Source organism: Triticum urartu, chromosome 6 (genome assembly GCF_003073215.2).
Source record: "Triticum urartu cultivar G1812 chromosome 6, Tu2.1, whole genome shotgun sequence".
NCBI classification, from domain to species: domain Eukaryota; kingdom Viridiplantae; phylum Streptophyta; class Magnoliopsida; order Poales; family Poaceae; genus Triticum; species Triticum urartu.
Genome location: NC_053027.1, coordinates 522,111,218 through 522,183,306, shown reverse-complemented (window position 1 = coordinate 522,183,306; position 72,089 = coordinate 522,111,218). Strand labels below are relative to the sequence as shown.

Below are 72,089 nucleotides of genomic sequence, written 5' to 3'. Positions count from 1 at the left end.
TCCGCTGTCCAAGAAGAGACTAATATTTTGCAGGAATCTATGGAAGAAGAAGTTGATGACACTGTGAGCTCATTGGATGAAAAAGATGAGGAGGAGAGCGAAGAACAAAAGGAGGAAGAGCGGATTGATCACCCGTGCCCACCTTCTAATGAGAGTAACTCTTCAACTCATACATTGTTTAATTCCCCTTCGTGCTTACCGAAGGATGATTGCTATGATGACTGTTATGATCCCTATGATTCTTTTGAAATATCCCTTTTTGATGATGCTTGCTATGCTTATGGCCAAGATGCCAATATGAATTATGCTTATGGAGATGAACTTGCTATAGTTCCTTATGTTAAACATGAAATTGTTGCTATTGCACCCACGCATGATAATCCTATTATCTTTTTGAATTCTCCCGATTATACTATATCGGAGAAGTTTGCACTTATTAAGGATTATATTGATGGGTTGCCTTTTACCGTTGCACATGATGATTTCGATAAATATAATATGCATGTGCTTGATGCTCCTACTTGCAATTATTATGAGAGAGGAACTATATCTCCACCTCTCTATGTTTCCAACATGATAAAATTGCAAAAAACTATTTATATTATGCATTGGCCTTTACTAGGTGTGCATGAATTGTTCTTTTATGACATGCCGATGCATAGGAAGAGAGTTAGACTTCGTCATTGCTTGATATATGTTGCTTTGTGCTCACTACTAAATTACAAATCATTGTTAATTAAAATTGGCTTTGATATACCTTGGGATCCGGGTGGATTCACTACTTGAGCACTATATGCCTAGCTTAATGGCTTTAAAGAAAGCGCTGCCAGGGAGACAACCCGGAAGTTTTAGAGAGTAATTTATTTCTGTTGAGTGCCTTAATATAGTTTAAAAACAACAAAAATAAAGAGGGGAACCCAAAACTTTTCAAAAAGGAAAGTGAAAGTGAGAAAGACAAGCACTGTTGAAGTAGGAGAGCTCCTTGAACTTTGTTCATGCTCAAGGCAACTTTGTGAATCTTGATTACAGAAACTTTTCAACAAAAATAATTATCACCTTGTAAAATTACATTGTATTATAAAAATAATGTGCCAAGGTTTGCCTTTAGGATGTTTACATTTGCTTGATGGTTTGTACGGTGCAGGAGAGAAACTTTGGCTGTAGTGCGCGATTTTACATTTTTAGCTGGACGTCAAATGGTTCTGATTCTTTTTGCACTGTCTTCCTATACAAATAGTTTATTTTTCCTAATTTTTGTAGAATTTTTCAAGCATCAGAAGTATGGTGAATGTTCAAATTATTACAGACTGTTCTGTTTTAGACAGATTCTGTTTTTGATGCATAGTTTGCTTGTTTTGATGAAACTATCAATTTATATCAGTGGATTAAGCCATGAAAAAGTTATACTACAGTAGACACAATGCAAAAACAAAATATGAATTGGTTTGCAACAGTACTTATAGTGGTGATTTGCTTTATTATACTAACGGATCTTACCGAGTTTTCTGTTGAAGTTTTGTGTGGATGAAGTGTTCGATGATCGAGAAGGTCTCGATGTGAGAAGAAGGAAGAGAGGCAAGAGCTCAAGCTTGGGGATGCCCGAGGCACCCCAAGTAAATATTCAAGGAGACTCAAGCATCTAAGCTTGGGGATGCTGGGGAGGCATCCCCTCTTTCTTCAACAAGTATCGGTATGTTTTCGGATTCGTTTCGTTCATGCGATATGTGCAATCTTGGAGCGTCTTTGCTTTAGTTTTCATGTTTCTTTTTTGCACCATGCTGGTATGAGATAGTCCTTGGTTGATTTATAGAATGCTCTTTGCACTTCACTTATATCTTTTGAGTATGGCTTTATAGAATGCTTCATATGCTTCACTTATATCATTTGAAGTTTGGATTGCTTGTTTCTCTTTACATAAACAACCGCCATTTGTAGAATGCTCTTTTGCTTCACTTAGATTTGTTAGAGCACGGGCATATCTTTTGTAGAAAGAATTAAACTCTCTTGCTTCACTTATATCTATTTAGAGAGATGACAGGAATTGGTCATTCACATGGTTAGTCATAAAATCCTACATAAAACTTGTAGATCATTGAATATGATATGTTTGATTCCTTGCAATAGTTTTGCGATATAAAGATGGTGATATTAGAGTCATGCTAGTGGGTAGTTGTGGATTAGTAGAAATACTTGTGTTGAGGTTTGTGATTCCCGTAGCATGCACGTATGGTGAACCGTTATATAACGAAGTCGGAGCATGATTTATTTATTGATTGTCTTCCTTATGAGTGGCGGTCGGGGACGAGCGATGGTCTTTTCCTACCAATCTATCCCCCTAGGAGCATGCGCGTAGTACTTTGTTTCGATGACTAATAGATTTTTTCAATAAGTATGTGAGTTCTTTATGACTAATGTTGAGTCCATGGATTATACGCACTCTCACCCTTCCACCATTGCTAGCCTCTCTAGTACCGCGCAACTTTCGCCGGTACCATAAACCCACCATATACCTACCTCAAAATAGCCACCATACCTACCTATTATGGCATTTCCATAGCCATTCCGAAATATATTGCCATGCAACTTCCATCATCATCATATACATGACTTGAGCATTCATTGTCATAATGCTTTGCATGATCGTAAGATAGCTAGCATGACGTTTTCATGGCTTGTCCGTTTTTTGATGTCATTGCTACGCTAGATCATTGCACATCCCGGTACACCGCCGGAGGCATTCATATAGAGTCATACTTTGTTCTAGACATTGAGTTGTAATATTGAGTTGTAAGTAAATAAAAGTGTGATGATCATCATTATTAGAGCACTACCCCAGTGAGGAAAGGATGATGGAGACTATGATTCCCCCATAAGTCGGGATGAGACTCCGGACTTTACAAAAAAATAAAAGAGGCCAAAGAAGGCCAAATAAAAAAAGGAGGCCAAAGAAGCCCACCAAAAAAAGAGAAAAAGAGAGAAGGGGCAGTGCTACTATCCTTTTTCCACACTTGTGCTTCAAAGTAGCACCATGTTCTTCATATAGAGAGTCTCTTGAGTTATCACTTTCATATACTAGTGGGAATTTTCATTATAGAACTTGGCTTGTATATTCCGATGATGGGCTTCCTCAAATGGCCGAGGTCTTCATGAGCAAGCAAGTTGGATGCACACCCACTTAGTTTCAGTTAGAGCTTTCATACACTTATAGCTCTAGTGCATCCGTTGCATGGCAATCCCTACTCACTCACATTGATATCTATTGATGAGCATTTCCATAGCCGTTGATACGCCTAGTTGATGTGAGACTATCTTCTCCTTTTTGTCTCCTCCACCATCATATTCTATTCCACCTATAGTGCTATGTCCATGGCTCACGCTCATGTATTGCGTGAAAGTTGAAAAGGTTTGAGAACGTCAAAAGTATGAAACAATTGCTTGGCTTGTCATCGGGGTTGTGCATGATTTGAATATTTTGTGTGGTGAAGATGGAGCATAGCCAGACTATATGATTTTATAGGGATAACTTTCTTTGGCCATGTTATTTTGAAAATACATGATTGCTTTATTAGTATGCTTGAAGTATTATTGTCTTAATGTCAAAGGATAGACTATTGCTTTGAATCACTCGTGTCTTAATATTCATGCCATGATTAGACATATGATCAAGATTATGCTAGGTAGCATTCCACATCAAAAATTATCTTTTTTATCATTTACCTACTCGAGGGCGAGCATGAATTAAGCTTGGGGATGTTGCTACGTCTCCGTCGTCTCTATAATTTTTGATTGTTCCATGCCAATATTATTCAACTTTCATATACTTTTTTGGCAACTTTCTATATTATTTTTGGGACTAACATATTGATCCAGTGCCCAGTGCCAGTTCCTGTCTGTTGCATGTTTTTGGTTTCACAGAATATCCATATCAAACGGAGTCCAAATGGGATAAAAATGGACAGAGCTTATTTTTGGAAAATATGGAAAATTCGGAAGGAAAATCAACGCGAACCAGTGCCCGAGGTGGTCACGAGGCAGGGGGGCGCCCCCCCTAGGGCGTGCCCCCTACCCTCGTGAGCCCACCGTAAGGCGGTTGACGCTCTTCTTTTGCCGCAAGAAAGCTAATATTCGGAAAAAATCACGGTGAAGGTTTCAGGCCAATCGGAGTTACGGATCTCCATATATATACGAAACGGTGAAACAGAGCCAGAACAGAACGCAGAAACAGAGAGAGACAGAGAGACAGATCCAATCTTGGAGGGGCTCTCGCCCTTCCCATGCCATGGAGGCCATGAACCAGAGGGGAAACCCTTCTCCCATCTAGGGAGGAGGTTAAGGAAGAAGAAGGAGGAGGGGGGCTCTCTCCCCCTCGCTTCCGGTGGCACCGGAGTGCCACCGGGGGCCATCATCATCACCGCGATCTACACCAACACCTCCGCCATCTTCACCAACATCTCCATCACCTTCCCCCCTCTATCTACAGCGGTCCACTCTCCCGCAACCCGATGTACCCTCTACTTGAATATGGTGCTTTATGCTTCATATTATTATCCAATGATGTGTTGCCATCCTATGATGTCTGAGTAGATTTTCGTTGTCCCATCGGTGGTTGATGAATTGCTATGATTGATTTAATTTGCTTGTGGTTATGTTGCTGTCCTTTGGTGCCCATCATATGAGCGCGCGCGTGGATCACACCATAGGGGTAGTTGTATGTTGATAGGACTATGTATTGGAGGACAAGAGTGACAGAAGCTTCAACCTAGCATAGAAATTGATGCATACGGGATTGAAGGGGGACCAATATATCTTAATGCTATGGTTGGGTTTTACCTTAATGAACATTAGTAGTTGCGGATGCTTGCTAATAGTTCCAATCATAAGTGCATAGAATTCCAAGTAAGGGACGACATGCTAGTAGTGGCCTCTCCCACATAATACTTGCTATCGGTCTAGTGAAGTAGTCAATTGCTTAAGGGACAATTTCACAACTCCTACCACCACTTTTCCACACTCGCTATATTTACTTTATCGTTTCTTTATCTAAACAGCCCCTACTTTTTCTTTACGTACTCTTTATTATCTTGCAAACCTATCCAACAACACCTACAAAGTACTGTAGTTTCATACTTGTTCTAGGTAAAGTGAACGTCAAGCGTGCGTAGAGTTGTATCGATGGTCGATAGAACTTGAGGGAATATTTGTTCTACCTTTAGCTCCTCGTTGGGTTCGACACTCTTACTAATCGAAAACTGTTGCGATCCCCTATACTTGTGGGTTATTAAGGACTAGTTATCCCCCTCTTATTCCGGCATTCTGCAGTTCAATCCACATATGATACCCCTTTTCCATTTGATACCAACGCATGCACATGTAGTGTAGCTCCTTGCTTGCGAGTACTTTGGATGAGTACTCACGGTTGCCTTGTTCCCCCTTTTCCCCCTTCCTATACCCGATTGCTGCGACCAGACGTTGGAGCTCAGGAGCCAGACGCCACCGTCGACGACGACTACTACTACTCGGGAGGTGCCTACTACTACATGCAGCCTGCTGACGACGACCAGGAGTAGTTTAGGAGGATCCCAGGCAGGAGGCCTGCGTCTCTTTCGATCTGTATCCCAGTTTGTGCTAGCCTTCTTAAGGCAAACTTGTTTAACTTATGTCTGTACTCAGATATTGTTGCTTCCGCTGACTCGTCTATGATCGAGCTCTTGTATTCGAGCTCTCAAGGCCCCTGGCTTGTAATATGATGCTTGTATGACTTATTTTATTTGTAGAGTTGTGTTGTGATATCTTCCCGTGAGTCTCTGATCTTGATCGTACACGTTTGCGTGTATGTTTAGTGTACGATTGAATCGGGGGCGTCACAAGTTGGTATCAGAGCCGACTGCCTGTAGGAATCCCCCTTCCACACTCCTTGGCCGAAGTCGAGTCTAGACATTACAAAAGTTTTACTAACATGGATGTATGCCTTACAGGCCCACGTCGCCATTTGGGTGGTATTAGTATCTTTTACTCCTCGATCCTTACTCTGGGACTCTGACATCTCTTCTATTCGGGTTAAACGATTTTACTAACTCTGACTCTAGGTTCTCGTAATTACTTCCTCCCGGAGAGCCCCTTATTACAGATGATCACCTGCTGCGCCTGAAGATTCCGAAGCTACTCTCCGATGTTTTCACGAGACCCTTGTGCCCATCGACTTTACAATTCCCTACCACCGAAATACCCTTATGGAAAACTACCTACAATTGTCGTTCATACATTCTGCCTCAGTTGCTCTTGTTATTACAAGATGCCCTAAATTGCTCTCCGTTGTTTCGAAAATCCTTTAAGCTTACTGCCTTGTAGTTCTTTACCACATGAATACCCTTATTGAAAATTCCTCGCACTATCGAGTATTCGTTCACCCCCAGTTGTTTGTATGCTTCATAAGATACTCTGAAATACTATCCGACCTTCTGAGCCTCCTATTCAAACTATTGCTCTGCAAATACTTGTATGCTTACATTATGGATGCTCCCATATCACTAGCAATATTCACTAGTATCTTTTGACACCGTCATTTTCATCCTATTGATTCGACATGTGTGCGATTGCACACAATCATAAATCAACCCTTCTAAATTATCTTTCGGCTCAGACGTCATTTTGAACATGAGCTGGTTCTCGACCAAACTATTTGTCGTCAAATGTGCCTCCGGTCTATCCAACTTATCCGTCCTTGATCAAAGCGTCTGATTTTGATCCTTCGTTTTGGAAACCGTAATTTCTTTCTATTTAAGCATCAGACTAATCAGGTGATTCTTGAATCTGATGCCTCTGCATTCTTTCTTCCTCTGAGTGAGTACCGATACTCACATTGGCTCCGTTGTGGATCGCCCGATCCATTGTTGGATTGTTATCTGACAGTGTCCTTCATATTCAATCACCTTGTGAGTTCTTCCCCTGATACATAATGCCTTTGGTAAATTGTATCATCTGCTTGGCCAACCATGCTCTGCTTTCGAGCTTGTGTATTTACTTTTGAAACTTGTGGTATATGTTACTAAGATGGCTGATGGGTTGAACCTATGCCTTCCCCTAATCCATGAGAACCCAAAAGTTTTCACAAGTCATACTTTTTCGGTGTTCTACCAAATAAAATTCCAACACTATAGTTTTATCAAGACGAGAAGTGAATGAAAGGTTATGCATTGAATAAGTGGGAGTCGACCTTGAACTTTGTGTTCATGCCCATGGACCCGATGTGGAACTTATCATGGGAGCTTCTTGTAGTAATAACTAATTCCTTGATCTAATATCCTTTGGTATCGGTGAATTGATTCTTTTATAATCGTGGTTTCGACCATATGTTCTTCTTAGATCCCATTTCTCGGGCAAGTTTTAAGTACTTGTCTTCTGTGGATCAATACACCAGTCCAACCTTTAATTTGATCTTTCGTCGAGTATTATCCCCCTGGTATCTCGAGATTATCTTGGATCTTCCCGGAACACAATCTTTTACGCTGAGCTAAGCTTGCGTTGATTTCCTTGTCTTATCATTCCACCTCGAACAACAAGCTTGGTTTCGAGTTCGTGTCGTACCCATGGTTCCGATAACCTCTTGCTTCATCATTCCTTTGACTTGATGTCGTCGATGAGCGATTATATCTTCATGAAACCTCTCGACAAATGTGTCATGATCTTCATCAACATTTTGACCCCTTCCAGGATATCAATTGAATTCATGATGAGAAGTACCATCCTTGCCCTCAATGATTTGTGTTATCATCGACCACTTTATTGCCTTCCTTTCAACACAAACTTGTTCATGTTTCTAGCAACCCTATTGCTTTCAAGTTAATGGTCGATATTTAATTCTTAGACTATTGGTTATTGAATCACCTTTCTAACATTGATCATGCTACCTAAGACCATATTTTGGGTGCACTTTTCAACCAATGCTTAATTGTGTATGTTTTCCTCAAGCATACATCCTTATATCATTTGATCCGACAAATGTTATCTCCTTGTTCACATAAGTGTGGAAATCCATCTTTTGAAAATCTCATTGAATTGTCGCTGAGTTCATCAGCCACCTCTTCATCCTCTCCTTGGTTTTAATGATGAACTCTTGTTTCGGAACTCGCTTCCATAGTACATCTCCCGAGAATCTTACAATGTCATCTCATCAATTGTGTTGTACCTTTTCTTCTCAAACATCCTGAGTCTGAGGTATCCTGACACCCTTCAGATCTGAATCTCGGTCAGATATGATGGTTAGAACAAATTCCCAAGAGTTATAACACTAGTATTTGACCCGATAAGGTGATGTCATGCCTAGCACACCTGGCCGGAGGACCTATTGTTATAGTTTCCTTTTAGCAAGGTTATCTATTCTTCCATGAGGAAATGGTAAGACTTATTCTATAAGTTGTTCCTGATGAATCCTTCGTGTATCCAGAGTCTGACCTTTTGCTTGAAGACCATGTCAATGCTATCCCAAAGCATGTCTGTGGTAATCCGATTTTCAACCAGAACATTTGAAGCCCAATGCTAAATGTTTCTCACTCAATTATCCAAACACCATTGTATGGGTAATGTCATGAAATTTCTGTCACCTTACCTAAAGGTTTTCTACATTAGATCTTGTCCAGGATATCATGCTCTGTTTGTCCTTGGGAAGGATATACCCTTGAAATATGTGTTTAAACACATTTTCCTTTCCATTGTTCTGTTTAATCTGATGATCACCTTTTCCTTTCCATTGTTTTGTTTAACCTTATTGGTGATCTATATGATCTAAGCAGTAATATTCTCCTGGTTATGTAATCACCGTGGTGTACAACTCGGTCATTAAGACCCTGTTACTATTGTTGATGATATTCCGGTAACCACCGATGGACGAGAACTTTGCCTATTGGTCTGCCTCATTTCGACGAGCAGGGAAATGGTTCTCTTCGTCCCTTGCCATTGTTACCGATGTTGTCACCAACATAACTGACAAGCTATCCTCTAACCTGCCTTGCTGTCATGTCCGTACAAGATGTTAGTGCCCTTCATACTTTTAACCCACATGGTGGGCCCATAACCCACAGGTCCCAGGATCAAAACCTGACTCTCCTGTACCCCCTGCTCCCAAAGTTATTCCTCCCGCGTGGACTCGTATGTAATTCATGAGCCACCTTCCAATGAGATCATCAATTCTGGCATTGGACAAATTGTTCTGTTGCTTTGAGATCCTTTCACCTTCTAACTAGGCATTGAATGATTGTCTGGTTGCTTGAAACTTCTTATTGTACCTTTGAAATTTACTCTGGATGTGTTTTATTTGTTCAACTCGAGAGGTACTCATATGCTCATTCGTGGGTTAATCCCAGATTATTACCCTTATAGCATTCTGTCGTTGCCGATCTGCCCCGTTACCTATTCGTAAGTACGATGAAGATCCTGAAGAAAGGATGCCTACTTCATCACGATGACCTGAATCAGAGAAATGAAGACATCAACGTAGTGGATCGACCGCTTCGAGAAGAGCAACCAAGGCCAAGAAGATTCGTTAGAATTTCGTAACGAGACCTCTCCCCCTTATTCCACCTCTTAAATCTCGGGACGAGATTTCTTGTAGTAGAGGAGATTTGTGACGTCCGGATAATTAGGCTACAGTAATCCCCGTTAATGATGCCACATCACCGCAGTTACGGTTGATAATCCTGCGTTAGTTCAAAAACCAATTCAAATTCAAAATTGAATAAAAGGCAAACATCAAAATTTTCAAACTTTAAAACTAAAATGTTCGGGTTGTGCCCAATGATGCAGAAGTAACTACGGTGGAGGAACCACACTTTTATAAAATGTTTAAATACTCTTAGATGATTAAAATGGTAGCAAGAACAAATGTCTAAATGGATTTATAATTAATAAAATGTTAAACTATTTCATCTAGGGGTTTAAACTTTGGTGACAGAGGTATAATTAGTAATAGTGACTTTGGTACAACTTTTATGTTTTTATAAAACTCAGATAAGATGGGACTATAAATAAAACAGTAAAGAGAAAAATAAATAAATAAAAGAAAAAGAGTAAACATGATTAAAACAAAAACAAAACAAAGTAAAAGGACCTCCCCTAGCTAGGCCGTCAGGCCGGCCCAACCGCGCCCGCTACTACTCCCCGCCGGGCGCCAGCAACCCTAGCCCCTCTCCCCCACTACCCCGACCCCCACTCTCTCTCGCTCGCTCCCCCACTCCCCCCCCCCAATTTCTAGATCGGGGCAAACCACCCCCTCCCCCAGTCGCCCCACTCGTTCCACTCCCCCTCTTCGGGATCGGGGGCGTTTGCCGCCGCCGCCGTCTGGAACCCCCGCTAGAGCCGCCCCACCACCACCCGCCGTCGTCGATGCCGCCTCCCCGTCTTCGTCGCTCGTCCTCGCCCTCCTCCCCGCCGGACGCTGTCCACGCACACCGCCACCGCACACCGTCACCGCCTCGTGCGGCCACTTCTTCGCCAGAGCCGCCCACCGTCGTCGTCGCCTCCTCGTCCTCCTCCTCGAGCACGCCTCGCTCAACTACAGGGCTCTGTGAGCCCCCCTTCCCTTCCCCTCTTCCTCCCTGGCAGATCCGCCACCGTGCCCGTCTGAGCCTCACTCTCACCGTGCTCTCTGCACGCGTTGCACGCACGTCGCGCCGCGTCTCCTCATCCCGCGCTGAATCCCTCTTCCTTCTGTCCCCACGTGAGCACCACCGCGCCGGCTCGCCCGTCGCCTTGCCGCTGCACGCGCCAACCGTGCCGCCCCGCACCAGCGCACCGCGTCGCCATGGTTGTGACCTGCGCCCCTCGCCGCACGCGTTCCGGTGCCCGCTCGCGGCTGCTGCCACCCCGCACCGATCCGTTACTCCCACCGCCGCTGCCTCCGCCGCCTACCGCTCCCCCTCCCGCGTGCATCACCTCCTTCACAGCCTCACCGACGCTCTCCTCCGCTCCGGCCAGTGCCCGGGGCCAGTCGGGCTGCGCCCGCGTCCGGCGCCCGTTAACGCCTGGGCGCCCGCTAGTGCCCGCGCACCCGATAGGCCCTCTAGACTATGACAGTGGGGCCCCACGCCCCCAAAAAGTTTTTTAAGAAAAAAGGATTAAAATTAATAATTAATAAAATTAATAATTAGTTAATTAATTAATTAATCTTAATTAATTAATTAATTAAACTAATTAATCCTGATTAGATTAACCTAATCAATTCACTAAACCCTAATTAACCAAACAGAGTATGACAGGTGGGTCCCACTGGGCCCACACGGGAGTTTGACCAGTCAACACCTCTGTTGACTACTGACATCATGCTGACGTCATGATGACGTCAGCAAACACTGTTCTGGATAATGTTGAATTAAATAAATTAAATAAATTCTAAAAATGATTTAAATCTTTTAAAATTAATATAAAATAAACCGTAGCTCGGATGGAAAAACTTTGTACATGAAAGTTGCTCAGAACAACAAGACGAATCCGGATACGCAGCCCGTTCGTCCGCCACACATCCCTAGCATAGCAAACACGCAACTTTTCCCCTCCGGTTAATCTGTCCGAAAACGCGAAACACCAGGGATAATTTCCCGAATGTTTTCCCCCTTCACCGGTACCACCTCGTACCGCGTTAGGGCACACCTAGCATCACGCCTTGTCATGTCATGCATCGTCATGCATTTGTTTGCATTATATTTATTGTTTCTTCCCCCTCTTCTCTCGCTAGACACCGAGACCGACGCCACTGCTACCCAGTACGACTACGGTGTTGACGACCCCTCTCTCTTGCTAGAGCAACCAGGCAAGACCCCCCCCCCCCTTGATCACCAGACATCGCCTACTCTACTCTCTACTGCTTGCATTAGAGTAGTGTAACATGTTACTGCTTTCCGTTAATCCTATCCTGATGCATAGCCTGTCCTTGCTACTACTGTTGATACCTTACCTGCAATCCTAAATGCTTAGTATATGATGCTAGATTATCATCAGTGGCCCTATATTCTTGTCTGTCTGCCATGCTATACTATCGGGTCGTGATCACTTGGGAGGTGGTCACGGGTATATACTTATATATTATATATGATACTTGTGGTGATTAAAGTCGGGTCGGCTCGTAGGAGTACCCGCGAGTGATTCCGATGTTGGGGGATGAAGGGGCAGGTGGCTCCATCCCGGTAGAGGTGGGCCTGAGTTCCCGAAGGCCCCCGACTGTTACTTTGTGGCGGAGCGACAGGGCAGGTTGAGACCACCTAGGAGAGAGGTGGGCCTGGCCCTGGTCGGCGTCCGTGGTTGTTTCAAAATAACATGCTTAACGAGATCTTGGTATTTGATCTGAGTCTGGCTACTGGCCTATACGTCGTGGTATCAGCCGAAGCCTTCGTGACGTCAGCGACTGAGCGGCGCGCGCCGGGTTGGACCGCGTAACGCAACTTCCTTTGTAATGGAGGTTGCTAGGTATGCTCTCCGGCCGCCCACGCAACGTGCAGGTGTGCAATGGGCGATGGGCCCAGACCCCTGCGCCATAGGATTTAGACCGGCGTGCTGATCTCTCTGTTGTGCCTAGGTAGGGCTGCGACGTGTTGATCTTCCGAGGCCGGGCATGACCCAGAAAAGTGTGTCCGGACAAAGGGGATCGAGCATGTTGGGAAATGTGGTGCACCCCTGCAGGGAACTTAATCTATTCGAATAGCCGTGATCTTCGGTAACAGGACGACTTGGAGTTGTACCTTGACCTTATGACAACTAGAACCGGATACTTAATAAAACACACCCTTCCAAGTGCCAGATACAATCAGTGATCGCTCTCTCACAGGGCGACGAGGGGAGCATCATCGGTTAGGATTATGCTATGCGATGCTACTTGGTGAACTTACCATCTACTCTCTTCTCCTGCTGCAAGATGGAGGTGGCCAGAAGCGTAGTCTTCGACAGGACTAGTTATCCCCCTCTTATTCCGGCATTCTACAGTTCAGTCCACATATGATACCCCTTTTCCATTTGATACCAAAGCATACACATGTAGTGTAGCTCCTTGCTTGCGAGTACTTTGGATGAGTACTCACGGTTGCCTTGTTCCCCCTTTTTCCCCTTCCTATACCCGATTGCTGCAACCAGACGTTGGAGCCCAGGAGCCAGACGCCACCGTCGACGACTACTACTACTACTCGGGAGGTGCCTACTACTACGTGCAGCCCGCTGACGACGACCAGGAGTAGTTTAGGAGGATCCCAGGCAGGAGGCATGCATCTCTTTCGATCTGTATCCCAGTTTGTGCTAGCCTTCTTAAGGCAAACTTGTTTAACTTATGTCTGTACTCAGATATTGTTGCTTCCGCTAACTCGTCTATGATCGAGCTCTTGTATTCGAGCCCTCGAGGCCCCTGGCTTGTAATATGATGCTTGTATGACTTATTTTATTTGTAGAGTTGTGTCATGATATCTTCTCGTGAGTCCCTGATCTTGATCGTACACGTTTGCGTGTATGATTAGTGTACGATTGAATCGGGGGCGTCACAATTCTGATCTGAGCGCCAAACAACGGCGCCTCCGCGTTCAACACATGTACAACCTGGGGACGTCTCCTCCTTCTTGATCCAGCAAGGGGAGAGGAGAAGTTGAGGGAGAACTCCGACAGCACGACGGTGTGGTGGTGATGGAGCTCGTGGTTCTCCGGCAGGGCTTCGCCAATCACTACGGAGGAGGAGGTGTAGGAGAGGGGAAGGGGCTGTGCCAGGGGAAGGGTGTGGATGCCCTCTCTCTCCCTCACTATATATAGGGGGAAGGGGGAGGAGGAGGCGCCCTAGGGTTTCCCTAGGGTAGGGGCGACGGCCACAGGGGAAAACCTAGATGGGTTTGGGCGCCCCCACCCCTAGGAAACTTGCCCCCCAAGCCGGGAGGGGTGGCTACCCTAGGGGAGGCATCCCCACCTCTCCACGTTACGTTAGATGGGGTGGGAGGGGCGCTCAACCCCTTAGTGGGCTGATGTGCCCCCTCCCCTTGGCCCATAAGGCCCCCCAACGCTTGCCGGGGCCTCCGAAACCCCTTTCGGACACGCTGGTCGTCACCCGGTACCCCCGGAACAATTCCGGACTCCAATACCCTTCGTCCAATATGTCAATCTTCACCTCCGGACCATTCTGGAACTCCTCGTCACTTCTGGGATCTCATCTGGGACTCCGAAAAACCTTCGGTAACCACATACTATTTCCCATAACAACTCTAGCGTCACTAAACCTTAAGTGTGTAGACCCTACGGGTTCGGGAACCATGCAGACATGACCGAGACATCTCTCCGGCCAATAACAAACATCGGGATATGGATACCCATATTGTCTCCCACATTTTCCACGATGATCTCATCGGATGAACCATGATGTCGGGGATTCAATCAATCACGTATACAATTCCCTTTGTCTATCGGTATGTTACTTTCCTGAGATTCGATCATCGGTATCCCCATACCTCGTTCAATCTTGTTACTGGCAAGTCTCTTTACTCGTTCCGTAACGCATGATCTCGTGGCTAACTCCTTAGTCACATTGAGCTCATTATGATGATGCATTACCGAGTGGGCCCAGAGATACCTCTCCGTCATACGGAGTGACAAATCCCAGTCTCGATACGTGCCAACCCAATAGACACTTTCAGAGATACCTGTAGTGCACCTTTATAGCCACCCAGTTATGTTGTGACGTTTGGTACACCCAAAGCATTCCTATGGTATCCGGGAGTTGCACAATCTCACGGTCTAAGGAAATGATACTTGACATCAGAAAAGCTTTAGCAAACGAACTACACGATCTTGTGCTATGCTTAAGATTGGGTCTTGTCCATCACATCATTCTCCTAATGATGTGATCCTGTTATCAATGACATCCAATGTCCATGGTCAGGAAACCATGACCATCTATTGATCAACGAGCTAGTCAACTAGAGGCTTACTAGGGACATATTATGATCTATGTATTCACACATGTATTACGGTTTCCGGTTAATACAATTATAGCATGAACAATAGACAATTATCATGAACAAGGAAATATAATAATAACCATTTTATTATTGCCTCTAGGGCATATTTCCAATAGTCTCCCACTTGCACTAGAGTCAATAATCTAGTTCACATCGTTATGTGATTAACACTCATAGTTCACATCTCCATGTGACTAACACCCAAAGAGTTTACTAGAGTCAATAATCTTGTTCACATCGCCATGTGATTAACACCCAAGAGTTTACTAGAGTCAATAATCTAGTTCACATCAGCATGTGATTAACACTCAATGAGTTCTAGGGTTTGATCATGTTATGCTTACCAAAGAGGTTTTAGTCAACGGGTCTGCAACATTCAGATCCTTATGTTCTTTGCAAATCTCGATTTCATATTGTAGATGTTGTTACTATGCTCCACTTGGAGCTATTCCAAATACGTATCCGGTTTGCTACTCAGAGTCATCCGGATAGGTGTTAAAGCTTGCATCGACGTAACCCTTTACGCCGAACTCTTTATCACCTCCATAAACGAGAAACATTTCCTTATTCCTAAGGACAATTTTGACCGTTGTCCAATGATCCACTCCTGGATCACTCTTGTACAAACTTGCCAGACACGTGGCAAGGCACATCGCGGTACATAGCATGGCATATCGTATAGAGCCTATGGCTAAGGCATAGGGGACAACTTTCGTCCTTTCTCTTTCTTCTGCCGTGGTCGAGCTTCAAGTCTTAACTTCACACCTCACAACTCAGGCAAGAACTCCTTTGACTGATCCATCTTGAACTCCTTCAAGACCATGTCAAGGTATGTACTCTATGAAAGTCTTATCAGGCGTCTTGATCTATCTCTATAGATCTTGATACCAAACATGTAAGCAGTTTTACACATGTCTTCCTTTGAAAAACTCCATTCAAACAACCCTTTATGCTTTATAGAAATTCTACATCATTTATGATCAACAATATGTCATCCATATATACCTATCAGAAATGTTGTAGTGCTCCCACTCACTTCCTTGCAAATACAAGTTTCTTGCAAACTTTGTATAAACCCAAATGCTTTGATCGCCTCATCAAAGCATATGTGCCAACTCCGAGATGCTTGCTCCAATCCATAGAAGGATCACTGGAGTTTGCATACCTTTTAGCATCCTTAGGATCGACAAAAACTTCTGGTTGTATCACATATAGCCTTTCCTCACGGAGACCGTCAAGGAAAATTTGTTTTGACATCCATCTGCCAGATTTCATAAATGAAAAATGCAGCAACTGCTAACACAATTTTAACAGACTTTAGCATCGTTATGATTGAGAATAGTCTCATCACAGACAACTCCTTGAACTTGTCAGAAACTTCCTTGAGACAAGTCGAGCTTCATAAATGGTGACTTTACCATCAACGCATGTCTTCTTAATAAAGATCAATTTATTCTCAATGGCTTGCCGATCATTGGGAAAGTCCACCAAAGTCCATGCTTTGTGCTCATACATGGATCCTATGTCGGATTTCATGGCTTCCAGCCATTTGTTGGAATCCGGGCCCACCATCGCTTCTTCATAGCTCATAGGTTCATCATTGTCCAACAACATGACCTTTAAGACAGGGTTAACACTCAGAAGTTGTACACACCCTTGTCGACCTATGATGTTTCATAGTAATTTGATCTGAAGCTTCATGATCATCATCATTAGCTTTCTCCTCAAGTGATGTAAGTGCCACAGAAACATCTTTCTGTGATGCGCTACTCTCTGGTTGAAGTGAAGGTTCAACAACCTCATCAAATTCTATCTTCCTCCCACTCAATTCTTTCGAGAGAAACTCTTTCTCGAGAAAGGACCTGTTCTTAGCGACAAACACTTTGCCCTCAGATTTGAGATAGAAGGTATACCCAATTGTCTTGTTTGGGTATTCTATGAAGATACAATTTTCTGCTTTGGGTTCGAGCTTTTCCGACTGAAGCCTATCGACATAAGCATCGTGGCCCCAAACCTTAAGAAACAACAACTTTTGTTTCTTGCCAAACCATAGTTCATACGGTGTCATCTCCAGGGACTTAGATGGTGCCCTATTTAAAGTGAATGTGATTGTATTTAATGCATAACCCCCCAAAACTGTGGTATATTGGTAAGAGACATCATACACCATATCCAATAAGGTTCGATTACGACGTTCGGACACACCATCATGCTATGGTGTTCCAGACAGCGTCAACTATGAAATGATTCCACCTTGTCATTAGTGATTGCCAAACCTATAACTCAAATACTTTCCCTTTGATCAGATCGAAGGAACTTGATCTTCTTGTTATGATGATTCTCAACTTCACTATGAAATTGCTTGAACTTTTCAAACATTTCAGACTTATGCTTCATTAAGTAAATATACCCATATCCATTCAATTCACCAGTGAAGGTGAGAAAATAACGATATCCACCGCGCGCGTCAACACTCATCAGACCGCGCACATCAACATGTATGATTTCCAGCAAGTCATTTGCCCGTTCCATTGTTCCAAAGAACAGGGTTTTAGTCATCTTGCCAAAGAGGCATGGTTCGCATGTGTCAAGTGATTCAAAATCAAGTGACTTCAAAAGTCCATTAGCATGGAGGTTCTTTCATGCGCCTTACACCAATATGACCTAAGCGGTAGTGCCACATGTAAGTGGTACTATCATTATCAACTCTACATCTTTTGGCATCAATGTTATGAACATGTGTATAACCACGACCGGGATTCAATAAACCATTCACATTGGGTGCATGCCCATAGGAGGTATTGTTCATGTAAACAGAATAAACATTATTCTCTGACTTAAATCAATAACCGTATTGCAATAAACATGGTCTAATCATGTTCATGCTTAATGTAGACACCAATGCAAACAACATTTATCTAGGTTCAACACTAATCCCGAAGGTAGAAGGAGCATGCGGTGGTGATCACATCAACCTTGGAAACACTTCCAACACACGTCGTCACCTCGCCCTTAGCTAGTCTCCGTTAATTCCGTAGCTTTTGTTTCGAGTTACCAATATTAGCAACTGAACCGGTATCTAATACCCAGGTGCTACTAGGAGTACTAGTAAGGTACACATCAATAACACACATATATCAAATATACTTTTGTTGAAGTTGACAGCCTTCTTATCTACCAAGTATTTGAGGCAGTTCCGCTACCAGTGACCGTTCCCCTAATAGAAGCACTTTGTCTCGGGTTTGGGTTCTTGGGTTTCTTCACTGGAGCAGCAACTGGCTTGCCATTCAGGAAGTTTCCCTTCTTGCCCTTGCCCTTCTTTGAAATCGGTGCTCTTGTTAACCATCAACACTTGATGCTCCTTCTTGATTTCTACCTTTACGGCCTTAAGCACAACGAACAGCTTCGGGATTATCTTCCCTTGCATGTTATAGTTCATCACGAAACTCTAATAGCTTGGTGATAGCGACTGGAGAACTTTTGTCAATCACTCTCTTATCTGGAAGATTAACTCCCACTTGATTCAAGTGATTGAAGTACCCAGACATTCTGAGCACATGCTCACTGGCTGAGCTATTCTCCTCCATCTTGTAGGCAAAGGTCTTGTCAGAGGTCTCAACCTCTCAACACAGGCATGAGTCTGAAATACCAATTTCAGCTCTTCGAACATCTCATATGTTCTATGGCGTTCAAAACGCTTTTGGAGCCCCGACTCTAAGTCGTAAAGCATGGCGCACTAAACTATCAGGTAGTCATTAGAATGTGTCTACCAGATGTTCACAACATCCACAGACAACGCCAGAGGGGCTGGCACACCGAGCGGTGCATCAAGGACAGAAGCCTTCTATGTAGCAGTGAGGACAATCCTCAGACTACGGCCCTAGTCCGCACAATTGCTTACAATATCTTTCAACTTAGTCTTTCTCTAGGAACGTATTAAAACAAAGAGCTAAAGTGCGAGCTATTAATCCACAACATAATTTGCAAAGACAATTTAGACTATGTTCATGATAATTAAGTTCATCTAATCAAATTATTCCATGAACTCCCACTCAGATAGACATCCCTCTAGTCGCCTAAGTGATACATGATCCGAATCGACAAGACCGTGTCCGATCATCACGTGAGACGGACTAGTCATCAACGGTGAACATCTCCATGTTGATCGTATCTACTATACGACTCATGTTCGACCTTTCGGTCTCTCGTGTTCCTAGGCCATGTCTGTACATGCTAGGCTCGTCAAGTCAACCTAAGTGTTTTGCATGTGTAAATCTGGCTTACACCCGCTGTATTCGAACGTTAGAATCTATCACACCCGATCATCACGTGGTGCTTCGAAACAACGCGCCTTCGCAACGGTGCATAGTTAGGGGGAACACTTTCTTGAAATTTTAGTGAGGGATCATCTTATTTATGCTACCGTCGTTCTAAGCAAATAATATGTAAACATGACAAACATCACATGCAAATCATAAAGTGACATGATATGGTCAATATCATCTTGCGCCTTTGATCTCCATCTTCGAGGCGCGGCATGAACACCATCCTCATCGGCATGACACCATGATCTCCATCATCGTGTCTTCATGAAGTTGCCTCACCAACTATTACTTCTACTACTATGGCTAACGGCTAGCAATAAAGTAAAGTAATTACATGGCGTTTTCATTGACACGCAGGTCATAAATAAATTAAGACAACTCCTATGGCTCCTGTCGGTTGTCATACTCATCGACATGCAAGTCGTGATTCCTATTACAAGAACATGATCAATCTCATACATCACATATATCATTCATCACATCCTTTTGGCCATATCACATCACATAGCATACCCTGCAAAAACAAGTTACACTACAAAAAAAACACTTCCGTGATAATACGTATTTGTCACAGTAGGTCGCTTTTTTGTCATGCATGTACATCCATGACAAATTTATGACAGAATCAAGATAGTCATACCTGTGCTGTCGTAGAAGTGTTCCATGACATTACCAAAATTATCATCATGGAAGTGTCCACTTCCATGACGATAAATTGCACGTCACAGAAGTGCTTTCGTCAAGGGTGACTGACACGTGGCATCCACTGTAACGAAACGCCGTTAAGCTATCGGGTCGGGTTTTGGATCCGATAACCCGTTAACAACCCCGACCAATGGGGATTTTCCACGTGTAAAATCATCATTAGCTGGAGGAAACACGTGTCAGCTCATCGTTGGGACAGATGTCAACCACTCATTGGACGGAAGGCGCCTATGATACGTCGACACGTGGCACGGCCCAACAAAGGCCCATTCCTGTGAAAAGGCCGGCCCGTTTGACTTGGTCAAAAGGTGGCGGGCCGGCCCATGGAAAGCCTGTTAACGGCCTGTTCGCATATAGCCCATTTACAGCCCGCTAACCCAAGGCCTGTTACGCACTATCCGAATTAGGCCCAGTAGCGTCATCTGGGCTATCCAATATGATTCCAGCCTGTTTTCACTTCCGGCCCATGTATGGCCCATGACGTCTTTCGGCCCATATGAGGCCCTATGTAACTCTTGGCCTATTAACGGCCCGTGGTGAAACTGGCCTGTAATGAACAGTGTATCACTTTACACCCATTAACGGCCTGTGGTGAAACTGGCCCGTAATGAACAATGTATCACTTTATACCCATTAACGGTCCGTTATTACGTTGGGCCGTTTCCAGCCCATGTTATCTTTCGGCCTTCTCAGAGCCCATTTATTCTTGGGCTCATTTCCAGCATTCGTTTACTTACGACCCGTTACTGTCATTTTCTGCTTGTGGGCCAAATTCAGCTCGTGGTTACAGTCGGCCCGTTTGTGGTTCATTAATACGTTGGGCCATTTTCATAGCGTCATCAAATACGGCCTATTAACGATGGCCCGTTACGGTCGGCCCATGAACGGACGATTCCAACTCTAGCCCGTTTACGGCCATAATGCGGCCTGTTATTGGCCCATGTTTGGCCAATCGATCATACGGCCCGTATAAGGCCCATTGATGATACGGCCCGTAGAAGGCCTACTGTTTCTACGGCCCGTAGAAGGCCCACTGTTTCTACGGCCCGTAGGAGGCCCGGTGTCACTACAGTAAATATTAGCCCATGGTTATTGTGTCCTAGTTTAAAAAATAGGTTATTGCAGCCACTAGTTAACCGCGGAAAAAGAACTGCAATGACTACAAGCAAACAAATAAACAAGACAATAAGGAAATAAATAAGCAAGCAACTAACGCTAGGCTATCACGGCTATTACACATATTACATCCACTGGGCATCAAAGTTCGCCACCAGTGCAAATATAGGGAACAAAGCAGCATATCATATACACTGGCCGTCAAAATTGGCCACCAGTGCAAATAAACGCGGCAGCAAAACAAGAGCATAACTGAAACAACTTCAGAAGAGCTCAAGAAACGTTATCCCAGGTATCCACCATGCTGGCAATAAGCTTAGCAAGCCGATTAGCTTTGTCCTGTTTGGCGCTAAAATCCTCCAACGCTTGCTGTTGCACCAGAAAGTATGCATCTGAATGCTCGAGGGACTTCCGCAGTCCTTCCGCTTCTTGTCGCAGCACAGCTGATCGATGTCTTTCAGCTTGTAGTTGAGACTCAAGAAACTGAACTGATTCAGACAGTGAGTTTGAATAGCTTGTGCAAGCGGTAGTGGCCAGTAACTCCAACACTAAACCAAGACAGGATGTGTCACTATCCTGAACCTTATCTGCATTACTTCCTTTACCGTTGCTTAATAAGGCACTCTTGCCCAATATTCTGTCAGCATTCTAAAAGAAGAAACAAGCAGACACATAACAAGTTTAGCATGTACTAGTATATGAAACTCATTTCGGTGAACCAATTCATTAGTAAGGCAGACAGGATTAAACTACCAAGTCATCTATTGCCAAGTACTAGTACATAATAAAAGCATCAAACAAACATATATCTATGTCCTATGGTAGCAATGGAATCTTAAATTAGAACAGTTGTTCTTCAGGTTTAGGCACTTGTTCTACATGAACAGAGTACAGTAAGACGCAAGAATATAATACTTAAAAATAGAAAATGAGTTTATAGACCTTACCACATTCTTGATTCGGGACCAGTACAGAACAAGGCATTCCCAGTCATCATCCAGTAAATGTGTCTCAGGAGAACGTAAGGGAATTTCATGAGTTTCTTTGCCAGTGAAGTACGTTTTCTTCAGGTAATTCCGATACCGCCACCAAGCATTCTTGAAGATAGCAGAGGTATTAGCACAGGTTACCTCATCCTGAGTTTCCAAATCGGTCCTTCTCTATAGAGAAAAATGGGAAAATTTGTTGTATTATAACCATCATGGAGGTAGGATGTATGGGACGAAGCAAAGTAATTGCCATGAATAACATTACTTACACATAACTCCTGGACAAACACCTGCAACTGGCATTTTCCTTCATCTTCAGTATAATATTTCCAAGATGGGAAGATACGCACATACGATTTAACAACATAAAATGCGATAGATGCTAAACTACGACTAGCTGGTTGTGCTTCCTCCACATGAATAGGCGTACTAACTGGTGGAGTTGGGGTTCGCCGTGATAGTACTGGCCCTTTGGGCACTGGAGCTGCCTTACTAACTGCTCTTGTTTGGGAGCTCTGTGGTGGAGATGGTGTTGTGTCAATAGGAACTGGGTTACTATCGGTTGGGGTTGGGGTTAGACTGGGTGAAGCTGGTTCTCTGTCCATCGTAGTAGGGGTACAATCTGCGAGAGTTTGGGTTATGTGTGGTAGGGTTGGTTCTTGTGCATGTACAACCGGGGTGCTATCTCCACCAAGCGGTAGCACTATTATATTTGAAGACCGTGTTTTTAGTCCGCTAGATACTGGCATCACCCGCTCCAATTCAAATGGCTGATAAACAGGAAACATAGTTGAATGTACAGACATTGTATGAGAGACAGATGCAATAGATACTGTGGAAAAAATAGGGCATGAAATAGTTGACATGTATATTGTTTAACTAAAACGGATAGCATGACATAATTTCACATATATGATGTCTATCTAAACTGGATATCATAGCATAACATAATTCAAAGATATGATGAATAACTAAACAGGATCGCATGACATAATTCACCTACATGTTATCTAAGTAATCAGGATCGCATCATTTAATTCACATATGTGATTTATATGCTAAACAGAGGTCATTCGATATGATGTCTGAACTAAGAACATGGTGTTGAATATTGTGTATATGATGTCTAAACTATGCAATGCAAGACACCGTATGCATGATATGAGCAGTATAACCGTGCCAAGTTAGAGCATACACCTCAGTGGGGGAATAGGACTGGTCATCTGTCTCTGAATCCATCTCTGAGGAGCTATCGGGACCCAACAAGAGATCTGCTTCGACAGGTAGCATTGTCTGCTCTGAAGGCCTTATTTTCACTTCAGATTTTTCCATCTCCCACCCAAATGGCTGATTCACAGGAAGAGTAGTTTAATGTACAAACATTGTTGACAAATGGAAATGTAATGAAAAAAAGGATGGGCAAGATATCATTCAAATATATGATGCCTGGTTAAACAGGATGGCATTGCACATTTCACATATATTATGGCTGGCTAAAAGACATGAGACTGCATAATTCCCATATATGATATAGAAACTAAACAGGTGGCATTACAGAACATGTCTAAACTAAGCAGATGACATATATGATGTCAAAAGTAGGCACTGCAAGGCAACATATGCATGATATGACTAACATCATCATGCCAAGGTAGAGCAAACACCTTGGGGGGTAAATAGGAGTGGTCAGCGGCGTCCGAATCCGCCTCAGAACAGATATCTTCCTCTGGATTACAATCTGGAGAGGGGTGGGGAGGGTTTGCCATTGAACCCACCATGGAGCGATGTCTGCGTGACATTGTATTGCCGCGCAAAACTCTTCTCTTTTTCTCTACATGTTCAGCATGACTGTGTACAATATCTGACATGCATACGAAAAAAATATGGTGATATTATGTAAGGAGAGCATGCAGAAATTTAGAGTGATGGTAACAACCAGTGGATCGATGTTTTTCCGTTGAACCAAAATAGCCCTAATGGATCGACGTGAATGTATAGTAATAAGTGATGCAACAAGTGTACAACCTCTTTGCCGTAGCCGTGTCGACCTCAGCATCATTGGGTTGGTCGCTGAAGCAGTTGAGGCAGAGGTGGCTGTCGGAGGTGTGGAGGAAGATCTGAGGGCGATGTAGACGGCGTCCAGGGCACTGCTCTGTTGTGATGGATCGTTCTGTCATTGGAGCAGCTCCGGTGAGCCGTAAGACGTCAAGGCTGAAGCAGCACAAGACAGACATCATCAATCTCAAGTGGGATTCTAATAGCATCTCCAATAGATGATGTAAAATGGATGTAAAATTAACATCACCAAAAACCACTTGACTACAACAGATGAGGTAAAAACTGTTGACTCTAAACTTAACTGTCGAAACTGAAATTTACTGTGGAATCTGAATGCTACTGTCGAAACTGAATGCAATGGTAGCAGAGAGGCACTTGACATGTAGTTTAGGGAGGGCCTGCAGTTCATCTTCAACCTGCACCCCCCTGAGCCGCCAGTCACCACCGGCTGAACCGCCGGCCCCAGCGCCGCCTCGCCGCCCCGAAACAACTCACCACCGCCGCCCTGGCCAGCCCTCTAGGCCCCCCGCCCCCACCCTGAACCCTAAGATAGATAGTGGGGTGCCTCTCCGGCGAGCCCCCGTCCCCGCTGCGGGTGGTTCTTCCTTAACTCCGGCGAGCCCCCCAACCCCTGAAAATCGACTGACCCAAAAGTCGATTCAGTCGACTGAAGTGTGGCTTAATCGGAGCAGAGCAGCAACACGAGCGAGGGGGGGAGCAGCAGCAGCAGCTGGGCGAGCGAGCGATCAAGCGAGAGCCGGAGCAGCAGCAGCAGATCCGGCTGGTATGGACGCCGCCGCCGAAGGGGCCTCGCACTGGGGGAGAGCCGTCGTGGAGATGTCGCCCGCGGCGCCGGCTTCAAGGTAGCCGCTCCATGGGGGTGCGGGATGGAGCACCGTCGGCGCCGGGAGGTCGAGTTAAGGAGAAGGTGCGATGTGATGAGTGTACAACCTCTTTGGTGGCGCCGAGTAGGCCTTGGCTTCGTCCGAGGAGTCGATGAGGATGCTGCGGTTCCGGTGGAGCAGGTTAAGGTGGCGCTGTGGGGATGGAGCAGCCGCGATAGACGAGGTGATCGTCGGAGCAGCTCCTTGGAGGTGGTGGACGGGGCGACTGAACCGGCGGGACAGCAAGATGGACGACGGATCCTCATCCGGGGAGGTGGACGAGGGACGTTGAGCTGTTGCGGTGGACGACGTCGTCGGGGAAGAGGCTCCGGCTGGGCAGCGGTGACGTGGCAGACGAAGGAGGGTGGGGTTTCACGGCTGGAGCGGAGAGGTTATGGCGGCCTGGGATTTCGAATGGCGAAAAGGGGGCGATGGGAGGGGGTGAAGCATGACTTAGGAACGCGCTTGTCCAAAATGTAGGGCGTGTTACAAAAGTACCCCCCACCGATTTGAACTAGCGGCCCTTTCGGCTCAGGGTTAGAAGGGGGATTTCGCGTGTCGGGATTTGGCGAGTTTTCGCGCGCGTTGTAATTTCGGGATAGCAAGGTGCGGGTTGTGAAGGCGCCAGTTTTGGGAGCACGATATCTGAATTTTCGGGATATAACAAGACGCGGGTTGAATTTTAGGGACAAGCCTAACGTGTAGTAATATTGTACTTGTACGTACCAAATCAACTCGCACTTCCCTCAGCCAAAAAGAAAACGAAAAAATAAAACTATTCACACCACACAAAGAGAGAGTCTTGCCCCGTTTTACTATACAAATGCTATTCAAATCTACTCCCTCCTTCCATCTATATAGGGCCTAATGCGTTTTTCGATGCTAACTTTGATCAAATATTAGAGCAATGATATATGACATGCAACTTACACAAAGCACACCATTAAATTCGTCTATGAAAGGTTCTTTCAATGATATAATTTTCACATTGTGCATGTCATGTACTATTAATCTTGTCAATAGTCAAAGGCGGTCTTAAAAATCTCATTACGTCCTATATAGATGGAAGGAGGGAGTATGAATCCATGTTATGTCCGATTAAATTTTTTCGCTTGCTGTATAATGCATGTAACCTACTCATACCATCATTTTAGTGCATTCCAAATGTCTATACTACCGCTGCAATTCGAACTAAATTTGAATTCGTTTCTGTATTTCAATAAGAATCTACAATCATGATTGTTGCCAACTTCAACCATCATAGTTTCCTTGCTATCCGCCAGATATAAATCAGACGGCCTATAATGCAGGATGGCAGGCACACCATCATCAACAACTCCGTTTTTTTATAAGAGTAGAGATAAAAATACATTAAATGTAGTATACCATGTTCATAACCACACCATGTGTATCACCGTTATATATAATCACACATCCGTCGGTTTGAAACACTATGATAAATTCTTCAAATATTCGAATTCGCTTTTTATAATGAAGTATATATGATCTCTATTCGTCTTTTACACCCACACAACCCTCTTATCTTTGTAGCTAGCGCTAACTTTCTCTTGTGCATGCACACGCCCGCATCCCTCTCACCCTCCCTCGGCATTCTCTAGCTCCATCGTGCAAATTCATCTTTTCACTTTAGGTCGTTCACCCACGATGTGTGTAGGCCCCTCAGCTCCTTCTTTACGGCACACATCGATCGATATGCCTCTCTAGCGAGGTGTGCCTAGCACAAACACAAGCTTCCCCTGTTCTCTTGTCACCGTCCATGCCTCACTCCCACCACTCTTTTCATCATTCTCGTACTCGCACACTCCTCCCCCTCGATATAGTATGCCTCTCATACCACCTCCTACATGCATCCCTCTATCTCTATCCTTCTCCTCGTGCCTCATTTGCTTCTAACACACACATGCATGTATACCAATCGATCTCCCAACATATACCTAGATCGACTTTAACTACCCCCCATTGATCGACGTACCTCACAAGTTATGTCTCTCCTTTCTCTTACAAAGGGCGATTGATCTTCCTATGTAGTTACGTCTGCTTACCACAGCCACATCGTCCCCCCTCATCATTCGTTCATGCCTCCTGACCCGTCTCTCACACGCACGTGCACAGACAACATGCAGCCATCTCCTCTCTTATTGATATTGCGGGCGTGCCCTCCGTTTGTCAAGCAAGCCTATCCCACCATTTGTTAGAAGCAACTCCACTACCACCCCCTCCAACACTCTAGCTCTGTCTCTCTCCCAACCTTATTCATCTCCTGCACATATGCATGGATGACGATCGATCTCCCTTAATACATGAGGCAGATCGATCTCCTTAATACATGAGGTAGGCCTCTCTCCTCCTCCACACATATACCAGCCATTGTACCTCTATAGTTAATTGGGCCTCCCTCTCCCCCCACCACACACCGATAGTCGAGTGCTGCAGGTAGGTATCCATGCCACATAGACAAACTGCACATGTCCCATCTCACGTTCCAGTAGGCCAACCACTCTATATCTTTGACGTGGGCACACACAAATTCGATGGCACTCTTTATCGATCGCGCGCGCACACACACACACACACATCATCCCTCTCTTCGATTCTATGGACACCTCAAGCCGATGATACCTCCACTCTCTTCTCGTGGATCGCCCCTCTATATATATGTTATATCCAGGACTCTATTTCACACACATTGCATATGTTAAATTTTTTGATTGACCCCCCCCCCCCACAAAAAAAACTTTCAAGAACCCACACACTATATCTCTCTAGGTTTGTATCTCTCTCACACAACCCCACACGGGTGGTGTACGTATACAAGAAGAGAATAGGTGCACCGTGCACGTACTCACGCTTCGTGCCCAGCCACACCCACGCGGGTACACGGTGGAGCTCATTTCTTTACGAAATGGCAGCCCACATGCTAATTCGAATGCCTGTAGCGGTTGTTTACCTAGGGAGGTCGTGTACCAAGCATGCACGAAACAAAGTTCGACTTGACGCGTTGCCGCGTTATTTTTAAATTAAGTTATAGCGCTCAATGGCACGTACGCAGAATATAAAACGATATTTATGGAGGAAAAGGTAGTCCGCTCTTCAGAGTATCTCACACAAGGCTCCGGTGGCCTCTCTCTCTCTCTCACCATTGGTCACTGATCTGGCCGCATCCCATCCGCCGGGGGAAAGGGAGTGTGGTGGCCTCTCTCTCTCTCACCGTTGGTCACTGATCCGGCCGCATCCCGTCCGTCGGGGGAAAGGGAGTGCGGTGGCCTCTCTCTCTCTCACCGTTGGTCATTGATCTGGCCGCATCCCGTCCGCCGGGGGAAAGGGACGAAGTGCATCGTTTCTCCGTTCGACGGCGCCGAGGCAGCACGTCCCGATCTGCGGTACACGTCATTCTCTCTGGCCAAGCTCCGACGCGGCAGGGCCTACGCCACCTGCTCGCAGATTCCGCCCGCCGCCGCTCACCTAGTTACATCCCAACGACCTCCACGTATCCCCTCCGGCCTGGCTCCACTGCCCGTTTTCCCATGTCGCTGCATGTGGATCTTCCATAGTTCTTTGCCCAAAACGTAGCTCATCCGGCGTACTTTCCATATTGCATTCTCGTCCTCACACCATTTTAGACAAACACAACCGTGTTGTTATCTTCCCTTAGGACAAGAAATATGCTTCTTTTTTTGTCGTCACATGTGTCATCAACTATTATTGGCCAGTGATTGTTTCCTTTCTACCTCTTTTTTGCAAAGGCTATCCATTTCACGTCATTGCTATTGTGACCTTTTGGTGAACTGCACAAATCACTTTTTTCTTAAGAGTGTTTTGTGCAGTTGTACTAAAATGTCACACGGGCAACGTCTCTACATTTCAGTGCGACTGCACAAAGGGAGATTGGTTTTGCTCTATCCTCCTCATCCAACTCCGAGCCTAATCTTCTCCAACTAGTTAGTCTTAAGAGAGACTGCAAAGGTGACCGGCTTCTATTTGTGTATTTATTGTTTCATCAGCAGTCCTCTATTATCGTAATCACACTTGATATCTTTGGAACAGGGACGCTCAGCTCTATTTTAGTGGAACTGCACAAAATGATCGGAATATTGCATGCTCCAGACAGCTGCTTTTTTTCCCAACATGCCTTGTTGATTTAGACAGAGCTGGGGGGACGTTGCTGCCAATGAAAGCATGGATCAATTTTAATTTAACACCTTATCACAACTTTGTCTTCAGTTGTGATGTAATTATTAGCTCTGATCTACTAATAATTGACATGCATTAGCAAGGAAGTTAGTTTTTTATCATTTTCGAAAGAGCATCGATGGCAAGACACGCGAAACAAAAGCTGAAAGCTCATACCATTGTACAATTTCATGTCGCTGGAAAATTATTTGTATAGTATGTCAATTATGTAAACAAATGATGGAAGCTTGATAGCATTGCCAGAAGCCTCTTCATCATCCGGGTCCATGTGCCATGCACAAAATTATACTCCTTCGTTCCTAAATATTTGTCTTTTTACAAATTTCAAACGGGCATATTTTAGAGTGTAGATTCACTCATTTTGCTTCGTATGTGTACTCCCTCCGTTCCTAAATATTCTATTCGTCTTAACAGAGATTTCAACAAGTGACTACATACGGAGCAAAATGAGTGAATCTACACTCTAAAATATGTCTATATAGATACGTATGTGCCAGTCCATTTGAAATCTCTAAAAAGACAAATATTTGAGTAGTCACTCGTTAAAATCTCTAGAAAGACAAATACTCCAGAGTATATTTAAGAACCGATGGGGTAGTGCACAACCGCATGGGAGACTCAACGAGGTCGTTGCGCCGCATTAATAGTGAGTAATGAGCAGTCAAATCATAAGCCCCACCTTTCCCACTGTAAGTTGCTCTGAAGAAGCAACCATCAATATGCTCTTCTTTGAATCTGCTCATACTACTCCATCCGTCACTATTTATACAACGCGCTTCAGAAAAAATAAAAAAAATCTGTGGGACCAAGGCGACTAGCGATCGGCCTGAAAAATAGCATTGGTAGTTATAGGACGGCGTCTATTACTAGAGGGAATAATGCGTACACACATGCATGCGGTGCTTCCACCCTGGGTACACACATGCATGCAGTCCGTAGTAGTACAATACATGGAGAGAAAATTGTGGACTTGATTGCGGTTACCACGCCCTAATTAATTAAGCATTATACCAAACGCGTCTAAAGTCTCTCTGGTGGTGGAAATGCATTGAGAGAAATGCATTATAATGAAGTGCGCCCTGTAAACTGTGACGGAGGGTGGAGTAGTATGAAGGTGCAAAACCAAGTACGCGTACTACTGCGCTTGGCTCTTCGCCCCTTCGTGAAGTCGAACAATGATGGTACTCCGCATGTTGGGTACTACAGTGTATGTCTCTGACAATCTGACACCGAATGGACTGATGCATGTCCACCGAGGGTAGGTTGCATTATTCAAAAGGCCTAAGCGAGCTTCACCTTGTCCTGCAAGCTTCTCCTCGTTCTGCGAGTTGACGGGATACACCAAAAAGTAGTGCTAGTCCATACTACCTCCTTTCCGATTAATATGGCTTAATCTTTTTTGCGGGTAAATGAGAGAGCTTTATTCATATATAAGCATTCTTAGGACGATCAGCCAAGACACCGGTCACTAGGAAGCGAGGTACCCTGCAAAAAAAAGAAGTAGGAAGCGAGGTGTTTCATCCAGCCAGCTCTTGGCCACATTCAAAGTGCAGCAAGCACGGTTCGCACGAAGATGCGCCGCAAGGTTTGCTGACCTGTTTACATGCTGAATAACAAAAAAAGAGGAAATATTACTGAGCGCTACTATTTGTAACAGGATATGAGCCAGAATTAAGCGAGAATTGTGGCGAGTGTTCCATGCAATCAACTTCCATTATCACATGCGAGAACCCTCGAAGAGAACCAAATGTGTTGAAGATTGCTTTATCACATTTTAAAATTATAATAAGAGTGCAGACGCTCCTCCATCCGGTTCCTAGTACTAGTATAGTACGTACCTTTATGGACTATAGTAGTAGTACTAGTAAACTTTGCGCTTGGTTGTTCGGGAAGTCGAACAATAATAGCACTAGTAGTATAGTGTATGCTTCTGGCAATCTGACACTGAATTAACTGTTGCACGTCCACCGCCTGAGCGAGGGAGAGTTTGCATTAGTCAAAAGTTTCTCCTTGTCCTGCGAGCCACCGCGCGCAAGCTTCTCCCACCCTGCAACCTTCTCCTTGTTCGACAAGTTGACGGGACACAGCAAAGTAATGCTAGTCCATGCTGCCTCCTCTCCGGTTAATATGGCATAATTTCAAACGAGATAAATACACTGTCTGTCACTGTATATTTGTAAAAATACGGTCAGTGGACTTCATAATACGCTCATTGCGCTCAATATATATATTTTCCGGTGTTCATACGGTCACTAGCTCACCCTGACTGAGTATGTGTGTGCATGCACGTGTAGGTTGAGCACTTGAGCGTGATCGTGTGTGTTCCGTCGTGTGCTCGGACATGCATGCATTAGGGCGTCACACGCGTTTTTGTGTCCATGTGTACGTGTGACTGTTGCATACACGTAGGGGGAGTACGTGTAGGGGCCACTAAGGAGCAGTCAAATCACACAGTAAGTTAGTCGGAAGAAGCAATCATCATTTCACTCTTGAATGACACGTACGCAATATAAAATGGTTGATATGGAGAGAAAAAGAAAACCACTATATATACACTAGCAGGAGCCTAAGTTACAAGCCTGCTTGCTTAGGTTGCTCTCTTCACAAGCATAGAACGACGGGCCTGATCCCGCAGTTGGGGGAAGGGAACAATGTTCTGCGTAGACGTGGTCGACATCAGCGAGGGAGAAAACCCACAGTCGGTGCGTCCCAACCGAGGGTCACCGCGGTATGGGCCGATGCCGCGTCCCAAACGCCCTTCTAGCTACAGCCCGACGTCCCAGGTAGTCCATCTTCCTTTTGGAGCCGGCTTGCTCCACTGCCGTACCTCCATCTCCATGTCGATCTTTCTCTACTTCTACCGGCTTCTATTTGTGATGAGTTTATGTCTCATGAACTAGTGCCAGTACTATTATTCTAATCACACTTCTTCAGTATCTTTGCCATCAGGGATGCTCAGGTCGATTTTAGTGGAACTGCACAAAAGCATTGTATGATCCAAGGGTGCCAGCCGTCTTTCCTTCCCGACATGGAAAGTGCTATGGAACAAGAGGTACCAGAAGGTGGAGAACCAAAGGGTGCCGCTTCTATTGTTGCTGACATTCTCACTAAAGAATCTTCCTCTAGCACATTCCTTCGACAGGTTCTACCTCAGGAAATTAAATCATGTTTAGGGTTTAGGGTTTAAGTCGTAGTGACCCCATCAGTAGTTTTTCTATCGTACACGCTCTCACAACTTTTTTCTTTAGTTGTGAAGTAAATATTGGCTATGATCTATGAATCATTGAGATGCATCAGCATGCGTGTTAGTTTTCCTTTGTATTTGATGGAATGTTGTAATGGGGCAACCTTGGAATAGGAATGAAAATGGAGTGGAAAAGTTTCCGTTTTTCCGGAGAAAAAATGGAAACGGAGAGAAACCAACATTTCGTTTCGTTGGATCGCGCCATCGAGCAAAACCAACGTTTAAATCACGTCTGTCGTGTTCGTGTCTCACCCTCCTCCATGGCTCGACCCCACACGGTCGCTCGGCATGCCACTCATCGCAAACCGAGTAGTATAGCATAACTTTCCCGCCTGCTTGTCGATGGATCGCGCCATGGAGTACTAGCACTACTAGAAGAGATTGACGAGTTGGGGGAGGACAACTAGCTGTAGCACATACTCCCAAGAACTTACTACTGGAAGAGATCGCGCATGTTGTAGCCGGCTATTGCGAGCTTTGAACGCGGAGCAGCCGCGTGCACCTGGAAGCGGCGCGGGCGACGCTCTCTCGGCCGGCGCGCCGCAATCAATGTCGGCGCCAATGAGAGGTCGCGTTCGCTCTGGCCAGGCATGAATGCGGCACTGACCGTTTCGGGCGGGAAGCACGCGCGGGTGATGAAGAGGGTTTGGGTTGGTCAAGACCGGCCGTGGCAGCGGTCCAGACATGCGCAAACAAGAGGTGTTGTACGTTAATATTGCTTTGTATATAATTAACAACGTAAATAATGTGCTAGTTGGACAAATATGATTGGAGATGGAGATGGAAATGGAATTTTACGTAAACACGGATATGCATGTCTATGTCTATGTGTGTGTGCGCGACGACTCTCGCAACCTGGAAGCGGGGGCGTGTTTTTGATCGAGTTTTCTTTCTTAGTACATTAGAAAATCAGTTTGTCTAATTCACATCTAGATGTTATTTAAGGATATCACATCTAAGCTCCCACAAGTATATAATGTAGCAAAAAGAAACGAAAAAATAGGAAAAGACCACAAACAGAGTGGACATCAACTTATATGTGACATAACTATGTCACATCTAGATGTGTCCTAGACAGACCCTTAAAAAATTGTCCGCTAGTTTTCGTTTCTTTTTTCCGGGAACGCGTGTATTCTATTTAAAACCACTGCTATGGAGAGATTTTTTTACTCCATTATAGCCTCTTGTTTGATAGAGTTTCTCGTGTCTCGCTCTCTCACCCTCTCCATATCAAAACAATATGACACTGTCCACTCTATCTCTCTCCTCATCGGTGGTCACAGATCCGGCCGAATCCCATCCGCTGCGGGAGGTGAGGAGGTGCAACGCTGACGTTGTCGCCGTCGGCGACGGAGGAAGCCGATGCGCACCGTCCTCTTGGAGCCGGCGCTGGCGCGGACGAAGATCCTCCGCGCCCTTGTTCGCTGTTGTCATGTGGGCAGATCACGCCCGCCCGCCTAAACGACATCTCGCCCACCTGAGGTATAACTTCTTGTGCTGGTCCAGCTCCCCAGGTCGCTGCGTGCGGGTTTTCTTCTATGTGACTACTTCCCAGCTCCCCATGCATAGTAGCTAGGGTTCATCGGCTGGTCCAACATCACCTACTAGTACTATTAGGCTGGTTGTAATTGGGAGTATTATATACTATTATCATGCATATGATACTAGTCTATGATACTACATCCCTAATGCATAGTATCATAAGTTGGTATCACAGAGGACTACATTTATTGTCATGCATGACACAAAGTAACACATTATTTAATATGATACGGTATCATGATATGATACTCAAGCCTCTCTTTCTTCATTTAATTCTAGGCCACCTCATCAAATTTGCTTAGTTGGCATGCATGATACTACCTATGATACTCCCATTACAGGCGCCAATGAGAGGAAATGCCACTCAAAAAGTTGTCCTGATTTATGCCTCGGTGGAGGTATACATGTTGTTTCGACAAAAAGTACATGGTGGTTGTGCGGTCATTGTCCATATGGTGGTAGTACTATCACTGGTTAAATGGAGAAATGTTTTTTTTCTCGGGTATCCTGGTTTAGTTCCCATCAAGATAATTATGATGCTTCTGTTTGTTGGTGTACTTTTCATTAATTCTTATTGACAATTGAGATGTCGTTGCTAACCCTTTTTATATTTTTGGAAACAGCGATGCGTGTCTCCATACCCGGGCATGTCTTCCTCAATTTTAGTGGAACTGCACAAAATTGGATGGCCATTGTTGTTCCGCCTCACTGTCCTCTGCCACGTGGTTCTTCCTTCCTCGAGCTTGATTACTGAGAAGAAACAGACCACAATGAGGATTTGTTGAACTTCTTAGGCGCCTCACCCAAACTTGATGCCAAATGGATGATGCATCACCACGATAACATATCGATGCTCATGGTTGCGTCTCATGGTTGCGTCGGCTGGTGAAGCTGATCGATTTTTGACGAAAAACAAGTTGTCTTCCATCAGTGCTGTTTGCTTGTTACGCACAAAGATGATATCCTTTGTAAGTTCACCTTGGTTGCGTTGGAGACACAGTCGTCTTTCACGTTGGTGCAATTTTCGCTAGGGTTTTACGACGGGTGGGCCCAAAATGTGGCTAGCTCACCTGTCATACAGCCAAAAGCAGGTGCAGTGAAGGCACTGGAGCTCAGTCCATACTACAATAGTATATATATAAGCGAGAGCCTCAGCGCTTGTTCGCTAGGATTTGCACTCTCCACACGCTCACCGCACTACATATATGTTACTCCCTCCGTTCCGAATTACTTGTCTTAGATTTGTCTAGATACGGAGGTATCTAGCACTAAAATGAGTCTAGATACATTTGCTAGGGTTTGCTATATTCACAGTCTCTCACCCTCTCTTCACCAGATCTAAACAAGACTGCGTTGGCCTCTTGTCTCTCTCTCCCCCCTCACAACTGGTGAAGGAGGCGTCCGTATCCCATCACACCGGGAAGGGGAGGAGGTGCAGCGTTCACTCTATCGCCTTCGGCGAGGGAGGCAATCCACTGCCGGCTGCGCTGTTCTCTTTCACCCAGCGCATGTGCGGGAGGGCCACCGACCCCTTCTTCCTCGCTGTCGTACTTAGTGTGGGCAGATCCGGCCTCCCGTCGCACGCCTTGCCACATCCTGACGACCCTAAGGTATAAGTTTCTTTGAAACCGTCGTTGCTCTAGCTGCATGTGGATCTTTTTTGATTTGTAGTCAAATCTAGGTCTTGGTTCAAAGAGGAAAGAAGGGTGCGGTGGACTGGAGCAAGAATCTAGGACGTGGTTCAATGAGGAAAGGAGGGGCGGAAAGTAGTATAGACTGGCTATCCAGCCGCTTTGTAGGTCGAAAAGGGGAAAAGGGGGTAACCCGGTACACACATCTATAAGGAACCGATCTCTTTGTTGAAAAGGGAAAGAAACTGGGGGGTCGGGTAGTTTGTGCACGACTAGATTTGCTGCCCTCACATAGGAAGAAGGTTCAAAGAGAACAAATATGGGACCAGCGCATATATGCTGCTTGGCTACATACTCTGCATCACCCATTTATACGTGTGGACGCACATGGTGCTGGCATGTCCCATGCAGCTATTTTGTTGTTGTTAATCTCAGAATTAACTACTGATCTGTTTTAAAAGAATTTCTCTATTAATATGAATCAATGCAACCGTTTTAGAAATGCTACTGTCCTATACTTTGTTTTCCATCAAGATAAGGTAGATGCTTCTTTTTGTGGCCGCATGTTTCATCCTCCTTTATTGGCCAGTAATTGTTTTCTTTTTTGCCTCTTAAAACAGGGATATCTATTCAACTTGTTGCTATAGAAAACTTAAATGTCACACCGGCAACTTTGCTTGATTTCAGTGCAACTGCACAAAACTTGATTGGATTTCCTATTCGTGTTGGTAGATTCGTATTTTATGTTGGTCGTCTCATGAAAGGTCAGTACAGGCCTTCATCCACATGATTGTGCAGTGTGCTTTGAGATGCTGTGCTACTTGTATTGGTACTGTTTTAAATAAATGATGAATTGAAGCTATTGTATTGCTCCCTTTTCCCATTAAGTAGTGAACAAAAATGGGACCAACCCAGACATGATGCTTGTTGCTTTGTTACAACAAATTCAGCATCACCCCCTTTATAAGCCAGTAATTGATGCCACTCTCAGAAATAACTACCGAATCTTATTTCAAAACTGCAACACTTGTTAGGGATTGGCGGGATTACCATTTTTGTGGCCGCATGTTTCATCCTCCTTTATTAGCCAGTAATTGATTCCTTTTTTGCCTCTGTTTATACAGGGATATCTATTCAACTTGTTGCTATTGTGACATTTTGCTTCGCTACGCGAAACACTTTGCTTGATTTCAGTGCAACTGCACAAAATGAGATTGGATTTCCTATTCGTGTTGGCAGATTCGTACGTGATCTTGTGTGCGTCATGACAAGTTGGTACTTGCCTTCATCCACATGATCGTGCAGTGTGTTTTGAGATCCTGTGCTACTTGTATTGGTACTGTTTTAAATAAATGATGAATTGAAGCTATTGTATTGCTGTCTTTTCCCATTAAGTAGTGAACAAAAATGGGACCAACCCAAACATGATGCTTGTTGCTTTGTTACAACAAATTTAGCATCACCCCCTTTATAAACTTTGTCGTTCTTTATACATGTTGAAACAAGGCATTGTTAAGATAATGTCTCAGTCAATATGAATGAATCACACTGATGGAGAATTGCTACTCTCCTGCTTTGTTTCCCATTAAGACAAAGTAGATCTTAGATGCTTTTCTTCTGGGAGTACAAGTCATCAACCGTTATTTCTTAGTAATTGTTTCCCTTATACCTATTGTTGCTTACAGGGATATCAAAATTAAAGCTCGGTTTTATTCCGACTTCGATTTTAGTTGAACTGCACAAAAGGAGCCAATGTGTAAGGCAAACTGCTGTATTACTGGGTCTAGTTGGTCGTTCCACTTTGCAGAAAGAAGCAGTCACTGTTTGCGTTACATTACAGAAGGAATGACCGAGAAGCTTTACAGAGTATTATTAGACACAGGTGACATGACTAGTCTACAGAGACCATTGGCAATTTAACAATACGTGGAGTGCCCTGGGCAAAAAGTGCCCAAACAAGTATAAAAGCTACGATAGGACTCCACGATCATAGGCATTACATATTTTGAATGGGAAAAGCTTGTCAAAGTTTAATCATTGATGTTAGCAAGAAGACGTTAGTTTAATATATTGGAATTGGAAAACCTTGTCAACATTTGCTCATTGATGTTAGCCAGAAGACATGCATTTGATATTTTTTAGTGGGACGCCCTTGCTGTGAGCAGCGTCGAGTGTTTTTTCCTATTCCTGTGTTCAGTTTAGAAGTAAATAGTTACTCTGCTGAGATATTCCTGTGTTAAGAGTTTGTTCTGAATATTGTCTATGTAATGCCAGGCCTTGTGTTTTATTGCAAAGTTGAGCTTGGAATGTTGTGGCATGCGGCATCACGAGCTGTTCACCGTGCCTCCTGAGAATAATGCTTCGTATTGTTTTGCATGTCGATCTAATGCCAGTGATTTGCTTATTATGAAGATCATACTCTTCTGTTGTTTCCGTGCTTAAGAAGTTCATCGTCTGATGTTTCATTCATAGCCTATATGACAAGTCGGGTAGGTTAGACATGAAACCATATGATCTTCCGACCAACTCATGATATTAGGCCGTGATTGGATCGTCGTTTTCCAACCAAAACCGCTTGTAAAACTGACGCTTGTAAATTAAAGCAAATGGTCTCGGGCGAAGGCGCTTGGTTGGTCGATTTCGACTAGTAAAATATCGGAAGTACTTGACACATGATAAAAACGTTGAACGACACTCGGACGATTGCTAATCCAGCCGTTAGCTGATGTTTCAGCCTTGCCCATGGATGGCATGATACGCACGTCGTGCATGTATCGTCTGGTAATGTCGTCCATATAGCAGTGCTCGTAAAATATACACTGGTCTCTCAAATTACACGCGTAACCCGCCGGTTTTACTTACAGACCTCGGGCCCTCGCTTTCATTACGCCTGTATCTTATGCGTTGTTTTTGATGACGAGTAAATTACACTTGTATGTTAATACATGTTTGAAATAAACTAGAGCTCCCAAGCGCGGCCTTACCGTTTCATGCCGTCTCAGTTTCTCGAAGGTGCTCATAGGTGTCCGATGATCCTGGCTTCCTGAATGAGTAGCGGGCGCTGTATTAGACCATCCGTAGGGCCCGCGAGGCCCTCTCCGTTGTCCTTCGAGTTGTTGCGCTCGCCGTGGCGCCGAGCATTGTTAACATCGTCAACAAACATGAGGATTCAGGAGATGATTTTATTTTGACTGGATGACACTAGGGACCCACTAGGGCCATAGCCGTACATACGCAAGTGCCTCCTTATTATGTACAACTATATTTTTTTTGCTTTCTCCTGGTTTCCTAACATCACGGTCCCACACCATTGTCAACCTATGTAGTCAATATAAACGAGAGAATTGCACTAGGTGCGGCCGACAACTGGGACCAAGCAGCTCGAGCAGTATTTGTGTTTTTGAGGCGTGAGCACTGCAGAGTTTTTCTTGGCGATCATTTCGTTGTTGTTCAGAGGAGAGCAGGGTATTAATTGGGCGGGCTGTGGCCCGTCTATCCCAGGCCAGATATCCAGCCCAAATACTAATTTTTTCAAGATGAACATGGCTAGCCCAGCTATACGTCTTTTTGAGGAATACCCAGGCAAGGTCAACTTGTTATTCTCCGCCCCGCTGGGCTGCAAATCTTTCCTAGGAGGGATGCATTAGGCTTAACAGGAAAATTGACTTTAAAAAAAATAAATGGGATGTAATTATAAAAACCGGGCAGTAACTGTAAAAAATGCATCAAACACGAAATTAGTTTATAAAATATTATTTATGAATTTTGAAAATCTTAAATTTTCATTGTTGCGCGCGCAGTGTTTCATTGGATTTCTACATAATACAAATTTATATTTAATCTGACTAAAATTTTCGGGATAAAAATATTTCGGAGCCCATCAAAATGTGGGAAATTTTATTGAATTCTGTCTTCAACGGTTGGTTGAAATTATTAATCATTGTCCTAGCTAGAAAATGGGATGTACTTTTAACAAACTGTAAATGGGCTGTTGTAAATTCCATTAGAATTCCAAAATGGGTTATGCATTCTTACAAAACGCAAATGGGCTATAAGTTCTCTGCCACATACTTATGGGCCTACTAAGTGACGCGTCCCCTAAAAAAATAAGTTGACGCGTATGCAAGGCTTTGCCAACTTATTATAGTCAACACACGGTTCTAGCAGCAGTGGCCGTTGGATGTCTATCCAACGGATGTCGTGCTTCTTCTTCAATCTTGGATATTCTTAGCTTCGGCCGCCCAAAAATGATTCCTCGCCCTGACATCTGGGGCACACCGTTTCGGAGGCTGACCTGTGGGCCTACTAAGTTGGAGCGTACCAAGGGCTTTGTCAACTTAGTCACTAATAAACGTTTCTAGCTTCAGTGACCGTACGATGTCCATCCAACGGCCGTAGTGCTTCTTCAACCTCCGGTCTTCTTGGTCTAGCCGCCCAAAGCAGCGCTGGTCGTGCCGCCTGCTCCTGCCTCTCGTGGCCGGCTGTGCTGCCGCGGAGGCCTCACCGCCCTCATACTACTCCCACCGCTGGCCAGGCCATCCCTCCACTCACCCACACCCCCTGTTATTCTGCGGCGACGGCAACCTCACATCACAACCGAACCAGTGAACCCTCGTACTCCTCTCCGCGCGGGCTTCCACTGTTGCGTCTTCCCCGGCTCCGCGCCGTCCCCTTCCTAGGCCTCGCCGTCGTCCAGACCACCGCCCTGGTGCTCTTGGCGCGGCATGGTCAACGTGGTCAACGACCGACTTCCATCGAAAGAGTACTATACGTGGAGAGGCTGACAACTGGGTCCAGGTGGCCGCAAGGAAGTGCCTCCTTATTACGCGCAAAATAATTATTCCTCCACCTTACAGCAGGGACCCACCGGACGGGCCACCTTATTTCACGAAAAAAACGTTTCCCCCTGACTGCTCGGACCCACCGGACGGGCCAGCATATTTCGCGAAAAAAGCGTTCCCCCCGCTGTCAGCTCGGACCCACCGGAAGTGCCTCCTTATTACGCACAAAAAAATGAATACTCCCCCTGCTAGCTGGGACCCACCATGGTGGGAGGCTGACTTGTGGGCCTACTAAGTTGACTGGGACGGGGGCCTTTGTCAACTTTAGTCAATATGAACGATTCTAACTCCAGTGATCGTACGATGTCCATCCAACGGCCATAGTGCTTCTTCAACATCTGGTCTTCTTGCTCCAGCCGCCCAAAGCAGCTCCGGTCGTGCCGCATGCTCCTACCTCCCGTGGCCGGCTGTGCTGCCGCGGAGGCCTCACCGCCCCTACTATTCCCACCGCTGGCCAGGCCTTGCGGCGACGGCAGCCTCACACCGCAGCCAAACTAGTGAACCCTCGTACTCCTCTCCGCGTGGGCTTCCACTGCCGCGTTTTCCCCGGCTCCCTGTCGTCCCCTTCCTAGGCCTCGCCATCGTCCACCGCCCTGGTGCTCTCGGCGCGGCGTGGTCAACGTGGTCAAGGAACGACTTCCATCGGACGTGGACTGTACGTGGAGAGGCTGACAATTGGGTCCACGGTCGTAGCAAGGAAGTGCCTCCTTATTACGTGCAAAATAATTATTCCTCCACCTGACAGCGGGGACCCACCGGACGGGCCACCGTATTTCATGAAAAAAAATGTTTCCCCCCTGACTGCTGAGACCCACCAGCTACACCTTCGCATGCAAGGAAGTACGTCCGGGCAAAAAAACAAAACAATTCGCCCCCTGACTGCTGGGACCCACCAGCTACATCTTCGCACGCAAGGAAGTGCCTGACAGTCGGGACCCACCTGGTTGAAGCGTACGTAGCTTTGTCATTCTGGTCGCGAACGTGTACGTACATATATACTGGTCGATGTAGAGGCGCACACGTATCGTAGTAGAGGCGCGCACTTAGCATGTACACGTACGTACAACGGTCAGGGTGCAAGAAAGAAAATATGGCCACGTATGTGTACATACGGGCGGGGTCTCGAACGCCTACTCGCGCATACATACGGCGAGGGCTCGTGCACATGGCTGGGTCGGAACGGAGAAACAGCGTCGTCGTCGTGTTCATGGGGAGGCAACGGAATGCTCGTGTTCATCGGGAGGGCTTGGACGGAACAGGCAATGGAAACGAGGCCTGGCATACCGCAGAACGGAGGAAACGGCCTTGTGTTCGACCGGCCACATTCGAAACGGGATCCTGTTCATCGGGAGGGGTCTGGCGTACCGCAAAATGGAGGAAATGGACCTCCTACAGTCGAAACGGGGGTCCTGTTGATCGGGAGGGGTGTGGCGTACCGCAAAACGGACGAAACGGACTTGTGTTGGAGCGCTACGGTCGAAACGGGGGTCCTGTTCATCGGGAGGGGTGTGGCGTACCGCAAAACGGGACTCCACGGGATACTGTTCATCTCCACCGTCGACCCCCTCCAGCCTCCACGAGCTACTGTTCATCCACCGTCGACCTCCTCCAGCCTCCACCTGCGACTGTTCATCCACGGGATCCTGTTCATCCAGCCTCCACCGCACGCTACTTCACCAGCTACTGTTCAACCAGCCCTCTCCACGGGCTCCTGTTCAACCACCCCTCCACGGGCTACTGTTCATCCTGCCCTCCACCGTCTACTGTTCATCCTGCCCTCCACGGGGTGGTCCTGTTCATCCAGCCCTCCACGGGGGCCTGTTCATCCAGCCCCAACCGGCTCGATCGATCGGGTCCTGTTCATCCAGAGACAACACCACGGGGTCCTGTTCATCCACCCCCACCGGGAACTGTTCATCCCCCCCCCCCCCCCGCAACGCTCACTGTTCATCCAGAGGCAGCATCGATCGGCTTCAATTAGCAGCAGTAGCAAAGGAATCGCTCGATCAGGTTCAGTTAACAGCCATCGATCGGTCGCTCGGGTTCAGTAACGCATAGCCTGCAGTGCAATCGCTCGGGTTCAGTTAGAGCCCAACGCCTCGCTCGGGTTCAGTTAAAGCCAACGCCTCACACACACGCGCGTACGTGTACGAGAGAAACCGCATCGCTCGGCCCCCGACCTCCCACCATAACCGGGTACTCCCCGAAATTTTCCTCCCCCTCGCTTCTACCACGGTTTTTTCCATCATGGACGGCCCAAAGAATGTCATGCAGCTGCGTCTCCGGCCCGCCTAGGACGAAAAGCCCATTTTCTGTCATGATTTTTTGTCATAGAAGTAGGATCCCACCACATCTATGATGATACCGGGTTTTGTCACAATTATCTTCATAGAAGTGTCATATGTATGACAGAAATTTTTTTCGTTCGGCCCAAAATGTCACGGATGTGTCTTTTTTTGTAGTGTTAGACGTCCTCTAATTGTTGTTGCATGTTTTACGTGGCTGCTATGGGTTTCTAGCAAGAACGTTTCTTACCTACACAAACCACAACGGTGATATGCCAATTGATATTTACCCTTCATAAGGACCCTTTTCATCGAATCCGATCCGACTAAAGTGGGAGAGACAGACAGCCGCCAGCCACCTCATGCATCAAGTGCATGTCTCACGTAAGCGTACGTGTAAGGTCGGTCCGAGCCGCTTCATCCCACAATGCCGTCGGATCAAGATAAGACTAGTAACGGTAAGCAAATTGAACAAATCATCGCCCACAACTGCTTTGTGTTCTACTTGTGCATAGGATCTACGCATAGACCTAGTCATGATGCCACTGTTGGGGAACGCAGCAATAATTCAAAAAAAAATCCGACGTGTCACCAAGATCAATCTAGGAGATACTAGCAACGAGAGAGAGGGAGTGCATCTTCATACCCTTGAAGATCGCTAAGCGGAAGCGTTACAAGAATGCGGTTGGTGGAGTCGTACACGCAGCGATTCAGATCGCGGTCTATTCCGATCTAAGCGCCAAACAACGGCGCCTCCGTGTTCAACACATGTACAGCCCGGGGACGTCTCCTCCTTCTTGATCCAGCAAGGGGAGAGGAGAAGTTGAGGGAGAACTCCGATAGCACGACGACGTGGTGGTGATGAGGACATGACTACCTTGGGACCCTCGCCTCTATCAGGTGGTGATGGAGCTCGTGGTTCTTCGGCAGGGCTTCGCCAATCGCTACGGAGGAAGAGGAGGTGTAGGAGAGGGGGAGGGGCTGCGCCAGGGGAAGGGTGCGGCTGCCCTCTCTCTCCCTCACTATATATAGGGAGGAGGGGAGGAGGAGGCGCCCTAGGGTTTCCCTAGGGTAGGGGCGGCAGCCACAGGGGAAAACCTAGATGGGTTTGGGCGCCACCACCCCTAGGAAACTTGCCCCCTAAGCCGGGAGGGGTGACTGCCCTAGGGGAGGCGTTCCCACCTCTCTAGGTTACGTGAGATGGGGTGGGAGGGGCGCTCAGCCCCTTAGTGGGCTGATGTGCCCCTCCCCTTGGCCCATAAGCCCCCCCCCCCCGACGCTTGTCGGGGCCTCCGAAACCCCTTTCGGACACGTTGGTCATCACCCGGTACCCCGGGAACAATTCCGGACTCCAGTAACCTTCGTCCAATATATCGATCTTCACCTCTGGACCATTCTGGAACTCCTCGTCACGTCCGGGATCTCATCTGGGACTCCGAACAACCTTCGGTAACCACATACTATTTCCCATAACAACTCTAGCGTCACCGAACCTTAAGTGTGTAGACTCTACGGTTCGGGAACCATGCAGACATGACCGAGACATCTCTCCGGCCAATAACCAATAGCGGGATCTAGATACCCATATTGGCTCGCACATGTTCCACGATGATCTCATCAGATGAACCACGATGTCGGGGATTCAATCAATCCCGTATACAATTCCCTTTGTCTATCAGTATGTTACTTGCCCGAGATTTGATCGTCGGTATCCCCATATCTCGTTCAGTCTTGTTACTAGCAAGTCTCTTTACTTGTTCTGCAACGCATGATCCCGTGGCTAACTCCTTAGTCATATTGAGCTCATTATGCTGATGCATTACTGAGTGGGCCCAGAGATACTTCTTTGTCATATGGAGTGACAAATCCCAGTCTCGATTCATGCCAACCCAACAGACACTTTCAGAGATACCTGTAGTGCACCTTTATAGCCATCCAGTTACGTTGTGACGTTTGGTACACCCAAAGCATTCCTACGGTATCCGGGAGTTGCACAATCTCATGGTCTAAGGAAATGATACTTGACATCAGAAAAGCTTTAGCAAACGAACTACACGATCTTGTGCTACGCTTTAAGATTGGGTCTTGTGGATCACATCATTCTCCTAATGATGTGATCCCGTTATCAATGACATCCAATGTCCATGGTCAGGAAACTATATGACCATCTATTGATCAACGAGCTAGTCAACTAGAGGCTTGCTAGGGACATATTACGATCCATGTATTCACACATGTATTATGGTTTCCGGTTAATACAATTATAGCGTGAACAATAGACAATTATCATGAACAAGGAAATATAATAATAACCATTTTATTATTGCCTCTAGGGCATATTTCCAACAGTTTCTCCTATTTGAGGATAGATCATCAGGAGAACCCACACCTCCCTTTATATAGATAGGAGAGTTCTAGGATTTACATGCTACATGAGATGTGGGGACGCCGCCGTCCTCTAGTCTTGGGCGTTAAGAAGGTCTTCAGGCTCCTTAGGGTCTGCATCATGTCGTGGCCCTGTTGGGCCCCCTTGTAGTTGACGAGGCCGGGCTCCTCAGTGTTAGCCACCCCCTGTTTAGGACCTCGTCAACATGGCTAGCAAGCTCTCACCCTCACCAGGAGGACACATGTCCCTGCTGGTGGCGATTGAATAGTTTACCAAGTGGATAGAGGCCAAACCAATAACAAACGCGGAGGCTGACACGACAGTCAAATTTGTTTCCGGACTCATCCACCGCTTCGGCGTCCCACACAACATCATCACTGATAACGAGTCCAACGTCACTGCTTTGGTGTTCAAAGATTTCTGTCACAAATGACAGATCCACATAGACTACCCATCAGTGGCCCACCCTCAGTCTAACAGACAGGTCGAATGGGCTAACAGGTTGATCATGCAAGGTCTAAAGCCACGACTCATCACACCACTCGTTCGAGAAAGGGGCAACTGGGTGGAGGAGCTACCCTTCGTCCTCTGGATCTTGTGAACGACACCAAACAAGTCCATTGGCTACAGGTCTTTCTTCCTGGTATATGGGGCGGAGCCGGTCCTCCCATCACACATCGAGTATGACTCGCCACGAGTTCGAGCACGCGATGAGGAGCCACCTAAGAGAGTAGGAAGGATGACTTCACCAATGGAAGAGGCACACCTCCTCGCTGTCGAACACACCAACATCTACCAGCAAAAAATACGCCAGTACCAAGTCCGGCGCGTCCGAGCATGCGAGTTCAATGTCGGTGACCTCGTTCTGCACCTTAAGCAGAAACCACGCAAGAACAAGCTGTCCTCTCCATGCGAGGATCCCTTCATCATCCATGAGGTCCTTAACAACAGGGCATACTACCTTGGAATGTGGAACATCTCCATTTATTTTATGCATAGACATCTAAGTATTGCATACTTTCTGCTTAAATACATTTCAAAATCTACATTTCATGTACTTTTAGCTCAAAGAGAATTTGGTTGGAAAATAAGGAGGTTGCATAGACCTTCCACACTTTTTAATTTTCCTTCAATACTTTGCTAAAATATACATGACACACATCTATTCAACACAATTAACTATACTAAACCCCCTGGGATAGACAAATCGTGGAAGAACAAACAAATATCATTGTTGATGGACTCGGGGCTGCATCGCTATCCAGTGGACCTCCCCACAGCTCCACCTGATGGTTGCATCATACGTTCCCGCTTTTTGAAGGAACCTTGTGGACGCTTCTTCTGCTGGCCTCCCACAACTTCGTGCTTTGGGGCTGCATCGACGCAATTTTGTTGATAGTCCTTCCTTTGAGGAGAGCAACCATCGAGGGTGCCGGGCGCCTGAATCAGGCATTCTATTCACGCTAAGCTCCACTAAATACGCCTACGCGTTGACCAGCACAAAATGGTATCCCTGCTCCTAACACGGGCAGAGGCACTTCACCGCCTCTACAGCATAACCAAACGGTACACCTCATTTTCAGGCAACAAAAGCACATACATGAGGTTGTATTAATAAGTTTTGCAAAGAAAGTTGCAAACTACTATGTTTTCTCGCAAACAATTCAGGCCTCGCGACGACTCCTCTCAGTAGCAAACGCCGTGATCGATTCCACATCTCCATAGAAGCTCTGCACCGGCCAGGCCTGCGTTTTCGTGGTAACTACACATGGGCAGATCATTCGGCACGACATGATCACAGCCTAGCCAGCACATACTATGCACTCGCCATGGTCGCATCCTCCTGAAGATCCATCGGGTGCCGAGCTGCCTGCGGTATATGCGTGATGAGCTGGTTGAGATCGGCACTCCCAGCTTCGCTAGCCCACAAGGCCCCCTCATCCTGGGTCAACACCTCGGACATCCTCCCAAGGGTAGACGTCACAACACCGAGCCGCGATGAGCCCGGCGGACAAAGCAAATTTGGCAACACAGTTGCACAAAGGAATGGTACCACAATGCACGGTCAGCAAATGAATGGAGAAGACTAATCATAAAAGGCAAATACTCACCGCTCACGATGGCCTCCAGCCGTCCTTGGTGCGCACGTTGCACCTGGAGATCTCGCGCCGCACACTATCTCGCCTCCGTCAAGGAGGTCTCCTGTGTCTTGCAACCCTCCATGTTGGCATGAGTGTCCGCAACACGGCCCCAGGCGGCCTCTAGTCGATATTGGAGGTCATCCTCCAGTCCTCGGCTTTCCCTTGACTGAGTGGGGAGGCCTTCGGTAATACCACAGTTGCTGCCTAGGATGCCGCCATTCGCCCTCAGCAGCTGATGGCAAGAGTGAGCCTCCATGCCCTTGGTGTCAGCCACATCCTGCGCATGACTCGCAGCCCTGCGATCGGCGTCAAGCCGAATCTGCAGCTCTTGAAGTTGCTCCAAAGCTAGATTAAATACCAAGAAGCAGAGATCAGAGCAGAACAAATTCTGCGAGCCACTACATACATATGAAGGACTAACATTAGACGTTCGCAAGCGAGCCACCCACTCCTTCTCCACCAAAACTTGGCGCTTCGGCTCTTGAGCTCGGTTGTCTAGCTCCGACGCCTGGGCAATAAGAGCCTACACCCATGAAACAAGATCCTCAAGCACATTATGATATAATTTTCTCAAGGCTCGAGGGCTATTGGGCAAGGATTGAGGTCTATTTACCTTGGTCTCGACCTCCGTCATCGATCTAAAATCAGCAAATGTGGTTCCCAGAGCTTGGAGCAAGACCCCGCTCCGACGAACGAGTGTATTCGACACAAGGAAGCCATTCAAACCCCCTTCAAATAGCAAAGGAGGGGGAGGCATAATGTTGCCTACGGCATCAGAGAGCCCGGGGCGGCCGGAGCTCAGAGGGCTCGGACCCCGAACCATCACGCAACCACTCTCCTGAGGGGAGAGATATCGTAGGCGATGCAGGCAGACGACAACTATCAATTTTCTCATTCCCCGCCATTTTCGGCCTCAGGCGAGGGACAAGTGGTGATGCGGAAGTTGGGGTCACAGACGACCGGCTAGGACGATCTGTCAACGGCTGAAGCTCTCCTTCTTAAGGGCCGAGCGATCCGGGCAACAGCCCTGCGGATCTAGGTTGTGCATCGGTAGGGCTGGAAGTTCCCTCTCGCAATGGCGAATCAACAACAAGCTCCATTTGTAGCCGAGCATCCTTCGTTGGGGGCGCATCTTTCGATGCCAACCCCTGCCTCTTAGCTGCACCCTCACGACTAGCTGCGGTCCTCAGCGCGAAGTCTTGGTAGTCACCCTTGGTGACGGGCTTTGATCCGGGGTAGAACAAGGCCGTGACACCTTCATAAGGTCGTAGAGGTCGGGGGTCACGCATCAGGTGTCTAAAAGATCAACAAAAGAGTAGAAAAGCGTCAAGGGGTATCGATAGGCCTGAAAGTATAGCAGAGCGATGAATGTTGATGACTTACCGTGGGACGCAGATTGGGCATACTAAAAGGCTCCACAACCACCTATAGGCGGAGCTCCTCAAATCAAGAGAAGGCCGGTTAGTAGGTGCGGGCAATCTTCGACCTTGCTTTCAGAAAGCTCATGCCGGAGCAAGCGGTTGGGATCATATCTCCCGCAAATACTCATGCATCAGAGGGTCAGTGCGCCCCAAAGGTTGGATGTTCCTTTGCACCCAAGTCTTCAGAATCTGCATGACGGTGAGATCTTACCCCAGCAGACGGGCGACCGTGTCCACAAGATAGCCGGTCCCCGTATCAAGATCGATCTTCGACCGCCACTCCCATTTCTGCTAACATGGCACGTCGGCAAACTCTGGCAACCCAGGGGTGCTAGGATCATGAAAATTTTCTGGGCATAGAACCATCATCGTTTCCACGATTCTAGTTTCAGGGCTAACTCCAGGTCAAAGTAATTGGAGCCCGTGCGAGGACAAATGATGTCCCCACCGCAGGAAGGGGTCTTGCTACTCCCGCATGAGTAGTTGGATTTCCCTCAAGAGGAAGGGTGATGTAGCATAGCAGCAAAAAGTATTTCCCTCAGTTAAGAACCAAGGTTTAATTGAACTAGTAGGAGGCACCATACTAATAATGTTAGCAGCATCTGCACACAACTACAAAAGATGCTTGCACCCAACAAAAGGCTAGAGCGTTGTCAATCCCCTTGTTTCCTGCTAGTTGCAAGATTAAAACGGAGAGTGAAAGGATAATGGTTTGCAAGATAATAAATAACAAAATAAAAATAAACAGTAAATAGGATTGCAATTGTAGGAAGTTTGTATTAGTGAGAAGATATACGTGGGGGTCATAGGTTCACTAGTGGCATATCTCTCGAAAGCTTAGTAACGGTGGGTGCATAAATTACTGTTGGGTAATTGACAGAATAACGAATAATTATGATGATCATTCATAGCATGATATAATATAGGCATTACGTCCGTGACAAGTAGAACGTTAAACTTACCGACCCCTACCACTATCACTCCACCCCAAGACCGCTATCCAACATGCATATCAAAGCATTAAGTTCATAAAACAGAGTAACACAATAAGTATGATGACATAATATAGACAGGAAGAGATCAATCAATATGATCAAACCCCGTCGTTTTCCCCTTAGTGGAAACAATACAATACATACAATACGTGCCCTTATCCCTTTTGTCACTAGACAGAGTTACCGCAAGATGGAACCCACTACTATGCACCACTCCCTTTGAAGATATAACCATCTAATTGGCCAAAGAAGAATCAATACATCGGAAAAGCATACATAGCTATGAAATTACATATAAAAGATTTCAGATAAAATCTCATATAGCTCAATGAATAATTCTTATCCTAAACTCACGCTTCATCGGATCCCAACAAGCACACTACAAAGAAGATTACATTGAATAAATCTTAAAGGAGATCATTGTATTGAAGATCGAGAAAGAAAGCCATCTAGTTATTGCTATGGACCCATAGGTCCTGTAGTAACTACTCACACATCATCATGAAGGCAACAAGGTTGATGAAGACCGTCTCCCTGATGATTGCCCCCTTGGCAGATTGCTAGAACAGGGCTCCATATTGGATCACAAACGAGCAGAGGCTTGCGATGATGATAAAGTTGTTTCTGGTCTCACTCTGAGGGTTTGTGATTATTGGGGTATTTATGGAGTCGGAAATAGGTCAAACGAATCCATGGGGGCCCACGAGCTTGGGTGGCGCCCCCTAGGGGCACGCCCCTTGGGCTTGTGGCTCCCTCGTGGGTCTTCAGGTCTCCTCTTGAAGCTTTTAGTGTCACATATATTACAGAAAAAATTCTCATAAATTTTCAGCGTGTTTGGACTTCGTTTGGTATGATTTTTCTGTGAAACCAAAAACATGCAGAACACATGAGCTGACACCAGGCACTAAATTAATAGGTTAGTCCATAAAAATGATATAAAATGACATATAAACTATATGAAAGTGATAATATAATATCATGAAACCATAAAAAATTATATATACGTTGGAGACGTGTCATAGGGTATACTAGCTAGGTGATTGGGTGTGATGGTAGCAAAAGCAAGAATTTTATCCAGGTTCGAGCTCTCACGGTGGAGATAATACACTGCTCATGCTCGTGTATATTGCGCTGGTGGGTGTACAAAGCTCAGATAAAGTACCAAGGGATTGTAAGTTGTCCTATGCCCAACCCATGGCTTATATAGCACACCGAGAGTCCTAGGGTTACAGATCCTAGTCGGGTACGCCGGTGGAGGTAGAGTCCTCCACAACTCCAATATCTTTAGATTGCACGCCAAGTCTTCCAGAGTCTCTGTATAACCCGCCATGGGCGGCCCAATATGGCCTAGGACGGAGCCGACCCAGGGGTCATCAGCCCGGCCCACGAGGCCGGGAACTGTCGTGGTGAGAGTCCCCTCGCCCGGAACACTGTCACCAAGTTTGCTCCAATTGTTGCTCTCCCACTAGCAGCAGGGCTACTGACGCAAGCGGTTGGTGGTTGCTACGAAGGAGAGCTTGCGGGCTATGAAAACTTTTGATGCTATATTTCTTGATAATCCTTTACAACTACAAATTCAATACAATGGCACTGCATTCTGTGCTACTGTTCTTACCTTTTTCTCGTTTGATTTATTGGTCGTAAAAATCATTATGATTTGAAATATTTAGACAAGCCAATTCATGGTGCGGTGATCCATGACACGACATATGTTGCTTAATAAACTCTCCTAACAATTCGATCGCTCGTCCTTCGTCCAACCTCCCCTACCACACCCCTACCCTCTCACCATTCCGATCTTTTTCCCTATACCATCTTTGTTTTTTTGGAAAACAGTTTCAACTGCCCCATATTTTATTGACTTACCAATTTATTTATTTATTTTATAGGTAAAAGTTCTTACCGAATATAATCTCTTCGCATACTTTAAGTAGATAGATAGAAAGATAAAATATGCGTAACGTTCATTGTCTACTCGTCCTTCGTCCAACCTCCCGCATATACGCCCTCTCATTCCCCTTTTCATTTTGATTTCCCCCTTCCATCGACAGTTTTTCTCCACCGTGTTTTTCTTTCAAACCCTCTCAACTATCCCACATTTTTTTGGTAAATAAACAATTATACTCCCTTCATTCCTAAATATAAGTTTTTTTTAAAGGTTTCACTATCTACTACAACAGAGTAAAATGGGTGAATCTACACTTTAAATATGTTTACATACATCTGTACGTAAGAACGAAGAGAGTATAGTTTTCTTCAGAAGTCAATAAATGCTTTACCAAGTATAATCCTAATGTTTTCTTTGGCAATTCAATAAGTGCTTACCAAATATAATCGTAATATTTTTCTTTGGCAAGTCAATAAATGCTTGCCAAATATAATTCTAATGTTTCTGTGAAAGTAAATAAATGCTTACCAAATATAATCGTAATATTTTTCTTTGGCAAGTCAATAAATGCTTGCCAAATATAATTCCAATGTTTCTTTGGAAGTAAATAAATGCTTACCAAATATAATCCTAATATTCTCTTTGGCAAGTCAATAAATGCTTGCCAAATATAATTCTAATGTTTCTTTGAAAGTAAATAAATGCTTACCAAATATAATCGTAATATTTTTCTTTGGCAAGTCAATAAATGCTTGCCAAATATAATTCCAATGTTTCTTTGGAAGTAAATAAATGCTTACCAAATATAATCCTAATATTCTCTTTGGCAAGTCAATAAATGCTTGCCAAATATAATAATAGCATTTTCTTTGAAAATCTACAAAAGCTTACCAAATATATAATCCTAATAAATATGGACCATTTATCTGGCGAACGCTCGCTGGGGAGAAATTGCCAGTGAACGCCCCAGTTGTCATGCCAATACAATTAAAATTGCCATGCATTTGTGAGGGATTTGCCATGTATGAAAGGGAGAATTGCCATGTTTAGAAAACAAAATGCCAGCGGCACAACGTAATTTTTTGAAAAAAAGACATGCCTCTGATCACAATCCAATGACTTTACAATCGTTCACTGGGAGCTCCATCCCAGCAAACGTTCGCCAGTTAGATATACCAATAAACACTTGTGTCCCGCTGCAACGCAAGGGCAATTATTTGGTAAAATCAGATCGCAATCGAGGGCGTATATTACCTGGAAAATAATAATAATTAATAACATTATTGCTGCATCCATCCTGCACCGTCGAATCGCCAAAGATGGAAGCCTCCAAATGCGGTTGACAGTAGGACGGGACACGCCTCCCCGTTTTCCGTTCCGTCTGCGCTCCCGGCCTCGCTTCACCCGAACGAAACACCGCGCGCACGCCAGCCAGCCCGGGGGCTGTAAAGTTGCCGTTCGCGGCGTGCATCCAGCCCGCGATTTGGGTCTATGCACAACGGACCCCGTGTCCCGGCGCGGCCACGCACGCCTACTACGCGCCCCTAGCCAGCTAGCCCCCACCACCCCACCCCCACCCCGCCCCGCTCCCCCTCCCCCCTTCTCCCTCCCTCCCTCCCATCGGATCCGAACCCCGTACCGAGAAAACCGGGCCGGAGAGAGAAATCGAAGGCGCGGTCGGGAAACTGAGCAGAGCTCTCCCTCCCCGGTCGGTCGGTCGCTCGGAACGAAACCCTAACCCTAGCCCCGCCCCGGCCCTCCCCGCCGTCCCGCCTCGCCGGAGGCCCCCTCCCCCGACGCGGGCGCCTCCCCCGGCGATGCGCCCCTCCCCCGCATGAGCGCCCGGGGCATGGCCGGCGCCGAGGGCTCGCCGGAGGGCCCGGCCCTCGGCGGCGTCGACCCGTTCGAGCAGGCCAGGAAGGCGCTGTCCCTGCGGACCCCGTTCGAGGGCGAGGAGACGGCGTCCAGGGCGCCCACCCTGCCCGCGCGCCTCGTCAGCTGGTCGGGGCCCAGCGACAGGCGGAAGAAGCACAAGAAGCTCGAGCTCCCGGACGCGGCCGCCGAGGAGCGCCCGCCGCAGCTCAACGCGGCGGCGCTCTCCTCCGGGAAGAAGGGCGCGTGGGACCACTTCGAGGCCTATTTCAGGCCGGTCACCATGGGCGACGTCGAAATGTTGACGCCCAAGCTCCCCTTCGCCCACGGGAAGCTCGACCCCTGCCTCGCCATCCCATTCCTGGGCACCACCGAGGACTTGCTGGACCAAGGCGAGACGTTTGATGTCGCTGTCGCCGAGACGAGCTCCTACCTGGGCGTGGGCGGCGAAGAGGTCGTCAGTACCAAGGAGCGCAGTGGGCAGACCATGGATTTTGTCAGTAACATGAGCGTGGAGCAGGGCATACATGATGTGGTCGTGCAGCAACTGGTTACTACCGGAGAGCGTGGTGAGCAGAGCCTGGAGCAGCGCTTACATGATGCTGTTGTTAAGCGGGAGTGGCCAATGGAAGTGGAGCAAGGTAGTAGCAGCGGCGGCACCGCGTCACCAGCATGTGCAGATGAGGCAGGCACATCGCTGCATTGGCTGCTAGGAGCAAGGCAGCGAGTTGTGCTCACTTCTGAGAGGCCAAACAAGAAGAGGAAGCTCATAGGTGTGGATGCTGGGTTGGAGCAGCTTGTGCTGCTTCCATGCCTGGGATCTCAGGCTGGGACGATGTGCGATGTTTGCTGTTTGGGAGAGACTGAAATGGCGTCCAATAGGATGCTTTGCTGTAATAACTGCAAGGTTTCCGTGCACCAGTGGTGCTATGGCTTGCATGTTGTGCCAGATGGCCAGTGGTTGTGCACTTGGTGCAAGTATGTGGAGTCGACAGGGTGCTCATTGAAGAAAGATGCAGGCATCACCCTTTCAATGCCGTGTTTGCTATGCCCAAAGGAGAAAGGGGCCCTAAAACCTGTAATAGGGGAGCCTAGTCGAACTGCAGATGGAGGCAACCTAAAATTCGCACACTTGTTTTGTACTCTTTGGAGGCCAGAGGCTCTTGTGGAGGAAATGGATTCAATGGAGCCTATTACAAATGTTGGATGGGTGCAAGAGAATCAGAGGAAACTGGTGTGTAACATTTGCAAGGTTAAGCATGGTGCATGCATTCGATGCAGCCATGGTATGTACTTTTACTCCTTGTTTCCATTATCACATTTTGAGTTTGATTGACTAAATATAATTCGTAAGGTTATGAGGCCATATGTTTTGAAGAATATTGCTTGAGAACTGCAGTCTTGTGTTGTATCATTATCATTAATTGTTTAAAATTAGGTGTAGAATGCTGTTTGCAGTTGAGCATGATAATCCGTATTCTGCTGTACCAGGCTGGGGCATTAGAATGATTTGTAAAATAGTGATGCTTTCTAAAATAGTGATCTAGCAATAGGCCTTGTGATATTTGATTCGGCTTGTATCTTTTCAGTGTATTGCTATCCTTTCTCCTATGTGGAGTGACAAACTTCTGTAATAGTCTTTTATAACGAGTGGATGCAGCCTCTTAGTAAGGTTTTCCTTGACTAAAGTGGTGTCCTGTGATACTTTGGTATTGTCCTGTGTTATTGACTTACTTGTCTAAGTAAACGAAGATGTTCTCTGTTATTTTCTCGTGGTGACATGAAGGAATCTTGTTTTATGTTGATTGATTCCTTGGCTATGTGATTGACACTTATTTGATTGTGATACTGTTATTGTCTTGTGTTGATTGACTTGTTTGCCTAATTAACCAACAATGCTTTGTGTGTTATTTTCTCATGGCTGAAACATTCTCTATCGCAATACCCTGAGCTCTTTTTGATATGACATTTTTGTAAAGTGGCTGCTCAAAATATAGTAAGCATTGAATTATGTCCTAAATATGTGCCCTAAAAGCTGTTCATTTGTGATACATTATACTCTGAAAAGAAACATGTTCTGTTTGAGTTATCTTTGTTATTCCCCTCAACTTTTGTGCCAGTTATAATTAGTACCATCTATCATATATATAGCCATGCTAAAGAGTTATTAATTTATGGTTACTATCCAGTCGTGCAGAGTTTTACCCACTTTTGCATGTTGTTAATGCTAAGCTCCATGTGGTTTCAGGGGCCTGCCGGACAGCCTTTCATCCTATATGTGCACGAGAGTCCAAGCACCAAATGGAGATATGGGGAAAATTTGGACTTCCTAATGTGAGACCATTATCTTCTGGCTGTTGCCACAACCTTATGTAGATTGCTGCAGTTCATTTTTCATGTTTGTTTGTTCTGCAGGTTGAGCTGAGAGCGTTTTGCTCAAAGCATTCTTCAGTTGGATATGTCAACTCTGTAGGGAAAGGTAGTAATGCATCTGAGCAGAGTCCTACAGAAGTGAGGCTGAATGATGCAAATCTCGGCAGTGGAAAGATACCAAAACTGAGATTCACACGCAAGAAAAAGGACAGATCCTTGAACCATGAAACCAGTAGCTTTAACCCTGATAATCTTATCAAAGTAGAGACGATGGAGCATGGTGCTTTGCCCCATAAGGTTAGAAATTTAAATGCTCAAGCAACTCGAAGTATGGAAATTGATACTGATCATCCCTCAGTTGGTGAGAATCTTATGAGAAACTCTGGTGATATTGCTATGGTGCTTAAAAAGGTAACTGGCTAACTGCTCCTGATTCAGAATTCAATAATTACCTAGGCATGTACTGCTGAGCCTTTGGCAGGGAAGAAAAATTAATGTCTGCTGTATTTGCAGCTAATCGAAAGAGGGAATGCTAGCGTGAGTGATATAGCATCCGAAGTGGGTATTTCTTCAGCATCCTTGGAAGCTGCTCTCGTGGTACTTTGGATGTAGTAGCTTATGCCTAGTATTACAAATTTATTTCCAAGCTATTTTGCTAATTCTCTGATTCTCAGGGTGAAACCACGACCTTTTCCCATGGGTTGAAGTTGAAAATCATCAAGTGGCTTCAAAAATCTGCACATATACTAGCTGTTCAAGCAATCACTCTTAAAGGGAGCTCAGATGTGGTGCAAGATAACAAACTAGATGGGTCTGACAGTACAGATAGTGGCAATGTGAAGAGTTCATTAGTCCTAGAGGACAAAGGAGCTACATTTGAGATGTCAGATTCTGCTGTACCAAAACCCTCATCACCAAGATCTAAAGATAATGACAAGATTCTTGAAGAAGAGAAGGCAATACGTTCAACTGGAACTACTTTTGAAAATGGAAAAAAGAACGTAGTTAAAGGAAGTGCTGATCGTGAGTATTTTCTTGCTGAAGATCTTGCAAAAGAATATACTGGAAATTTGTCCCTAACTGGAGGCAAGGATACTGCAAAGGAAGTAGATGAAAAATTGGTAAGAAAAACATACTATTGAGTATTCTGTGAAGCTTTGCTTGTTTGTTGTACCTGAACTGGTGCGAAGCATGAAATATCAGTGTGTAGATGATAGTTTTCTTTGATTCATTTTCCTGCATAATGGGCAAAGTGAGCGTACACCTTAATTGACAATGTTTCTGCACCCATATCTGCTTTCCTGCGAGCTTTAGAGTGTTGGAGAAAGTATAAAATGGAAATAAGGGAAATTTTATCTGTTGTGTTCTTTTGAGGGGAGAGATATCCTTAGTTGCTCTGATGGGTTTTCTTTTAAATTCCACAAGGCCAAGTGGCAAAGTGATATGTGTGTACGCTGTTTGCTGTGAACACTGATTATGTAGGATTGCAGGACCTATTCCATGCTAAATGGCAAGTATATTATCTGAAATTCAGTAGTAAATGGTAGATGACTTTTCTGTTAGCGTTCACAAATGGATTGTCCCTTGAATGGAATCTTAAGCTTTCTTGTCTCTCCCTGCCGAGCATTGGTTTTCAGGGTGTCTTCTTAATCTTTACCTCAAAAAGTTCAACTGAGATGATAGCTAACCGATGGCATTTAGATTCTGTTCTGTCATCATCGTTTGTGTCACCCTATTCTGGTTAGGTTGTGACCTCCAGGTTACCTTTGCTTAGTAGGCTGTGCTGTCATTATTTACGGTCTTAAGGAAATGATCTTTAAATCTGGATGCAGTTTTGATTCCCATCCTTGTGACAGATATCAAACAGCAGCTCTGGCAATAAAGTATTTGATACTTCCATGGAGATACCAAATCAACTTCAAGGTAAATTTTTTTTGTTCGACCAATACTCCAGAGTTATCACTGCATTTCACATGACCTCTAGGCTCTAGATAGCATTTTAGTTGCTTGCTGTTTTATCCTTCTGTTCTCTTTTGTATTAGCGACTGAATGTGAGTTTTATTTTGGTTAATTGTTCATTCATGAAACCAAATTAGACAAAGCAAAACAAACGTTTTAACAAAGGTTACCAGTTAGATGTCTTATATATGAGGCGACCCAGTCTGAGAGGCAGCCTGAAAAGAACTTCACTTAGTGCTGCACCAGCTCTAAATGCTCTTTGTTTTAGCTTGTCTACTTCTATTATAATGAAGTGGCTGCCAACTTTTTGAATTTTCCAAGCTTACACGGGATCCTTATTTTCTGTGTTAAAGTGTTTAATTGGTTACAAATTTCAAGCATGCATTACTCATATTGCTTTTTCTTATAATTTTGAACTATATTAGATATCTCCACTCATAAATGTAATTGGGTTACAACTTACAAGTTCACTTTTATTATTCCTTACAATGATGCAATGCAATGGTCGTGACAGTGCTGTTCTATATTTATCGCTTGTGGGTGTTTTAAGGCTATTGCCGGTGTCTTCTTAATTTTTTCTTGTATTGGACAAGACCAGTTCTTACCCGTCGTTACTGCCATGCAAGAAACAATATGTTTTGGTTATGTTCTCTTTGTGAGCATAGTGTGCTTTACTAGCTAGACCAACTCATTCTAGGGCCATAGGGCCAGTTTGAGCTTGTTATCCTGTGCTGAATGATGTAGTAGTGTTTTCCATTCTAGTAAGATTTTACTGTTGTGACCCCAAAAAAGAAACTTTCAAGTACTTATATTCTATCAAAAAGTGAAAATTATAAGAGAACCCAGTCTTTAGGCGCAAAAATCTACCTCTAAGCTAGGACCCACACCTTGCATCTATTCCCGTCAGAAAATCTAATGGATGGAGGCACCTGTTGCCTGACCAAGTAAATACCTTTTGAAAACAGTGATTACTTTATGAAGCCGCTGTGATGACAAATGAGCAAACCTTTGTATTTTAATTAAGTCTTTCAGTTAAAGTCATAGCTACTCATTTGCAAGATTAATTTAATGATTTAATTTCTTTTGCGAGCTCAAAGTGCTGCATACCAAAAATAGGTGAATTTGAAGCCATTGCATGTTAAATGCGGTGACATTGTTGAATTTGAAATTGTACCATTGAAAGCTAGCTTCTGTAAAATTTAGGTGACTTGGAAGTTTTAGTTGTAAAGCTTCTTCTATCTTTCTTCCAACTTGTTAGTGGTATTTTATTTCCTTTTATGGGTTCAAATGATCTGATACATGGAACATAATAAAAACGGGTGAAACGAAGCATACAATGAGAAGGTATAGAAATCCTCAAATCAATAGAAATCCCTTTCACAGACAGGATTTCCGTATGGAAATTCTCAAAGCATTGCTTATTTTATGGACCTAGATGTGAAAGTTAACTCTTATTCACGCAAAAAGGACTGATTATATATACATTACAGTATTTTCTTTTAAAATATATATGTTTTATTTAACAAATCATTTGAATAATTATTCATGTAATTGTGTGGTACGTTCTAGTTCTTACAATATGTTATGAACAGGTACATCACTTAGAAGGAAAAGTAACGACTTGACTGAGGCTGAACTTGGCTCGGAAGTGGAGGAGTGTGTATCTTCATTGGATAAAACCTCTTCTTGGGGTGATAATGCTAAACATGGGTCAGATTCAGTTGAAAATGGCGTATGCAATCATCATGATTGTAATATGGATCACGTTCATGGACAGCCTTTTTTGAAGTAAATAACCCAACTAATTATTTTTTGGCCTATTCTGCTGTGGTTGCTTCTAACCATCTTCTTTCTTTACTTTCAAACCACTTTTTTTTCTTTCTTTTGCATGAACATAGCCACGTAGGTCGTCCTATTTTGCTCAGGTTGTTGAACCCTATTTTGCTTCATGCAGCTTTGATGATTCTCATTCTTACATTCATCCATTTATCAAGACAAAGATTGCTCATCTTTGGAACCATGATTTGAAGCAGAATAAGCAGACACAGTATCATCCTGGTAAATTCTTAATACCTTCTCGAAATAAATACTTATTCTATATTTTGGTACTTTCCATGCTCTAACTGAATCTATTTTTCCTTGGTCGAATATTATTAGAAGAGCAATTATGCTCTTCCGATGAGAAAAGACCTGTGGATTCCTCAGTAGAACTTACGGAAACAACAGGAATTGATGTGACAGATCAACTTTCTAAGGCAAAAGCTCTGGGAATCCTTGATCATTCGCCTGATGATGAAGTAGAAGCAGAAATGTTGTTCTTACAAGCTAGTCTGCTTGACAATGCTATGGTTCTGAAGCATAGATGCGGTAAGATTTCTTCTGTTAATATATTATTTGTATCCGTTACTTTTCTGGTGGCATTTTTCCAGAATAATAAAACCTTGTCGATTCCTTTGTTGCTCATTTTACGTCAATGGCCTTATTGTGTCAACACTGTCCATGAAGCTGCCCTAAGATAATGAAGCTGCCGTGTCTTCATTTTTCTGAATCATTATACACTTGAATCTTGCAGAAGACTTAATAGTAAAGGTTGTCCAGAATCTTTCTTGCGAGTTGGATGTTTTCAGTAAAAGAAAATGGGACTTCATCCGTGTCAATCAGTTTCTTCGTGACGTTAGAGAAGCTAAGAAACGTGGCAGAAAAGAGAAGAGACATAAAGAAGCCCAGGCTGTACTAGCAGAAGCTGCCGCTGCTGTTGCAGCCTCCTCGCGTAACTCCACTGTGAGAAAAGATGCAAATGATGATGTACTCCGTCGAGAGGTTTCTTACTGTACTTTTTTTAGATGATTTTTTTGAGAGAAGTCCATATTACCCACCCTAAACATGTGCTGGAGTTCAGATTACAACACTCAGTTTTAATACTGTTCAAAATACACTCTTAAACTCTTAAAACAGTTCAGATTACAACCCTTCCCAGTTTGAGGTGGCTTTGACCCTAGTATTGGCAGGTCAACATGCCCACGTGAGCTTCCTCTCTCTTGTTCCTACTGCATCCCTTTTGTTTGTCTCCCGCATGAAGCAACTGTCAGATCCCAGCTCCTTGATTCGGACGGTGTGCGTGAGGCTGCTAATTTCGCATGAGTTCTGGTGTGAGGACGCATACAACTACCCAGCGGCCAACTCGAGGAAGCCACATCTCATAGTTCCAGAGATGCCCCGCGTCGTGAACTATCATGGTGATTTGTGAGCACTTTGGTGACCCTGTCAAGTGTCTCCAGATCGTTCTGTTTTTTGAATCTCTCCAGTACTTTGATGCCGTGAGATCTGGCTTCGTCATTGGATCATGCATGAGTTTGGGGAAAAAAGATATATGTTGATCAAGTTGCACTGCAAATATTTGATGGAATGCCAGACCTGTGATGTTTCGCAGTGATGCGTGAGCTTGGTACAGAGTCATTTGACTTGATTCCTCCCTCCCGATTCAAATTCTTTCTTTCACTTCCTCTTGTGGTTTTCTTATACAATGGAAGCATATGGATTGTTTTCCACTTTCCTTTCCTGTTCATGCTTCTAGTAGTATGTAGTCTGCCGCCAGACGTGCAGTGGCCAGCTACCGGTTCCAGCATGGATTCACTCTGCCATTTCTCCGGTGGCGACGTGAGGTAAGATGCAACACACACACCGGCGAGAGGCGCTGGGTGGCGGCTCAGTCCTATTCCCTCGGGAAGAGAAGAAATAGAAGGAAGGGGATTGAGACAGAGGGAAAACGAGAGTTGGGGGGGGGGGGAGGGGGTGAGGAGCTTCTCCTCGATGTTGTTGTGGCTGTCAGCAACGATGACGACGGCAGCACCCAGTAGGTAGCTTCTCTCACTCTCTCACGGGATGAGAGGGAAGAGAGAAGTAGCGAGTTCTTTTTCAGGAGAGAGAGTTTAGTGATGTGGAAACGCTGATGTGGCGCCACGGAGGACAAAACCGGAGAACAAAACCACCTCAAGCAGGATAGGGTTGTAATCTAAACAGTTTTCGTAGTTTGGGGGTATTTTCACCGGTATTGAAATTGAGGGTTGTAATCCGAACTCCAACACAAATTTAGGGGGGTAATATGGACTAATTTTTTTTGAGAGGCTATGTATCTTATTTCTTGTGCACTTGTAGAGTTCTCCGAAATTTGGTGCTGGATCTTCAAGAGTTGCCCAGCGGACTCCTTCATTACCACGGCCCAAGGATTCATCAAAGCCATCCAACAGCAAAGTCTCACAAGTTACTAACTCCGGCATTTTTCATATGCCAATTTACTCAAAAGAAAATGCACTCTACTGTGATGTATGCTTGCGGGGTGAAACTGTGTTGAACCGAGTATCTGTCTGCTCCGGATGCAAGGTGCTTTGGATTCTGTTGAGTTTTGAGGTATTATGCTCCATTGTGTTCTATTAACTTTGACCTGTTCAACAGGCTGCTGTCCACATAGATTGCTATAAATATCTAGAGATATGCATTGGCCGCTGGAAATGTGAACTTTGTGAAGATATTTCACCAGAAGATGCTAGCTCTAGTGATCAATCTGACAGTAATGGCACAAAATTATCCCTGGTACGATGTGCTCTGTGCCATGGAACATCTGGTGCTTTTAGAAAGACTATAGATGGGCAGTGGACTCATGCGTTCTGTGCTGAGGTATTTAAATTATTGTCACCTTTTGTTTCCATATGAGGTTGAGTTCTAATTTTTTTTCCTAATATTTTCCTAGTGGTTGTTGGAGACGAAGTACATGAGAGGACAAGATGATCCAGTGAGCGGAATGGTACTCTTCTCTGTCAAGCATTGCAGTTTTCTCTAGCTTTCCTTTTCTGGAATTACCTCTGTTATTTTTGTTGTTCATATAATCAAATGTGGTGTTCATTTTCAGGAATAAATATAACACCTCTTTGATTTTACTGTCCATGTAACTAGAAGCTTTTGTTATTCGTTAGTGTTATCCTCTCTTGTTATGCTACATCATTTTAATATTTGGCTACTTAATGTTTTATCAATCAGGAAACCCTTGTAAAGGAGAAAGATACTTGTTGCGTCTGCAACATCAAAGTTGGTGCGTGTCTCAAGGTAAATCATCACCTGTCCCTGCTTATGTAACTTAGAGCATGAATAGATCACACACTTCAGAGTTTTGACAAGTTTCTCTTCCTATTACGCAGTGCAACAGTGAGGACTGCCACACCACTTTTCATCCTTCTTGTGCTAGAGATGCTGGTTTCTACATGAACACTAAAGGATTTGGGACTGTGGCGCAGCACAAGGCATACTGTGGCAAACACAGCAGCGAGCAGAAAGAGGTAAGTGCAGCATCAAGACTATTTTGGAGCAATGGGTTTCTTTCATTTGTACCTACGAACAGGCTAACTATTCACCTTCTATCCTGCAAATAAATGTGCTACTATAACAGTAAGTGAACTTGGTCCCCTGCCGCAAATTGATACTCCCTCCATTCCACAATGTAGTGCGCCCGCGCTTCCCGAGATCTAAGTATCGAAATACGAATTCAGTGGTATAATTTTTGCTCCCGCCGCAGTCGGTCTTGTTGGTTAAATTCATGGTCAAACTTAGATCTCGGGAAGCGCGGGCGCACTACATTGTGGAATGGAGGGACTAGCTTAAATATAGCATTAGATTTTTACCGTAATGAGGTAAAATAATGTGCACGGGCAAGGGTTAGTAACTTAGTATAATGGATCAACAGGGGGCATATTTGTTAGTTTTTCCTGTGCTTGGTACAGTTATCTTCAGTATCTTATTTTGCTCTTCAAACTTTATGCAGACTGATGCCTGGAAGTACTGGCCCGAGGAAGTCAATAGCTTGAAAAGGACGAGGGTTAGTAATAATGCCTGTTGCATATTATTGGCTGTCAAGTAAATTTGGATGAACACAGAACCTATGAATAGTTAGGTATCAATAAACGCTTCTTTTGGAAAGGATTTTATTGTGCGTTCATTATTGCTTGGTAGAACTTCCTAACATCATATCAGCATGCCGCTCCATTACTGGAACATACTAGTGAGCTGGATACAGTAACTAGATTCTTGTTTTGATCTTAGTAATCACTGATAATCTGAACAATCAACCCTACTAGTACCAGTTGCATTTTTATTTTATTTTTTGCGGATAGTACTAGTAGCAGTTGGTGCTTCATCTCGAGCATGGAAGCACCATGCACCCACCATTCTCATTTTTATCTCTTATCGAGCAGTGCTGCTGAAAGATAACCGATACATATTAACTTATTAAGTGGTGAGATGCACCTGCTAGCTCAAGTTATGGTGGTCCACACTAGATGCTCGTAGCTAACCACCTTTTTTGTGTTCTACATGGTTCTTTCAAATTGATGCACTAGCCTTGCTTGCAAGGCATTTATGTATGATACAAGACATTTCTAGAGATTGACTACTTGAGGCATTATTATATCATTTGCAGGTTGAGTTGGAGAAGTTCCGCCTCTTATGTGAGAGGGTAATTAAGAGAGAGAAGGTGAAGGTATGTCCGGCCGTCAATTGTACTTCTCCTGTGGTGCCTTGAAAACTGAAGTACATCTTGAAGCTACATCTATTTATTTATTTTGTATCAGTCACTTTCCTTTTTCCTTACAAGAATAGATGGAAATAATACTTGAATACTAACCTATGAAACGGCATATACAATTTCATAGTATTTATTTTGTCGCACTATCTAAAAGTTTGCAACCTTATCTGTCTGGTGTTTCCTTCAATTTACTTCATGATGGTGTTGTTTCAGAATTTATGGAACGGTATTGTTATGGGCTAATGAGGTAGCCCAGCCATGCTTAGCAATTAGGAATCATAGAAGGTTATTGTGTTATGCAAGATTGGTTTAGAGTTTGTTTCTTATGGGACAAGCTGTACAAAGATCCATTGTGCAACTCTTTGTATCAAGCAATGAAATAAACTAAACTTTTCTAGGCCTCGGAGCCTTTCGTCGATGTTAGGAACCCACGTCACTGACCTGTTACTGGATTGTTGAGGATGAGTTCCCTATCTCCAGTATTCGGGCCTTACCACACCCAAATTATCTTGTTGTGACCGATATCAGATGACGGATAGGCAAACCACGCTGTTCTGAAGAAGGATCTCATGGCCCTTCAGCAAAGCACCGCCACCCTCTCCAACTAATCCACTTCCGCTGGCACCACCAAATATGTTTCCACACCACCCGCTGCCACCTCAAACTACAGCCACACGCTGCAGCAACCACGTCCACTGCCCAAGATGCCAATCTCATGGACGATTTTCCAGCAACGGCTGGTACATCCATTGCCAAATTCACTTCCGTCCCCATTGGAGCCACCAGTGTGGGGCCTTCTGCCCCTGCTTAGACTCGCCTCGTCGCAGACTTCTGTTCTGGCATCACGCGCCACACCCATTAGCCTCCCCTGCCCCAGTACCTTTACACTGGATCGACATCCTCTGATCGCCATGAAGTTTCATGCACCAACCAGTATAGAACCAAAAGTCTGAACTGATGGAGAAGGTCAGGCAATCCACATATAATTCAACCAGTATTAACATGGATAGAAAAAAGGTCAAGCAATTTTTTTAATTTAAATTGCTAAAGCGGAACCTGAACCCAAGACTTCTTGGCTCTGGTACCATATTAAGATTCATGCACCAACCAGTAGAACCAAAAGTACAATATTATGGAGAAGGTTGGACATTGCCACACAAGTGGTTGCCATCCCCAAGCGGGCCTGCCAGACCACAGAAGGTACTTGCCTGACCAACACGGACATTGCAACGTTCTCCGTTGGCCTCCACATGCTTGTTCGGCGTGGTTGATGACAGTGCCTGCTCCATGAAATGCATACACCCATACGCCCAGGAGAGAAGCAGATTAAGCAGGAGCTGTATCTCGTGCTCCAGCTATCTGTGAATCAAAATCGCCCCTCCAATTCGTATTCGTGGTTCGTGATTTGTCACTTCCGAGAAGGAGCAAACTGAAAAAGAACATGAATCTGGATCTTCTCAAGGACCTCGTCTCTTTTGTCTCTTCCACTCCAGGTTCTCGACTCATCGGCTCGCTCAATCTTCCACTACCTCTCCGATGACGGCCTGTCTGCCTTCACTTCCTTGTCGCTCCACCGAACGACGACCGCCGCTCCGGGCCACTAGTAGGGGTCGCCTCCCCAGTGCAAACGCTGTTCTAATCATGGATCCCACTCTGAGACCAAATGTTTGTTTTCCCCCATGGATCGATCATATCAAAGTATCACGAACACTCACACACAAAATACTTCCGCGAAAGGCACCTCCTTGTATTATTTCTATGACAAACCCATGTTACAAAACTATAGGTTGGCTGTGTTTATGTATACTCACACACAATCAAAGTTTTAAAAAGCACTAGGTGTTAATTGTGCGTTATGCCACCACCTTGCGCTTTGGTACATAAGCGCAATTAAGCGCTAGGCGTTTTGCTATCGCCTAGAGCCTAGAAAAGGGCAGCCCGGTGCACGTAGCTCCCGCTTGCGTAGGGTCCGGGGAAGGGTCCGACCACTTTGGATCTTTTCTACGCAGCCTTTTCGTACATTTCCGCAAGAGGCTGTTTCCAGGACTCGAACCCGTGACCTCATGGTCACAAGGCAACAGCTTCACCGCTGCGCCAAGGCTCCCCTTCTATCACCTAGAGCCTAGGCGCGCCTTTTTTTAACTATGCGCACAACCAGGACAAAACACCTACTCGGACATGGTATTGAATCCAAACTGGACTCAAAATTGTTCCCTTCCTAATCTGTTCGCACGTAACCTTGATGGCTACGTAAACCTAAACTAGCTTGTACTAACTCCAACATGAACTACTAGTAATACTTGCAACACAAATGCAAGTGCTTACGGGACTCACGGACATGGCAAAGTCCAGACCGATTTGAACCCAGTTGCAAAACTGACGTAAGAAACTAACTCAAACCAAGACCATAACATGCAAGCCAGACTGACTAACACTTTCCAAAATGATCTAACCAATCAAGATTATGCTAACATCCAGCACCACAATGCCTTCTTCCTTCTCCCCTGCCCTCTCTTCCGTCCTACCTCTCCTTTGCCAAATCAATTTAATCATCTTTCCCTCGAATTGAACATTTTTCTTAACTTTTGTAAAAGAAAATATCATATGCATCGTTACCCGATTTCTTTCGAAAATGTACCCAGGTTCTGGCCCCTATGAGATATTGATTGGTGTGCAGCCTTTCTAGTAGCTATACGTTTCAGTTTTGTAGTGTATGTGTGTGGTTGGTGCAGTGCACAAAAGAGGGGGGGAGGTATGTGCCATTTGTTCCACGTCTACTGTTTCTAAAATCTGACCTCCAATTGTTAGAGCAGTGGGATTGGTTGAATAATTAAATTAAATTGATCAGATTGAGATATATTTGGGAGGTCATTCATTCCATCTGTACTTGTTTTAAACTCTAATCTTCAACTTCCGACTGGGATTGGTTGGATTGAGTTGATCAGATTGGATTATATTTGGCATAGTCAGCGAGTCTGGTAACTATAAAAAATAAATCATCGGTATTTTTTGACAAAAAGGAGAAGTCCAGTCCCTTGTCGTGGCTTCAATGCGTATTGTCCTATTAGATTTTGTGTAAATGTTCATAATAGCGGATGCCCTTTCAGTTTCAAATATCTTGCTGACAACAGATTGCAATGCCTACAATGAACTAATTCGCTGCGTTACTTATTTTGCCAGAGAGAGACAGTTCTGTGTGACCATGACATACTCGCCAAAACCAAGGATACTGTTGTTTTCTCCTACCGAACACCCGGAGCTAGTTCAGAATCTGCCACTACTTCGGTTAATAATAAATCATGCAGTGGAACCATGCAACGATCTGATGATGTCACGGTGGATAGCAGTATTTCTGGGATAAATACTGTCAGATTTTCCCTTAATAACAGAGATGCTGAGGGAAACACAGCTGATAGCTCAAGGACACTGATATCTTTCAAACGGAAGTTCAGTGAAAGGGGGCCACTTGCTGGTAAGCGACTTCCACAAAGATCAGTGAATGCCCTACTGAAATTGGAAGATGGAAAACAAAAAACAAAAGATAATAAGGTTTGTACTGTTTTCTTTCCAGTTGTTCAGTTATTTCTGGCACCAAGCTAATGCACAACACATGATTTTGCAGCAGGCAGAAACCTTTCAAAAGGAGCTGGTTATGACATCTGATCAAGCGTCCACACAGAACCAACGCCTTCCAAAGGGATATGCATATGTACCCCGTGATTCTCTTTCTAAAGAGAAACCATGGAAACGAAATACACAGACCCATGAACCACAAGAGCCTGGTGGATAGGGATAGCTGAAATTCACAAAAAATTTGCATGCCTAGTGTTGTCAACTGAAAAGCACAAGCATCAAGCAGTGCTGGCCTGTGCTTTTGCTGCAAGGATTACCAAACTAATTGGAATCAAGGTGTAGAATGATGCAAACCAAACTAGTTGTGAATGAGTGTTTGGTATGGGCTGGGGTGACTTGGATGAATGGAAACATAGGTGCAATTCACCTAGCAGGGCTATACAAAGACGCCTGTCACCTGTGTATATAGATTTGTTTTTTAGAGTACAGATTTTGTAATTTTTCCTTGTACATTCCTACCTTTTACAAATGCATAGTTTAGTTATGCAAAAGAGAGTGAGAATCACCATTCCTTTTTGGCTGTAGAAGAAAATAAGGGACCTGGAATGACTGCTGGGATGGCATTCCACCTGTGATTGGGAGGACGCATTTGGTAATATCTATCTAACAAGATCTGATTCATGTTATTTGTAGGAATGGAGACAGTGAAAGCAGTCCGATAGACTGGACCAGATACTAATGTTGAGCAGGCAGTTACCGGTGAGAGCCGGTATAGCACAGGCCAAGATTGGATTGGTCCTTTTTGTGTTGATTGGTATCAGATGGTCGTCTGATGGAACCAGTAGGCTTTTGGATATATATTTTTCTAGGATTAACATGATTTATGCTGACAACAGCAAAGGGGAAGTTAACATGCTTACCAGATTTTCCAGTTATGTGCTGGGATTCAGATATTTTGGTCTGAGACAGGTGTTTTCCGCTTGCCGTCCAGATTTGTAAGTTTGGTCAAATGTGTTGGCTTGTCCTGCAAGCTGCACTGGCAATGTAAAGGCATTTGTTCAGTTTTGTAATGGTAACTGTTGCCATTAATTGTGCTTGAACCCTGCCAGTTGGTGCCTGCTGTATGTTTCCAAGTGGTGATTTTCTGATGGGCTTGGGCATTGGAGCCAGGCATGTGACGTCGTTTGTACTCCTATAAATAGACACTGATGTGGCGATTTGGCGTGGAATCTCTTCAAAATTGTCTTGTGCCATTTGTATGCCTCTTTATGCTGTTGCATTTGGCTTCTGGGTGCTTGTTCTGCCAGATGCAGATATTTGCGTGAAGATGCAAGTGCTGTTCTTGTTGCGTAGTGTTTCGGTTTATTTCTGCTGGTGATTCACGTTTAGTCGGTGTCTTGGGGCTCCACACACGACCTTGCTTTCATCACCAGGCAAAACATGTCATCTGTGCACCTGTTTTGCCACCCCTCGCCCGTAGGAGCAAGCTGTTGGTGTGTTGTTGAGGCGTTTGCCTGCGCCATAAAAGCAAGAAGCCATTCACTCACACGCTTCCAAAAACGGGCAACTGTTTCCTCTCCTGCGCAAGCTGTTGACACGTTGCTAGAGACAGTAGTGAAACAGAACACATGCCCAATTCAGAAGTCATGAGATGGAGAACATGGCACATGTGTAAGCTATCTAAAAAAACCCGAATCACATTCTTCTTTTTTGCCGTAGAAAAAAGGAAATACCACGGTGCCACTTGGTTTCTCCGACTGCGCGCGCAGAGGCGCAGGCGCCTGTTCGACCGTAGCCAGCCACGCACGCAGCCGAGTAAAAGAAAGAGGCGCACGCCGACAGCCGTAGAAGCTTCCATGAGACCGTGACAGGCCGGCGACCGTGCAAGCAAAGCGTTCCCAGCTCGACCGAAAGCCCAAGCCGAACACTGACCATCATCCACCCCTCTCTCCTCCATCGTCGCGGTGTCCCTTATCACGGGCAATGAGAACTGTAGCATTTCTCTATTGCAATAGGCGCCTTTTTTCCAGACGTGGCTTGACTTTCTTTCCGGGAGATTCGGCCGGTCCGTGGCACTGCCTGCCGCCCAGCCCTCCGGAGCCTCTCCCTCCCTCTCCCTTGGGCTTTTCCTTTGGCACGACCCGGCCCCAACTCGCAGCAGTGCGCCGTGTTTGCTTGGCATCTCGCCCCGGCCACGCGTGGCAGCCAGTCAACCGCGAATCGAGCAGGGGAGGCCAGCCCAGCCCTGCATCGATGATACGATACGATCGGCATCCCGTCCCGTCCGTGGGATGGGACCGGCGCGTGAACAGCGACGGCCACCAACGGCAACGGCGAAGTTTTTGGAAGGAATATTTGCTGCCCGTGGCTCCGTCGCTCTCATCGCCAAAGCGTCAAGCGGCCGGGATAGACAGATAGATACAGATAGCGAGCACGGACTGTACCGCCGATCGAATCCCTCCCACACCACACCCCCGTCCATCTTGGCATGGCGCCATCGACGGCCACGATTCCGCCAACATGGCTTCTTGATCCTTCCCGGCCACGCAACGCCTTTCTACGCACTGTGTGCGCGAGAGCAACCGCGAGCCACGGATCGAGCTGTGGTACGTCCGAGTACCGTCTCGAAGGAATGCGCGTGCGTGGCAACTGGTTTTCGCGGCAGGGACTGGAACTGCATCTGATAGGCCATGGTAATTTGTCCATGGGTCTGGCTAGGTCTCAGTCGAGACTTAATCAAGTCTCAGTCAAGTGATATACAATATATAGTAAGAAAAAAGAAAAACTAAAAAGAATTTTTTGTACGAATCTACATGGAAAATCAGAGAAAGATAGCACCGACCAAGACATAACAACGTCTGAGATTTTAAAATAAATAAATAAACGGAGCCTTTATTCATTAGAAATAACCAGCACATCGTCTATGAGAATCATTACAATTTCATTTGAAGGCTCCTCAAACCAACTGTTAATAGCAGGATCAATTAGGTCCCCCATCTTCGTTAACAAACGCCCCCCCTTGAGTGTCACAATTTTTCTTGTCGCACAGTTTGAAATCCCGGCATCTTTTCAAATAGTATTAATATTCCGACCATTCCCCACTTGTTAAATGTAGCCGCGTTTTAGGGACTTCATCCTGGCCATGATACTTTGCCATGTAAATGAAAGGCCTGTCTTTAATTTGGTGTTCAACAAATCGCCACCAGGATGCTACTTAGCCCTTAGGATTATAGCACACAAAGAATCGGGTTTATCAATAAGACGTCATGCCTGCTTGTCCATCATGGTTCATGCTGGAATTTTATCTATTTATGGGCCAGCCCAATAACAATTTCAGAAATTCCTAATAAATCCTAGAGGCCCATTTAGTCCATTTGTGCAAGGCAAGAGATACTATTAAAGTTTAGTCCCACATTGCTAGTTTAGAGGGAGTTGAACCTTTTTATATAGGAGGTTCTTTCCCCATATGTATGAGCATGAGAACAAGAGGGACATCCACGCGCGCTCCTCCTCCGCCGCCCGCCTCGGCACGACACACTGCGCCGCGGGTTGCGGGAATGAGCCGAGCCGCTTCGTCTCCCTCCGTTGCTTCACCTCCCGCCGCAGCCTGTTCGCGTCCTTCTCCTGTGCCTATATAAGAGAGGTCGCTCCTCTTCCTCTGATAAGGTTTTTGGGGAGCGCTCCGCGCGACTACTGGCTTCTTCATCACGGACTCCGACGACTTCTTCCCCGACATCGACTACCTCGGCGACGACATGGCTGGAGAGGATGTCGACCCCAAGTCCAGTGCTTCTGCTGCTGCTGTCCCGTACATGTTCTTGCTCTTTCTGTTAGATTTCATGACACAGTTCTTTGCTCTAGTTTCTGCCCTACATATGTTAGGTTCTACTTCATATATGCAACTTCATCTAGTGTCTGTTCTAGATGTGTTTAGTTCAAGTTCATATATGCAGATGCTTTTTACCTTCTCTCTGTCAGAACACATGACTTGTTTTATCTCTACTATATTAGTCATGCTTTATCTAGTATTTCTGTTAATAAAATCATTTGGTAAATTGCTCATATTTCCAACAATCCAAAAACCTTATTATAGGCAATTTACCCCACGT

General features: G+C 45.2%; 1 protein-coding gene across 4 annotated transcripts; it reads left to right on the top strand.

Moving 5' to 3' along the window:
- The first annotated feature begins 53,216 nt into the window (after window positions 1–53,216).
- LOC125514816 lies at window positions 53,217–68,531 on the top strand. 4 transcript variants are annotated; one of them, XM_048680177.1, is made up of 19 exons: window positions 53,217–54,790; window positions 55,753–55,838; window positions 55,920–56,288; window positions 56,391–56,474; window positions 56,552–56,998; window positions 57,734–57,800; window positions 59,429–59,624; window positions 59,791–59,894; window positions 59,994–60,203; window positions 60,409–60,656; window positions 61,992–62,216; window positions 62,286–62,510; window positions 62,584–62,637; window positions 62,871–62,936; window positions 63,029–63,166; window positions 63,649–63,702; window positions 64,303–64,362; window positions 67,588–67,956; window positions 68,033–68,531. In XM_048680177.1, exons 1-19 carry the CDS (start codon window positions 53,467–53,469, stop codon window positions 68,195–68,197), a joined length of 4,491 nt encoding a protein of 1,496 aa, XP_048536134.1. In that variant the 5' UTR covers window positions 53,217–53,466; the 3' UTR covers window positions 68,198–68,531. The 4 variants fall into 4 exon arrangements, with proteins under 4 accessions (XP_048536134.1, XP_048536135.1, XP_048536132.1 ...); XM_048680178.1 differs by having other exon boundaries at window positions 53,218–54,790; window positions 59,997–60,203; window positions 68,030–68,531; XM_048680175.1 differs by having other exon boundaries at window positions 53,218–54,790; window positions 68,030–68,531.
- Window positions 68,532–72,089: the final 3,558 nt, after the last annotated feature.

Excerpts from the sequence above, each read along its gene's own strand:
- LOC125514816 (XM_048680175.1), top strand. The coding sequence starts at position 53,467 with ATGAGCGCCCGGGGCATGGCCGGCGCCGAGGGCTCGCCGGAGGGCCCG. Across the intron at positions 55,839-55,919 it reads GAAAATTTGGACTTCCTAAT|GTTGAGCTGAGAGCGTTTTG; the intron begins GTGAGACCATTA and ends TTTGTTCTGCAG. Across the intron at positions 62,511-62,583 it reads CTCATGCGTTCTGTGCTGAG|TGGTTGTTGGAGACGAAGTA; the intron begins GTATTTAAATTA and ends ATATTTTCCTAG.